The sequence below is a fragment of the Haliotis rubra genome, unplaced genomic scaffold (genome assembly GCF_003918875.1).
Source record: "Haliotis rubra isolate DU_JTF1 unplaced genomic scaffold, ASM391887v1 Scf633, whole genome shotgun sequence".
NCBI classification, from domain to species: domain Eukaryota; kingdom Metazoa; phylum Mollusca; class Gastropoda; order Lepetellida; family Haliotidae; genus Haliotis; species Haliotis rubra.
Genome location: NW_025767339.1, coordinates 64,581 through 132,088, shown reverse-complemented (window position 1 = coordinate 132,088; position 67,508 = coordinate 64,581). Strand labels below are relative to the sequence as shown.

At 39.5% G+C, this 67,508-nt stretch overlaps 1 protein-coding gene across 1 annotated transcript; it reads left to right on the top strand.

Moving 5' to 3' along the window:
* The first annotated feature begins 17,864 nt into the window (after positions 1–17,864).
* LOC124256637 (ceramide glucosyltransferase-like) lies at positions 17,865–58,350 on the top strand. The gene is made up of 9 exons (XM_046690613.1): positions 17,865–18,020; positions 24,724–24,862; positions 32,166–32,268; positions 45,139–45,240; positions 46,013–46,125; positions 46,425–46,603; positions 47,177–47,263; positions 48,034–48,223; positions 58,339–58,350. The coding sequence occupies exons 1-9, from the start codon at positions 17,923–17,925 to the stop codon at positions 58,348–58,350; spliced, it is 1,023 nt and encodes a 340-aa protein (XP_046546569.1). The 5' UTR covers positions 17,865–17,922.
* The last annotated feature ends 9,158 nt before the right edge of the window (positions 58,351–67,508 follow it).

Below are 67,508 nucleotides of genomic sequence, written 5' to 3'. Positions count from 1 at the left end.
ACCTTAATATAGTTTTAGAATGAAAAAATTGTCATTGTTCATGTCTGATTGTTTTATAGGTCTGGGAGTAATTCTTAATATTTATATGAATATCAAATCTGTATTATTATGCTTTAAGATTAACATATCCGTGAAGGTCTGCGTGAGAATGACACATGTCATCGGTTCCCAATTGCGCAGATCGATGCTCATGCTGTTGATCACTGGATTGTCTGGTGCAGCCTCGATTATTTTCAGACTGCCGCCATATATAGCTGGAATATTGCTGAGTACAGCATAAAACTAAACTCTCTCTCTCTCACTCACACACACACACACACACACACACACACACACACACACACAAAAGATTTACATACTGTCTAAGAATTCCCAACTTATAGCTACCTATAACAACAAGCTCATTGAGTTTCCGTTCTACAGATATATCAAACATGATTGTCTTCTTAATCCACAGACATAAGTTTTTTCCAATCTCAACATTTTGTTCTTTATCAATAATAAATGAATACCGATTGTTTTGTGATATGACATCATTATGGAGGATCCCATTTGGATGGATTGATGCTGACGTCATTCACCTTATGTTCCGGTCCAGACTTGATTATATACAGTCAGCTGTCATAGCTTTGCTCTGTTGATGCTGATGTCTTGTTAAGAAAATTATGACATTGTCTTTCAATATACTCATTCCAGTCATTTTCTGTGTTTCGATGGCCACCCAGGTATCTAGACCACTTCAGTGTGTTGGCTTGTTATGTTTCATGCTGTTTATGCTCATCCAACTTTGTAATAAAGTCATTTTCATTTGATTGTATAAAGTTACTTGTTTGATTGCAATTCATCAACATATGCCTGCCCCTACATGTAGGCCTCTGGCATACGAATTGATTTCAGAAGAAGTTTTCAGTTCCAAAGCTGTTTTAAAAGAAAACAAAAGAAAAAAAACACGAAAAAACACCGGGTTCAACATATATGGATATAATTTATCACTGTTTGAAGCTGAACCAGAAAGGTTCTTTGCAACGATCATTTCCAATGGATGTCCGATAAGAATTTTACTTCGCTTCATTTTTAGGTTACACAGAGATTCTCACCAGAGTGTTCCTGTATATAAATCTCATACATCAGCCCAAATCCATGAAAGTTTGAAATTCCGCAGTTTTAAGAAGTAAGGGTTTTAGAACTTTATAGAAGATATTGATATAACTGATATCAAAAGAGAAGAAGGTGAGGTTATATTTTTCATCCGAAATTGTCTGTTTGTTACAGTATGTATAATAGCCTACTAGATCCAGTGGCACAGAGATTAAGGATGGAATTTGATTGTGACGTCATAGAAACGTATTACCATGTTATCCTGGGAGAATTATTCAATCCTGCCACACTGGCTTTAAGAACCACAACGGTAACATAATGTATGAAGGAAGGCAATGATACTCCAGTGCAGAAATTCTGTATGCTGTGAGAATTATAGTTTATGAATAACAACTTCTGTAAAAAATAAGGCTGGGACGGGTACTCGGGTACTCGAATCCGGGTCGGGTACAGCTGGAATCGAGTCCTATTTCTTGGAATCGAGTACCCGGAAAGGGAGGGAACTCTGTAATGACTCTCATTTAAATCATTGGTGTTGTCCGATTAATGATATGGAGGTTATTATTAACGACTGTAATTTATCTGCGCATGAGCAGTGAGTAGTGAAAGTTACCGTAACAGCGGGAACGAAAATTTCTGTTTTAACGAGTAATGTAAGTAATGGTGTTGCTTTTTATATTGGTTTAACAGACGTAAATTAAATAGCCTAAGATCTGTTTTAATGTCTTATTGCCATGCTTTCGAGTTTTCTATAATAATCTCTGTCAACTCGAGATTGAATATTCAGAAAGTTGACAGAAGCGTTGTTTTCCTTACATTTCCGGGTACTCGATTCCGATTCGGGTAAGTACATGCGGGTACTCGATTCCACATTTTCCTACCCGTCCCAGCCCTGGTAAACACATGTACTCGTTGCTGCTGAAGAGCACATGTAAAACTTGATAAAGTTCCTCTATTACAATATTTTCCGTTATACACTGCCATTGTGCTGAAGAATTTCGCATACACTCAATATTCCCAATACCTTTCATATTCTGCGCTTATAGACCGCCTCCGTGGTGTAGTGGTTAGAGCGTCCGCCCGGAGAGCGGAAGGTTCGATCCCCGACCGCGTCATACCAAAAGACGTTAAAATATGGTTCTTGTTGGTCCCTGCCTGGCGCTCGGCATTAATGGGTACAACAAGGACTGGTCGGCTCGGAGTCAGTATAATGTGTCTGAGTGGGGTATTCATGCTTCACTGCAGCATGGTATCTCAGTGGGCTAGCACTATAAAACCAGCTTCAGTCTGGGCTAGTACAAGCAGCCGCACATACACATACACAGACATGCACGTCGTCACATGAGCGCACGACGTCAAACCCAATTTCACCTCACCGCTTATATTTTGATATCTTGTAACCCAGTCAAATGTAAAGGTGTTTCTCAACCCAAATCATTTTGCCTAAATAGAAACATATATATGTAAAAATTTGAAAATATAATCATTGAAACGCGGATCCTTGCACACCGAAGGGAAGGCAACTCTGTTGATAACTGGACCACCTTGTTGCCTCAGTTCAGTTAGCCATACACCTTGAAACCACACGACCCAGGAACCTCAGTAAGCTTTACAAGGTTTGGTCCAAAGAAAGCTAATTTCGGAAATCAGATTTCTTGGCTTTTCTACAAATTATGGAAATAAACTTTCATAAAATCAAACGTCCCCAATGCTTTTTCAGTTGGGAGAATATTATCACATTCAAGGGAGATAAATCCTTCAACGGTATGCGTGACAAAGACAAAGTTCGACAAACAAAATGAGACGCGGTCTCACTGCCCAGAAACCTTGTTTTAAAAAAACCCCTCTTATGTAGATACTTAATTATTACTTGATCAATTTTACAAGTTTATTTAAATATTTACGTTATTTTTCATATTTCCATCTTTGACCAAATGACGTTGAATAAAAACATCCGTGAAACAGGTGATAAAAGTCCACAAAGGTCATTACCACAAAACATGATCAGCATGATATGCTAACTTTATCTATACCCATAAAAAGTTCACATATCAAAGGGACGTGAGGGTAAATCGTTCACTGGGTCGGGGTCAGGTCAGATACTCCCACCACCTACACACAGTGTATCGAATGCTGCAGGGGTGGGGTGCTTGAGGGGTTCTTGCGGATGAGTCTGCCTGGGTGTTTGTTAGTCTGTGTGTGCCTGTGTCTTGCCCAAAATGTATTGTTAACCAGAAATACCGTGTGCCCTTACAAAACAGGGTTGTTATCCCACATTTGTATGATCTGAAACCGTTGCAAAACTTTGTATGGCTCTTACATAATCGCCGAAGCCATCAGCTCATTCCGATCCACATACAACCACATCAACAACCCCATATTCAAACTTATCACAACCCCCACGTCTGACGTCATCACAACCCTTCGCCCGACATCATCACAATCCTTCGCCCGACGTCATCACAACCCTTCGCCCGACATCATCACAACCCTTCGCCCGACGTCATCACAATCCTTCGCCCGCCCTCATCACAACCCTTCGCCCGACGTCATCACAATCCTTCGCCCGCCCTCATCACAACCCTTCGCCCGACGTCATCACAACCCTTCGCCCGCCCTCATCACAACCCTTCACAACCCTTCGCCCGCCCTCATCACAACCCTTCACAACCCTTCGCCCGCCCTCATCACAACCCTTCACAACCCTTCGCCCGCCCTCATCACAACCTTTCGCCCGACGTCATCATAACCCCAACGTCCGACCTCATCCCAACCCCTCGTTCAACGTCATCACAACCTCTTATCCAACCTCCTCCACACCACGTCCAACCTCATCCCACCCCCTCGTCCGACACCACCCACACCACTCCATCTCATTCCATCCCAGATAAGCCTCATCTCCATCTCACGTCTAAAGTCAAGTTCAACCCCACCATCATCGCCATGTCGATCCCATCTACGACCCTCGAAAACTCCATCCCCAACCTCATCTCCAATATCACCTCATCTCACCGCTACCGTCATCCCAACACCAGTCAAACCTAATTCCCTATCCTCATCCAAAAGGTCTTCCTATACAAAGTGTTCATTAGATTGTTTTTGTTTTTTCTATAAATGAATCGCGTTTTATATGTCGTTTTATACCTATGATCTAGTACTATTCCATATATGTATAGTATGACCAGAAATTATTGAGAAGTTTAGGAATATGTTTAATTGGATTTCTAGTATAAACAACCTTGACCAGCTATCAAGTGCTTGGGTTCATTCAAGAGAGACAACTCCGTTAATCCTTTTTCATTAGTTTTTGAAGAGTTATCCCCCTTTGTTTACTTGCTAGCAGACGACATTTTCAGTGATCCTCAGTATGGATGATTTAGAGAAGAGGAAGTTGATTTTAGAGTATGATAACAAGGACATCAGATCAGCTAAAGTGATTTCAAGTAGAACAGGCATCCCTTTGTCCACTGTTTATCGTGTTTTGACAAATATTGCAAATGGACATGGCATTGAGCACCAGGGAGGCGCAGGTAGGCCCAGAAAATTGACTGTCGGTGACAGGAGGCGGCTTGGTATTCTTGTTTCTAAAAACAAACGAAGGAGTTTAGAAAACTTAAGGCTGGATATGATTGATAGAGGAACTGTGGCTGTCTGTAAGGAGACAATTAGAACTGAGCTGCATGCAATGGGTTGGCAGAAAAGTCGAGGAATTCCATCACCGATCATGAAACCTGAACAAAAGGAGCGATGGTTATAACTGGTGCTTACAGCAAAAAAATTTTGACAATGTGATTTTCTCAGATGAAAGTTCTATGTGGCTGTTTCCTAATACACTGAAATTCTGGACCAAACAAACTGAAAAACCTTTGTATCAGCGCCCAAAGTACAGTCCGAAATTTAACGTGTGGGGTGGCATATCTGTGTTAGGGGCAACGCCCCTCTGTGTATTTGAAGGGAATATGAACAGTGAGCGGTACACAGATATTCTCGAGGGACATTTACTTCCATCTGCTCACGTGTTCTATGGAAATGTTTGGATTTTCCAGCAGGACAACAACCCAAAACATCGTTCAAAGCATTCACAGGCCTGGTTTCGGACCCAATATATATGACATTATTAGATTGGCCAAGCTATAGCCCTAACCTATATCCAATAGAAAATGTTTGGGGACTTATGAAGGAAAGTGTCAATAAGAAAAATCTGACAAATATTGCTGAAATGAAAGAAGAGGTGGTCCGATATTGGGACAGCATGGACCACGACTTTCTAACTTCTTTGATCAGTAGTATGCCCCGCCGCATTGAAGCCTGCATTGCTGCCCATGGTGACTTGACAAAATACTAACTGTTCACCTGTCTTTGAATCTGGAGTTATGTTCTGCTAATGTTCACATTCAATACGTGAGTAATGAGTGAAAAAAATATAAAAAATTACAATCTATAAATTCTCAATTATTTCTGGTTGTACTGTATATTTATCTGTTCCTCGCGAAACGGAAAACCAGGCGAGTCACAACCAGGCGAGACAACACCGCCGAGTCACTGATATAATTAGTTGTAGTGACTGATATCCCGTTATCTGATCACGTCCAGGGCTTGTCAGGAGCAGCTCGGTGCGGCATGACAATATATAAATGAATCATTTGAGCGCATAACACGCGCTGTGAATGGAGATGGAAGGTGCGTGGAATGTTGATTTAATCGCCTACATCTATTTCAAGAAAACAAATACATAGTTCATTGTACATAGTTTATTCTTAAACTGTCGTTCCCTGTAGTGATATTACAGATTAGAGATTATGACCAGGAAATTAATTTTCAGTTTCCCGAAGTTTACAGGGTAGTTTATAGTGGTTAAACGGGTTTGTCCGTTATATCAAGGTCCGGGTTTGATCCCCCACATTGGTATGTATGTGTCTCTGGCCGGGATAACGGTATATATAATAGTGTTTATTGAGCGGCGTAATATGAACTTCATACCGTCTACATGTCGTTAATTGTATGTGTATTTATCATCAGAGTGAGTGAGTAAGTTTGGTTTTACGCCCCTTTTAGCAATATTCCAGCAATATCACGAAGAAATGGGCTTCAGAAATTGGCTTCACACATTGTACCCATGTCGTGAACCGAACCCGGGCTTCGGCGTGACGAGGCTAAACGCTTTAACCACTAGGCCCCATTTTATCACCAACGGCTGCATGTGCAGGACATGCCTATATTAGGAAATACTTATCAGAAGCATTTATTGTTTGTTTTAAACATGTTTTCTTCATGAGAAAAAGATAGGGTACAAGTTATTCAACTTAGAACACCGCCGTAGCGTCCCTCGTCACACTGAAAACCCGGGTTCGATTCCCCACATGGGTATAATGTGTGAAGCCCATATCTGGTGTCCCCCCGCCGTGATATTGCTGGAATATTGTTAAAAGCGGCGTAAAATCATACTCACTCACTCACCGTAGTATTTACATAAATATTATTCACATTCATTATAGAAGCATTTATCACCCCTCTACCCTCAGCCACATGCCATGGGGGTCAGTAGGGGCGGAGGTAGGGGTGGCGGTAAAATTGATGGTTGGACCTCTACCCTGGTCAAACCACAGGCGCTGGCCGCTGTCGAAAAGGGGTGATAAACGAACCACAGTGATGTTTTGGGTAGTACACTTTTAAAAAGGATATATCCTGATGACCACTGCACTAAAGTACTGTCGGAAATAGAAAAAAACTGTATTTTCTCATTTATCTCTACAATTTATGTAGTTGATATGTGAAAGTGTGAAATATCTGTTAAACTAAGTTCGGCCTAACTACAGTCTCAGTGGTAGAGAGATAGGAAACGGAAAAAAAGGACTTTACTGAGGGGAAATTAGTGCAGAAATGAGCAATGTGGTTTTCTGCGGTCCAAAAAGACTAATTTGGAACAGACCATGGCTTTATGCAAATTAGTGTGCGACGATATTGTATTACAAAGGACACTTTTTAAATGCCCAATTTGAAATTAGACGTAGATTCATTAAAAACGACAGCTGACGTAAAAATAATAACTTTTATGCTGAAACTATTAAGGATGTAGCTACCATGCAGTCTCACTGTCACTATAAAAGAAACAGATAGGAGGGGTCGCCTCAAAAGCAAAACCTGGGGTCGGGCTTGGGGATAGAGATATCAGCTAAGATAAGATAATCCTTTAGGGCAATTATACTGGGGAGGTACACGGCACGTCATAACAATTTACAAATAATATCTAGTCCTGTCGATCTTCGGGTGGTCATGCCACCTATATACTACGATGCATTTCTATAGTTTTCGAATATCATACTCTTTTACATATCTCAACATAAACTAAATGAAACTTTATGAAAGAAAGACACATAAGATGTTAATCAATAGATGAGACATAGTCAACACACATGAAAAAGCACAAAATATCTTTGAGATGACCCCTTGTGCCTGCATTTCATGCCAGGTGAGTCGACGGTCCGTCGTCATACCTGGCTGAGCGACCTAATTGCCATCTATAGTCTGATCTATTGTTTTCAGCAGCTATTCGTATTTTTTCTAAGTTTTGTCCGATTTTACGAGTTAACATGCTTTTCTGGATATCGTATTACGCATCCCACTGAACGCCCAGTTAGGCCGATGTGGGTTATTTCGACATATGCTATTTGCAATTGTGTAAATTTTAGAGATACAGAGTAACAGCCTAAAAGCTAAGGTGAGACCACGAGTCACATGGGCTTCGTTGTGGGGCAGGACCGAAGTCCTAGAAACCCTCAGGAGTCAAACTGCCAAACACAGTTACTCATCCAAGGACTTTCCGCTAACAACGTTGCTTAACTTCATCAGACTTGTGACCTGAGCTCTATGCACAGGACTGCGTTGCTCTGGAAAGTGACAACAACGGGCTACTGGTGGTACAAGCTATAGTCTGTTTGCAGTGAAAATGTACCGATGAATTTCACTTCAAACAGAAAAGTAAATCGAATAAAGTTAAATTAAGATTGCGAATCCTCTAAATTTTACCTTGCCAATTGAACATTTAAATCTCAGAATTTTATTCAACCTAAGATAAAAGTTGTTTAACAAATGATGATAGTGTCAAATCGTTATTGTTGGTTTGTATTACAAGGGTGTATGCACATTAAATGAAACACCGAGAACAGGTAGGGTTGGTCTAAGTTAACGCTCATCACGTACTGCACGTGCATTTGTTTCACTCTTCCAACTACTGCATTTACCCCTTTGTAATACAAACCAATAATAGCGATTTGAATCCATGATTGTGAGATTTAAGTGTTCAATTGGCAAGGTAAAATTTAGAGGATTCGCAGTCTTAATTTCTCTTTATTTGATTTACTTTTTCGTTTCAAGTGAAATTTATCGGTTTTCACCGCAAACAGACTATACATGGCAGGGGTGTCAGAAATGCTAGAGATAGTCACTGGTTCACAATCCTATCTGTCAGATACGAGTGAACATCATCGAAGAACAGTCTGAAACAGCGTCCCGTGAGAAACTCCTTATCGTGCATCACCAGAATAAACCTTTGTGGTCCATAGACTTGCACTGACTGACTGAGTTTAGTTTTACGCCGCTTTTAGCAATATTCCAGCAATATCACGGCGGGGGACACCAGAAATGGGCTTAACACATTGTGCCCATGTGGGGAATCGAACCCGGGTCTTCGGCGTGACGAGCCAACGCTTTAACCACTAGGCTACCCCACCGCCCCCATAGACTTGGAAGAAGCGTCCGGTAGCATTCCACCAACTACGGCAGATATTAGCCCTATATCTGAATGACCATAACGTCACAGATGATGATAATTATAATAATAATAATAATGCTATTTTTTGCGCCTGGAATCCAACACGATGCTGCTCTCTGGTGTTACATTATTACCCTGACGGAATTGTGCTTTCAAAGCTGCTACTAAGCGCTTTGCGCGACCGTATAGGTCCGTACACCCGCTTCTCAGGTACCCATTTTGAACAGCTGGGTGGACTGAGTGCAATGTGGACGAAGTGCCTTGCCCAGGGACACAGCACAAAACGAGACCCTGGGCCCTGGGCCTAGATTTTCGAAGCTCTCTTTGCGCTAAGATAGTCGCAAGTGCCATACATTAACATTAACTTACGACTATCTTAGGGCTAAGAGAGCTTCGAAAATCTAGGCCCAGTTCCACAAAGCGATCGTAGCGCTAATATGATCGTAACTCCCATACTTTTAACATAGACTTACGACTGTCGTAGCGCTACGATCGCTTTGAGGAACGGGGCCCTGGTCACAAATTTTGGTGTCTCCACCGGGATTCGAACCCTGGCCTTTGGCGTGAGAGGCCAGCATGCTAACCACTACACCACCGTGCTATCTGTATGCCTGATGCGTAACGCTAATGAGCAAATTAAACTGTAAAAATGAAACATACAATTTTATGGATAACAACTTCTTATTTATTGCATAGAGCGACGCTTTCGATGTAGATTCTTACATCGTTATCAAGCTAAAAGCTTTGTAAAAGCTCTATGCAATAAATAAGAAGTTGTCATCCATAAGGTTGTACGTTTCATTTTTGAATCACCAACTTCTTGAATGTCGATCAAACAACACAGCAAACTACTCTTGTAACGAACCACACGCATATAACGACCAGGGTCCCGTTCCTCAAAGCTATCGTAGCGCCGTGGTGATCGTAACTCCCATACTTTAGACTTACGACTGTCGTAGCGCTAAGATGATCGTAACTCCCATACTTTAACATAGACTTACGACTGTCGTAGCGCCGTGGTGATCGTAACTCCTTTAACATAGACATACGACACTTTCGTAACATATAGACTTACGACTGTCGTAGCGCCGTGGTGATCGTAACTCCCATACCTTAACATAGACTTACGACAGTAGTAGCGCTAAGGTGATCGTAACTCCCATACTTTAACATAGACTTACGACTGTCGTAGCCCTAAGGTGATCGTAACTCCCATACTTTAACATAGACGTACGACTGTGGTAGCGCTAAGGTGATCGTAACTCCCATACTTTAACATAGACTTACGACTGTCGTAGCGCTACGATCGTTTTGTGAAACGGGACCCTGGCGGATAAAACGAACTGTATTTTCTCGTCCCGACCTCTTGCTGTCTATTTTGTCGAAATGCGTGCAGCAAACTACGGTTTTGACGAACTAGAAATGTGGCCCCTCGAGTTCGTAAAAGTAGCAGGTTACTCTAATTAGCCAACAATAATTGAATTGTGTCACAGAACTTCTGGTTAGCTTTCATCCAGATTCCATTTACCTACGGTCTTTTTATTCTTGAATCCGTGTTTGGATATGTTGTTTATAGAAACAACGACCAACAACACTTCTCAGTGTGCCTAGTCAGATAACCAAAGGTGTACCAGTTCATTATCAGACAATCTTCGATTAAATATTTGTCTCGAGTGACTCTTGTACATGGCGAACCTTGGCGATGGACATTCAGAGTGGGTATGGGTTTGCGCCGCTAGCTGTGAGCAGTATTCCAGCAACACCCCGGCGAGGACACCAGAAATAGACCAGACCAGAATAGAGCAGCAGAAATGATGTTAATCACGATTCCCCACGTGGGTACTATGTGTGGAGCCCATTTCTGGTGTCCCCGTACAACGAAGAGCGGCGTAAAACCATACTTCTGGTGTCCCCGTACAACGAAGAGCGGCGTAAAACCATACTCACTCACTCACTCACTTCATTCTTACCAGGTGCATACATCAGTTCAGCTGGTCTATTCTTTGACCAATAACCTTGACCCAGCTGGAAATAATCGCTTCATTGTCGCACGTCAATGTGTATTATTACAAAATACACGATAAATGGATGGTGCAACATTGACTGTAGCCGGTCACCTCGCCCAGATGAACGCCAGCTGTCGCTAAATGAACGGACACATGTCGCGTGACTACTTGGTCAATCGATCTATATAAAACTGTCAGTATTTCGCTCATTATGGAATTTGCTCACGTGAGGCTTGTCTTCACGAACAGCTGAATCTCAACAAATGCAAATGCAATCTTTAAACAAAGAGTATGTTATTGTGCGATAAACAAACATCAGGGGCGGTGGGGTAGCTTAGTGGTTAAAGCGTTCGCTCGTCACGCCGAAGACTTGGGTTCGATTCCCTGTATGAGTCAATGCATGAAGCCCATTTCCGGGGTCCCCCGCCGTGATATTGCTTGAAGATTGCTAAAAGAATATGCAGAAAATGTGTTTAGCTATTTTTCTTTTTCATGTTGCAGACATCAGATTAACTGGTCTATTCTTGGAGAGACGTCACATAAATCGCCTGTGCTGCCATAAGCCCTGTATATGATGTCCTCAGATGTTTGCAACAAAGCCTTCATATGACGTCACAATGTTCCAAAACAACGTGAAACGTACAGTCTAATCAGAATCAATAACAATTACCTTCCCTTCATGTAAAATGCATTAATTTCATAATGGTCAATGACGCTTTAACAAGTGTCCGTGTCACTCCTCCGAGGAGGGTGACAACTGGAAAAAATATTCCCCGCTGCCACGGTAACGGCCAAACTCTCTGCCAGACATACAGTATACAGTTACTGTTGGAAATACATGTACCAATTATCCTGACCCTGTAGGAAATATTCACTTTAATTCCGCACGTCAATGTGTTTTATTTACAAAACATACGAAGAACGGATGGTGTTTGTGGTGCAATATTGACAGGAGCGGGTCACCTCGCCCAGGTGAACATTAAGGTCACCGGCTGTTGTTCAAGTTCCAATGAACGTGAACGTGTCGCGTGATTACGTTGTCAGTCGAGCGGAGAGTTACAGAACTCAATATTTCGTGCATTCTGGAATTTGCTCACGAGAGCCACTGTCTTCATCAGCTGACGAACCGCCATCATGAACGTCAACAAATACATCCGCAATCCTTAAACAAGATGTCTAAAATTATTAAATGCTTCTTGGGGGATGTATTTAAAATTTGCAAGCTTTCTGGAAAATATTTATGAGTGCTTAAGCAGCGATGACACCCCAAATACAAGCCTTTCTCTGCAAAGCTACGTTGCAGAAAGGGTTGGGGTTCTGTGGAGAGGGGTCGGGGTGGGGGGGGGGTTTGGGGTTGTTGTTGTTGTTGGCACAAACATCACACCAATGAAAAACTGACTAGCGTGGCGCTTCTCAGATATAAGAGGTGAGGTGAAATTGGGTTTAACGTCGTGCTTGAGAGTATTTCGCTCATATGACGACGTGCATGCGTGTGTGTGTGTATGTGTATGTGCGGCTGCTTGTACTAGCCCAGACTTCTGGCTTTATAGTGCTAGCCCACTGAGATACCATACCGCAGTGAAGCATGAATACCCCACTCAGACACATTATACTGACTCCGAGCCGACCAGTCCTTGTTGTACCCATTAATGCCGAGCGCCAGGCAGGGACCAACAAGTACCATATTTTAACGTCTTTTGGTATGACGCGGTCGGGGATCGAACCCGCGACCTTCCGCTCTCCGGGCGGACGCTCTAGCCACTACATCAGATATAAGATGTGACATGGCTAACATTTCTACGAGTCAGCAACGGCGAACAACAGGACCAAACGGAACATTTGACTACTCGGTTTTTTTTTAAAGATTTACAGAGAAGCTATCACCACTCGTAACAAGGCATGGGTGTCATCGAACGACACCATGCATTATCGTGGATTATTTGGGCGTATCTAGATACAGATCCCCAAAAAGAACAGTTCATTGTCGTAGATTATCTAAAGCATAGGACAGATAAAGCAATGTTCACATTTTGGCATGGCACGAAGACTGAGCTATTTTGGGCTCGAAACTGTGGCTATTGGGGCTGGGACGGGTGGGTAATGAGTTGGACACAGTACCCGGACCCGTTATAATCATGTGACTATAAATAACAGATTAAACAATGTAATATGTTAGTCTTTCATGATTATATTGTCTTTGAAGATTTAGACATAATTTACAGTCACTTCTTTTGAATATAATACATGGTTAAGATCTTGAAAAACTCGAAATTTTACCTCCGGGCTGAAGAATATATTGCCATTTCTTGCAAATTTGATGTCAGGAATTAACATAACGGGTATCCGGGTAGGGTAGGGTATAAGGGGGCGGGATACTCGGGTAGAAAAATTGGACACGTCCCAGCCCTGGTGGCTATTATTGCAAGCCATACAGACAACATGGTTTATATACTTCCCGGGGAGCTCAGAGTCAAAGCTCGATTGCACCCGAATATACTGACCACAATAATGCCATGAGTATACACTTAGTGAATGTACCCGTTAAAATCCGGGTAAGAATTGGTCTTCAGTAACCCATGCTTGTCGTAAAGGCGACTAACGGGATCGGGTGGTCAGGCTCGCTGACTTGGTTGAAACATGTCATCGTATCTCAGTTGTGTAGCTCGATGTTCGTGCTGTTGATCACTGGATTGTCTGGTCCAGACTCGATTATTTACAGACCGCCGCCATATAGCTGGAATATTGCTGAGTGCGGCGTTCAACAACCAACCAACAACAACTTGGTGAATGGAATTTGGTTCATTAGAAATGCATTATTACCATTACCATCATCATCATCATCATCATCATCATCATCACTTACAGAATGCAGCAAATAGGTCTCGGGTGATCCTTCCACAATATTTTAAGACTCTTCATCAGCTCAGGGCCCCTTTGACCTTCACAACAAATGGGACTACCTCCAGAAATCGCTTACCTGGACAGTACCAAGAAAAGTTCGGAGAATGGGATGACTCCAAAACATTGCAGCCGGCTGCATTACCCAGAGAGCCCTAAGGGGCCATTCATCATTTATGGCTAGAGGGGGTGATGATGATTATTATGGAGAAGCATGTACAATGTGAATGCCCCCACCCCCCCTAAAATATATGTACAAAAGAAGTGACCCCCTGCATGTCATGTACAAATCAACGACTCCCCCCTCCCTTTACATAATTTCTAAGCATAATTTTACACATATTCTTATGTACAAAATTGATGACCCCCCTAGTTAGTGTGTACAAAATTGATGACCCCCTAGCTCGCCATAACAAACTGGGTGATCCCCCCCTTAAAATCATCATCTTTTTTCTCTCTCTGGATCTCAAAACCCCCCGACACGGAGAAGACGGTAAAAACCGATCGACCCACGTCAGAGTGTTGCTAAGATTCTGCATTTATGCCAACGTAAGGCATCCACTGACAAGATGTTGGCAGACTCATAGTCTTTACATAATCTATATTTACATTTTTAAAGCAGGCTGTAGGGTAGCCTAGTGGTTAAAGCGTTCGCTCGCCACACCGAAGGCCCGGGTTTGATTACCCACATTGGTACAAATTGGAAGCCTTTTTCTGGTTTCCCCCCGCCGTGATGTTGCTGGAATATTGCTAAAAGCGGCGTAAAACTCACTTTTAAAGCAATTTTACATTTTCTTTCATTATGGTCACGAATGAAAGTATTATGATCAACAAAATGTATACAATATCTCAACAAAGTCTATCAGTGATAATTGGTGAGCTTATTTGAAATTGTGTATATACTTATTTTAGGTAGATTAATTTCACTGTCAAGAATATGCTTTCTGCAGTTTAGGTCGGTGTTTGACTTAATTAGTTATGATTACTGATCTTATGTAAAACTTATATAAAGGGAGACATTATACTACTTTCTGAATTTATTTGATTTAGCTTGGAATTTGAATCCACTTCATTTTCTATTAAAAAAACGTGTGTTTTAATTCTATAAAAAAAAACTATAAATAGGGGAAATGCGCAATAGATGAGCATGGCTCGACGATCCTTCAATGTGAGCTGTGTAATATGGATGTGTTAGGTATACATATGACATACACATGTATATTGTGAAACTATTTACCTAACAAAGGTTAATAACTCTGTGTTAATCACACACAAGTCAAGTGCAGAAGGAAATGAAGTCAGTATACAAACACAGATCAATGTTCCCACTTGTCACGTTCAGTCTGCAGGGGGTAGCGACGTCCATGCCAACCACGTTCAGCGTCTCATCATCGATTGGTGAAATCTCAGTGTGTACAGATATAAATATTGACTTAAATCAAAAGTCACGTATGTGATCATTGTTGTGACGACAGTGCTAGAGTCGTGGGTTTAATATAATATGAAGGTCCATTATTACTCAAGGTTGGTAGCGCGCCTTTAACATAAAGGCCCATTCAGATGTATAGGGCTGTTGGGTAGCATTCAAGTATGGGGCTTTAATGGAATAGATCTAAAATGAGAGTTTCGCAAGAGCGTGTTGCTTGCTTTGTGGAAGTGGTTTCTGTGTAAATGTTCACCGGGAAGTGACGTGGGACAGCTTTAAGTAGCCTAAATATATTTTCCATAACTGCATTTCATTTATATATATGCTCACCCGTGCCTTAGTTACAGGCTTATACTGACTGAGTTTGGTTTTACGCCGCTTTTAGCAATATTCCAGCAACATCACGGCGGGGGGCACCAGAAATGGGCTTCACACATTGTACCCATGTGGGGATTCGAACCCGGGTCTTCGGCGTGACGACCAACGCTTTAACCATTAGGCTACCCCACCGCCCCGTACAGGCTTATAGTATTTGGCTTTAAAAGTACATTCCCCACACTGGTTTGAGAAGTCTTCAGGTTTGTTTGTTTTTGTTTAACGCCCTACACAACAATATTCTACCTGCGTGACGACGTATCCAGACTTGACCAGAATAAACTAGGGGTTGAAATCATGAGCATCGACTACGGAACTCGGGTATGACATGAATTAACCAAGTCAGCGGGCCTGACCACCCAATCCAGTTAGTCGCCTCTTACGACAAGAATGGTTTGCAGATCTCTAGTGTCGTCCTTGGGAAACTCGACAATATATGCATGTATAGTTCGAGCAAGCTGGGGTCTGCATTGATCATTGATTATTCCTTCGTCTTAAGCATTACATCGAGTTAAAAGGGTTTGAGACAAGTTGCATTAAAAATTTAGCTCTGTCGAAAGTTTGATTCAAGTCACTTACAAACATTGTTTTCTGCAAAGGTAATTTAGAATGCATCTCATCTTTCAGTTTTATCGTACAATATATAATTTTAAACAGGCAACGTATGTCTACATTTGCAAACATGGCACCAAGTGCTTAGGCTGGGCCTGGATTTGAAATACCGTATTTCCTCATTAGAGGAAAGCTTATCAATTCAGCCAACTCTCAGAACCGGCGCTTATTGGAGACCCGGCCCTCAAAGTTTCAACGGAAATAAATATAGATTCTCCATTGGTATTTCATTTGAAAACTCCATTGTAATCATGTGGCACACCTCGCGGTTATTGGAGATCTGGTGCTTATTTCTTGAACAGTTGCTTTAAATCGGGCGCTTAAATTGGAGGAAATACGGTGTAGGCCCCAGGCGAATCATATGTACTCTCAGAACACGAATATTCACTAAAAATGTATGCATTTATAACTTAAATACGGGTAGATCTACACTATTACATGATAAGTTGATAAGACAAGTCAGAGTTTAGTGCGAACTGTTAACATCACTTAGATTTACGAACGTACATCTATCGACATACATATTATCTATAGATCTGCGAAGCTCGATCAGTCGAGTTTGGCGAGATTAGTGGCACAAGACATGGCATTATCAGCTGTAAATGTGGGTGAAGCTTTCTTGCCCGAGTTCGACTGTAATTGCCACTGTAAACAAGGTGAAAAATGAAAACAAATGTTTAGGCATAACATGTAAAGTACACACTTCCGTTGATCTTATTGCTAATGACAACCCCGGCGACCAAACAAGCACCATTTGACAAGAACTGAATGCGACTTTGACATGTCGTGATTAGCAACAGGAAAACAATCCCACGTACAAGGAGACATGGTAGTTTTTACTTGGGTATAAGTGCATCTGTTCCGTTAAATGCAAATGACACTTATACGGATATCACATATATGTTATAGTAAATATTCAATAATAAAAATGAGTGTTTATATTTTCTTTTGTTGATATCTATTTGTAAAATTGAAGTATCATCCGAACCTAAATAAATGCTCCCGACAGGTAACCTGATTTGCATATGTTCTGTTAAGAAACTACTTTCCTTACAAGGTATATTAGTAGAGTCTGTTTTGGGACCATGGACAAGTTTAATCATAAAGTTTTAAACATTGTGTATTTTCCCTGGATTTTTTAATTGCGATATGGACAATCTCGTTTGCAAGAATGATAAAATTATAACGCTTTCAAAAACCTTGTGGCGCATGTATGCATATCAGTGGATCTTTCCTTTGGCGTAATATATGGAGTTTGAGTAACGGCCAATCGATGTACTTCTGGTCGATAAACCATATGTTATACTGGTGTCTGAATACATCTGATTTGGCTTGAAAGCAAAGCCTATAACCCTTTCGTCTTCAATAAACCAGTGTTTTTGAAATCTACAAGAAAACTATTATTGGGGAAATAAGGAATGAATGAGCGTTTAGAATAATATTATTCAAACCATTGCTCTTACTTGTATTTATAACTATATGGTCCAAAGAATACGAAAACGCTTCATCTAACGTAGGAACCACATTATACATACATGGCCGAAGATAAACATTTATAAGGGCCAAGAGTTAATTACACAAACTTTTTATTAAAAATCCATAGACACCTTTTACGTCAAAATCGATTTGTTAGTAGTCGCGAGGTAACTAGCATATATCTCATCCTGTTAAGATATGCGCATGCGTGCCATACCTGAGTAGTAACGTCGTCCGCTTTAGGGAGTCGTCATGTCGATATGACTATAGATCGTATTTTGACATTATGTACTGCTGGGGGTATTTTCATTTTATGGCTTGTCTGCTGGTTCAGTCATACTTTGGCTATCTTATACGGGTAAGTGTGAATTATCGTTGTTTTAGGGGTTAATTTCAGAGCAAGCACCTGCCGGCGGGAACGCCTCTAATCCGCCTTCAGATTCCAGACACAGGTGAGCGCACAAATACCAGGGAACCCGTGAAGGCGGTTGTCATGTAAATCATATGATACTCGCTTCAAATAACCCATGTTAAGCGAACTCGAACACGTTTTTCTACATTGTTATACAATCATAACCGAATATCATTTGATAATTGCCTATTTATTAGCCTAACAGTGAATCCCAGTGTGGTATAGATCAAGACAATATTATAAATAGTCTACTACTAGTACTAGAGTGCATAAATATTCACCCACAATTGACAAATTTGTGCAACTGTCTATAAAGTTATATAGCCCAGGGTGACACCCATTTCTTTTACTCGTGTCAGGCAATGGATTATCTTATGATATGTATGATTAGATGTAAATTCATCAATAAGTCAGACAGGAATATCGCCAATATAATCTAATCTGATACAGTTACGAATGGTATGTTATCAAGTTTGTAGAATCTATTTTATAACTATCAAATTTAATCTTATATGACCATTAGCATCTTCGAACCATGTGTATGGTTTTTAGGAAATTGTGTTTGTATAATTTGAAAAGAAGTCTTCTCATACTGATTTGACTTCTAAATGTTGAATATTAATGTAGTTCTGGATGGCGCAAAAGAACTTTGGTTCCTGGCAGTTGAATATGTTCTGTTGATATATAATAATAACATGAGTCACAGCTTCCCCCTGATTATAGTTTCTCTTCTCTGGGTTTCTTCTCACATAATGCTGACAATGACATACCCTTCAAAAAGACATGACAAATCTCACTGAATCTGCTGCAAATATTAAGGAACCTGACATGTGACCTCTTGTGCATAAGTCGAAAGTTAATTGCTTTTGTGATCGTGAAATAACATAATGTTTGACTTTTGTTACCTGTTCGATATGTGGAATACTAGGAATAGTAATGTCACTTTGATTGTGATTATTCAGATATGCATAATCTTGTCCAACACCAGATTTGTCATTTATTCATTGAGGCTTAAAAACCTTAATCTTCAAATTGTGTAATGTATTCATGTATTTTTATTAGTGGTGTTCCGATTAATTGAAATAATCGAAGATTGGTCGCAGTGGCCAAACGACCAGCAATCGATCACATTTTCTCATACTCGAACACAAACGATTTATGAACCGCTGTAATAGAGTTTGAAATACTTGATGATAGAACATATCTAGGAGGTTGTCAGGGCCTGAAAACGTGTTTATTTCTAAGAAAACTCACTTCACTTTCTGAAAAGTCATGACCGAATATTTCTTGAAGAATCTGGGAAGTTGATGTTACATTGGAACTGAATCATTTTACACTGGATGTGAAATTTGCAAATGTAATTTGTGCAGTTTCAAAAAACTACAACAGAGAACCAAATGTTTTTTCTTTATACTTATCTGCAACTACAACCTGAATAGGAAAATCTAAAAAATGATGCGAACCAATTGTTTTCGATGATTGGTCGTTGGTATTGAACCAATCATCAATTGTGAGATTTCAGCCAATTCCCAACACTAATGTTTATATCATATCATGAATATAACATGTGACTGAAGATGTGGTTTGTTTCCGTATTCAAGGTCTACTGATTGTTTACTTTCCTAATCCACATGTCCAAGAACTATAATAAACAATTAATAACTTGACCTGTCAGTAATATGTAGAGAAGAAAACCAAACTTTAATGGAACTGATGATACGTATTCTGAATTTCTATAACATATGTAATCAACATTTGCAAGATCACAGCACTGCTGAAATTGACACCATTGAGTTATGATTGGCTTTCTTTTCTTGAAGTCATCTTATTTTATTCTAATCCAGGAAAAACTTTTCTTGTAAAACGCAAATATTATGGATGACAACTTCTTCTTTATTATATATCACAACGTTTCTGGACTATTCCTTGTCCCTTCGTCAGGTGAATTCGTCACAGTTCACCTGACGAAGGGGAAAGGAATAACCCCAAAACGTTGTGATATTCAATAAAGAAGAAGTTTTAATCCATAATATTTGCGTTTTACTTGAACACCAACTTCTAAATGTCTCTCAAGAACCTCAAAACTTTTCTTGATCATTTGATTATTAAATTGTATATTCCAGTGACATTGTTTAACAATGCTGTACCCATTTACATGTTGGAGATAACGTGACGTGAGTCATGGATTCTGTCTCTTTGTGATAACATTGATTATGATAGATAGGTCAGGCTTGCTATATGTCAGACAGTTAATGCCCTACTTGTATCATGGCTATTCTTGCATCATTAGTAATGTTGCAGTGTGTGTAAGTTTAGTTGTATGCCGCTTCTAGCAATATCCCAGCAATATCATGGCAGGGGACACCAAAAAATGGGTTTCACCACACATTGTACCCATGTGGGGAATCAAAGCCGGGTTTTGGGTTTGACGAGCGAACGCTTGAACCTCTAGGCTACCCTACCTCACTAATGTTGAAATATAATTAGCTGGGTTGTTGAATAAGAAGACTTCATAATTCAAGATCTGTTGCCATGGATATGAGAATATTGTTAGTGTTGATAGTTTCTAATGCTTCTTATAGTGTTCATAATTAACACTTGGTCTTCAAGTCCTGTGATAAAATTGTAGTTAGCATGTTGACATAATTTGTATTGGGTGCTTGTTTCAATCACCCGTAATCACAGAAACCATGGTAACGATTATGTAATGATTATATATCTGGTATAAAGTGAAAACAAGCTCATTTATTATATATCAGCTATACAGTTCCGCCAGAAAAATACCAAAAACATGAAAGAGATAAGGGTTTGGGAATGTCAAATAATGTATATTTAGGAAACTGGAAACATCCATGTTGTCCGACTGAAGGTGTCTGAAAATCACTTGTATGTACTGAGCAGTATTAATGGCAAGTCTTTGATGTGGAGGTAAAAGATAGTTTGTCTTTATAGTGATATAATTTAATAATTTTTTTCTTGTTTATTATTTACCTACTGATCTGATTCATATCTCACCAAGCATTGCCAAATGTCCTCTATGGTTTGAATATGGAGAAGTATCTACATGCCTCAAATAACATGTCCCAGTAGTCTGTCTCACAGTCCCTGAACCACATTATTTTCCCTACCGCCAAGCCCTCTCTGCAGTGCTAAAGCCCTAAATAAAGATTCCTCAGGATCTGAATCTCTGGTCTCCCTGGGGCTCCTTTTCAATTTAAATGGTTTTGTTTGTTACAATCAAAATTATTTGTATTCAGAGACTAAGCATTTGTCTAACCAGGTAGTTGTGGGGCTTGAATCAATGTACTCACTCACTCACTGTCAGCAGGTCAGTGCAACAGCGTATATCTTTTGTCCTGATGCCGGATCAATATTGGCTGTTGAAATCACAATGGTTCTTCAATCATAGCAATTCTATACCATGTTACTTACAGTCCATATGACACAGTTACATATGCATAAAAATGTTTTGTCAATATATTGAACTTCACCAGTCATCTGTGGACACATGTTGCATATGTCGCGTTATTCACCTGATGATGTTTATCGAGTGTGAAGACAAGTATGGACTAGGTGTAGGCTGCAATTAGAAGATAAAGCTACTCTGTTTTCAATTTTGCGGTCCTTTATCGTTGATTTGAGACCGCTAATGTAATGATTTAAGACCGCTAAATGTAATTAAAAAACCAAACATGTTAGCGTCAGGTTTTAAATTAAACATTTAGCGGTCTTAAATCAACGATAAAGGACCACAAAATTGAAAACAGAGTAGCTTTATCTTCATTCTAGCACGACTGATAAGCATTTTAAAACCGAACTGTTTGGCACGCGCAAGAACACAAGGCGTGAAGGGGTCTTTTTCCTGGAAATCGCTTGGAATCGTCTTGTTGAGGGACAGGTTGTGTAATGAACAAAATAAGACATTTTCAACAACATAAATGCTTTATTTCAGGAACCAGTATGCTTGTATTTGTAACAAGTAGCATACATAAATAAAAAAAAGTACAGTTCATACTGTGAGCAAGTACAATTATTTGATTTTGCTTAAGCGATTTATTGATCTCCCCTACTGTATGACAATCAACTCGCCGAAATTCAAGCCGTGACCTCGCTAAGTTTAGTCGCCGCTAACTTTATTCACGAAAATAATTGTTGATAACCACCCTACTATTCCCAATTTGGAAAAGACCTGACATGCCACGTTTTATGTGGGATGCATGGACAGTGGAAGGGGAAGGACTGGGCATTACGGCCGGGACGGTAGCAGTCAGGTTAGGACGTGTGGGCCGACGTGTGTTGTCGACATCAACACACGTAGATCTGGACCCGGTTAGAATATACCGCCACTTTTGCGCTGCTGACGGATTTTCCAGCTTCGTAGTTTCTTCACTGGGATTAGGGTCAAGAAATTCTTCTTCAAACCATTCGTGTTTTACTTCAAAAACACCAAAGATGCTGCCGAGATAGAAATTGTCGATGTCAGACATATTTGTTTACAAACAATAGGGTCAACGAGTTAGTTGTATTCATACGCGGTGAATTGGTCACTTTAATTAGCGGTCTTAAACTGCCATTTAAGTATGGTCTTGATGAGCTCTCAGCCAATCAGAATCGAGTATCACACAATGTCGTGCCAGAATGTACATTCAGTCTGTTGATCCAGTGTTAATGGTGATAGTTCTATGGCTACCTAGTGAGTTCCCGGGTCATTTGGTCTCACAGACCCTGGACCACATTATTTCTCCCACTGCCCAGCCTTCCCTGCAATACTAAAGCCCTAAATGAAGTAAGTCTAGATTCTGAATATCCAATGTCACTGGGGCTCTTTTTCGATTTAAATGGGATTATTTGTTACTATAAAAATGATATATATTCAGAGACTAAATGTTCGTCTACAGACAGGTCATTCTATAGGATCACTATCCAATGTGTATACTATTTGGAACACATATTGTGATGCACTTTTGATCATTAAAACGCATGAGAAGTACTTTGTTATGATATTTTAGAACAGGTTCCAAAATGAAAAGCGGACCTTTTTATCCACGTCCTTTGTATAGTTGCATCTGATTCAACTGAGATATGAGGCCAGGGTGCAACATGGTTTTTATCTGGTGCAGCTAACGATTCATGTCAGAATATACCTGGTGCAAGGTGGATCCAACTTAGTGTATTGGGCCTTGTAACAGGTGGTTAATGTAGGCAGATGTTTGAACAGTTTGTCTTAAAACACATTGTCTGCTGTAGACAATGGTTTTAGAATACATGTGATATGCTTGAATCAATGTAAATGTTTTCAGGTACAGCATTGTTCGCGTTAATGCAAAAACCTGCGTGTTTCATGCAAATAAATCTACGTTTCACGCACAATGTTTTCTACCTACGTATTCTGCATGCAAAACATTTTGTCCTCTGAGAACAAGTAACCGAAAACGCATTTTCCCCAAGGAAACAACAAAATAAAATATAGTTTCTCTCAGCTAATTTGACTTGCGAATGATGACAACATGCTCTGAAATGCAAGGACATGACGTCTACATTTCACAATTTTACACACACATAATTTTTTCCAACAAATTAAAATGAAAAAGTAACACTGGAGAAGATAGTTTAGATGGAAGATACATTTTTAGCTAAAGAAAATAATATACCTGTATGTAGTAATGAGTCAGTTTTAATGGATCTAATTAATATTTTTCACTTTCATCAGATTACGTGTCAAAGATTTGACATCAGGGCATTTTTTTATGTTACTATGTGTTGACATTAGTTTAATTACTGAACATGTTGAAAACTATACTACTCACACTTTGCTAAGGATCACAAAAATTCACAACTTTACTTAAACATAGATTTATAATTTGAAATTGTATCCATTTAAAACTGGATAGGTAATAATATGGTATCCCCTGTTTAGGCAAACACTCACTTTAATCTAATGCACATGATACATGAGTAACCATAAAAATGGTTTTCATGGCACCAATGTACCATTTTGCAAATCATGGAACAAGTCATTGACAAGTAAACAACACGTGTCAGTAGCAGGTGTGGGATCCACAAGATGACATGAAATACTGAAACCTAGGATCCATACTTATAATAAGCTTAGATATTTAAACCAAATTTGACCCCACATCATAGTTTTCTGTTGAATTCATGATTTGATCCTTAGCAAAGTGTGAATAGTATAGTAACTAGTTGCTGGCACGAAACATCAAACGGTAAGAATAAAGAGTTTGAAATCCATTAGTCAGTTCTTTTTTGTTCCTGCCACTTCTGAATATTGACTTGCAGGTATTCATGTAACCACCCAGATGGCATTTTGATCGTTATTCTAACGTTGGCAATGTTGGCAAAACCATTGCCAACGTTGGGTCAACGTCTGAATGCTATCTGGGCATGGCCTGGTCTTAAAGGTTATCTTGATACAGGCCAGCATGATATAGTTGGAACATTATCGATGTGGCATAAAACACCATTCATTCCCTCATTGATTCTGCTTATACGTGATTTTCTTGGCCATTCTGAAACTTATTTACTAATTTTTAATAGTAATCTTTGGACACATTGTATTAAAACTGCTTAGTTCCAAAAAGGGAACCAGTCTGAAAGCCTGTTGTTACCATGGCTACCTTGTTTGTTGCAGTAAATGGCTCCTTCATCGGGTTCCCCATGACGTGTCCCCTGAGGACCGGCAGGGCGTGTCCATCATCAAGCCCCTCACTGGGGTGGACCCTAACCTCAAGACAAACCTCACCACTTTCTTTACCAGCAACTACCCCGCAGTAAGTATAAACTACGCCATGTTCCACATTGGATAAAACAAGCTTAAGTGATGGCTAAAGATTTCAATACATTAGAAAGATGGTGTGCATTGGTGCTCATTTTTATATTTGTTCAGTATTTATAAAGGTTCAAGACCCCATTAAACCTGCGGATAAAATGTTACATTCTGGATGGGCATGTGGCTGGTACTCAGATGAGTAACAGCTGTCGTTGCGCGAGTCAGTTGTTGATGGCAGTGATTGTAGATCGCAACAGTTTTGACTCATCCAGCCTACCCATTTCAGATGAAGTAGGCATAGAAAAGTTTTTCACTCACCTTCAGAACTGTCACATGCCAGATGGTAAAGTGGAGTCACCAGTCTATCCTCTCAGACTAGCAGACTTGTGAACCCTGCCACTCACCGTGTTCACACTACAGACTGCTATTAGGCCTTTGACAATAACAATCTACCCGTGAAAATCCGGGTTAAAATTGATCTTCAGTAACCCATGCTTGTCGTAAGAGGCGACTAACGGGATCAGGTGGTTAGACTCGCTGACTTGGTTGACACGTCATCATATCCCAAGTGCGTAGATTGATGTTCATGCTGTTGATCACTGGATTGTCTAGTCCAGACTTGATTATTTACAGTCTGCTGCCATATAGCTGAAATATTGCTCAGTGTGGCGTAAAACTATACTCACTCACTCTTTGGTGACAAGAACCAGGATCTACAAATTACCATTCCACCAACTGTATCGTAGAACTGACAATGTAATTTCAAAACCAGTTCTCCCATAAACCTAGTATGGTGATATAAGAGCAGTCCATGACGTATTTACGTATAATTTTGACCGCAAGATAACCATTATGTCATTGGTCCCATTTTAAGTGTGTGTTTTATATGAATCTAAACATTACTTTTCTTTTAAATTTGGTACAAAAATTGAATCCCCTGACATAATCTGGGTACAATGTGTGAAGCCCATTTCTGGTGTCCCTTGCTGCGATATTGCTGGAATATTGCTAAAAGCGGCGTAAAACCATACTCACTCACTCACCCTTGCCAGCAGCCAGTTTCAACAGGTAGTTTATGATGTGTTGTAAATAATACTCTTCACATGAGCATTAAACCCAACTCGGCCAACATCAAGTAAACATTGCATAACCATGTACTGACATCCTACACAAGCACAAACCAAGTTAGTCTATGTCCTGATGACCAGATTGAATCATGCTTCATGTGGAGCACAGTGAAATATCTGCAGCATTCTGGTCTCATTCTCGTGTGCATGCTCTGAATAATACATCGTTGCATCAATTACTGTCAGCTTGGGACTAGCCTATCTCTGTCTATGTATGTTAATGGCATCACTAAACATGGTAGAAACAAGGACTGCATGGTATGACTGGTAGGCACAATGTCATACACTTTTCAAACAATGATTCATGGGACATTTTTTTCTGACCCAGTATATTAGACAAAATATATGACATGTTTCCTATCATTTGTATTAATTGATCTGAGGTCTACACAGAAATTCATTCACAAATGGCATTCCCTTCAAACCTGATTGGCCAAACAATAGAAAGGTGTAAGTGAATTTTCTCTTGTGCCATTTCACTCATATACATGACTACAAACTGACAACACTTGGCCCTTGTCAGTAATGTTTACCTCAGTACAGAAAAAAGGATCTGTATGTAAAACATGGTACATACTGTTTCACAGTATTTTTTAATACAGGTTTTTTTTATCTTTACACAGCTCTAGTAGAAGCCGACTAACGGGATCGGGTGGTCAGTTTCGCTGACTTGGTTGACACATGTCATCGGTTCCCAATTGCGCAGATCGATGTTCATGCTGTTGATCACTGGATTGTCTGGTCCAGACTCAATTATTTACAGACCGCCATATAGCTGGGATATTGCTGAGTGCGGCGTAAAACTAAACTCGCTCACTCACTCTAGTAGAAGCAATTGCTAGATTCAAATAACCAATGGGGTGAAAAGTAATTTTCATTTTCTTTTAAAGCTTCCCTAGCAACCTACTGTTGTCTTCAGGGCAGGTTTGGTGGGTAATGGTATCAACCACTGGTGTATCACACCATCACTGATTAGTCAAAGATTGCGGGGCGGTAGGGTGGCAGTGGTTTTAGCGTTCTGGTGTTCCCCTGCCGGATATTGCTGGAATATTGCAAAAAGTGGCGTATAACTAAACTCACACTCGCTCACTATTCATATCTCCTGACTACTGCTGTGTGAAGCTTTGAACAAAGAAGATCAGACAAAACAAATCTGACTCAATATTAGAGTGGGCTACGTAAGTGTAGAAAAAGTTATGCATGTTATGAATACACAATGCCATTAGAAAGTGGTTACATGTAAATCATGTTATACCATGCCGTCATATGATTCCGTGGTACTTATGTTTCCGTGGTATTTTCTAATGACATAATTTCTCACGAGCCACTCACCAAATCGCACCACCTATTGATTGTTTACGTTCATCAGTCGATCGGCACGGCTCTGAGCAAAAAATGTTCGGACTTTCATCAATTTGCGTATTTACAGTCATCTACTATTAAAAACTAATGCAACTTTATGTCTAGCAGGTAACGCACTTTTTGTGCGATCTTTACAAACATTTTCTATAAACTTATTCAGCTTCAAAGTTTTCCAAACATGACTCGTCTGCAAGCTGATGTCATCAATAAAAACAATCACGTGACCTAAGGGGGGAAATCCCAGCTCTATTTTTTAAACTATGGAAGCCCGATAGGGTCATCTCTTAAGTTGTTTTTTCACTTTTCATTTCACATATCCCCGTTGATCAACTCTACATATTTTATGAACTGGAAATTTATGTTGAAGAAATGTGACTATTGTGTTAATTCTACAAAATCGTTTACTGTATTACAATTTATCAACTTCGTTATTACTGTAAACCTACATTGACACTCACGGATAGGCTGTTGAGAACGTGTGAGATTGTGACATGTGCTGTGCGCCCGTAATTTGATCTGTAGGAAATACCACGGAAACATATGACGTCACCAGATTTTGTGCACAATTGCCGCCTGTCGTCCGATACGGACAGCGATGAACTTCAGAATGACAAAAGTGTTTTATTGACATTAAATGATACAAAGGTATGTCTTCTAACACTATGTTGTGTTTATATGACTTGGCAATATGAGCGATTGATTCATAGTCGTAAATGTATTAATACCACGGAAACCCTTGATGCGAGGGTATTTGGGATTCAACATAATATGTTGATGTTGTTTTGCAAATGTCATTTTGCAACTTGACCACAAGAATGATGAATATGACCAAATAAGTGAAATGGTTTCGAAAAAATCAATTTGAGCTCGTCATTTTAAATATTGGGCATGTGAAAGTTCTGTTTCCACATTTGCTCCAGGTCCTGCCAACGCTGACTAGCTGTCTAAGCCCAGTTTTACACCCAGTGTTATGAACTATCAGAACATCATTGTACTAAGGTTGCATAATTATCTTCCTTTCATCAACCCGCTAATTGTTGTGATCCGCCACCACTGACAGCTCATATTGTATGGCTGACACAAGCTGTTCGTGTTGTTACTATTACCATGGAGACAGTTAACCAGTATAGCCTTCACCTTTATCTGTAACGTTTACGCTGGTTAATGGATAGAATATCTGTTTCTTCAAACGATCTTTCTAGTGTTTATGTCCTGATATATTTGTTCCGTGATTCCATTATACATAAGAGATGACAATGATTGCTTATATTGTAATAATAGATCACCTGATGGCTGTTCGAAGTGAAGGGGTGGAATCGCCTAATCGTTCATTTAGGTCATGTTTTGTGACATTTTGAAATCAGTATTTTAAGTCTTGCACAAAATGTATGAATAAATCAGCAAAACTTGAGGAATTGTCGTTAGAGATAGGGGCGGTGGGGTAGTCTAATTGTTAAAGCGTCTGCTTGCCACACCGAAAACCCGGGATCGATTACATGGGTACAATGTATGAAGCCCATTTCTGGTATCCCCTGCCATGATATTGATGGAATATTGCTGAAAGTGGCACAACCCTGTACTCACAAACTCAGATATAGCATAAGGGCTGTTATTTAAAGTTAGATTTCATGATCTTTGAAGCATTTCTGTGCTTTGTTCCTGAGATATTGCTTAGACTTCGCAGTCAGTAGATTTCATGATCTTATCAGTGCTTTGTTCCTGAGAATATGGCTGATCAGAAGCTATATGCTGATCTTTTATTGGGTTCTTCCTGTCATCTCCCATCATGTCAATTCGTATTGAGTTGATCACTGAATTGTCTGGTCCAGACTTGATTATATACAGGACGGCTGCCATATACCTGGAATATTGCAGAGTGCGGCGTAAAACTAAACTCACTCACTCGCTCAATTTCGTATTGCTCTTGGAGATTAAACGATGATGCTGCTCTAAACTAATCATCACCACAAAACATGTAATTATAAGTTAAAGGTGTTTCAATGCAAACGACTGTTTTACAGTGAAGGTGCTCCAGAGAAACGAGAGGGCTTGGCTCTGTCTTTACATGTCACAAGAACCGTAAAGCAGACTGAAAGCGACTTGTTGACATTATTTCAGAATGTGTGTTATCTTTCTTCTGAACAAGAAATATTGCCCATTACATACCTGTAGCTTGTGCTTTATCAGGTGGGTTATCTCTGGATTAGATAAACATGTTAGTGTTCCTGAATGTTACAGTCATGTTTATATCCAGTGTGTGCAGTCAGTGGAAGGAGGAATGCATGTAATGCAGGTCAGGACAATTATGGTCAAAATGAAGCACAATGGGCAGATTCTATAGGGCTTTAGGGACAAGGCATGTATAAGGTAGCCCAGTGGTAAAAGCGTCTGCTCGTCACGTCGAAGACCCGGGTTCGAATCCCCACATGGGCACAATGTGTGAAGCCCATTTCTGGTGTCCTCCTTGCTGATATTGCTGGAATATTGCTAAAAGCGGCATAAAACCATACTCACTTACTTCACTCATTTTTACAAAATTTCTACAAAATTTCTACTTAATGTCACTGATGAAATATTTCCAACTAAAATTATTAAATTGATACACAACATGATTCATGTTGGTGGCACTTTCAATCTGACATCTTAACATGGGTGTGGCCATATTGAATGCCAGTGCACATAGCAGGAATCTGGTTTGGATGATAACACAGTTTGTGGGTCCAGGACAAATGAAGCTGAACTATTCTTGCAGCCTTGATAGTGTTTAGGAAACTGATCTCTCAAGTTTACAGATTTACATGATGTCTACTGATTTATTGAACAAAAAATTGAAATGATGTTTTAAGTTTTAACTGGATCATCAAAAGGCATGGGCACACATATTTTCACAAAGGCACACCTGAATTGGCACCGTTCTAAAAATGCATTTCTGTTCCTCATGCTATATATGGTAACTCTAATGTTGATGTTTTCGAGGGCAAAGACACATTCAAAGCATTTTCTTTTAAAGATGGATGCTCTCAATTAATAAGAAGAAAACTAATCAATCGTGTATTGATCACGGGGACTTGATTAGAAATAACACTGAATAGGCTTCTTTGAGTGGCATTTTAGAAGTTGGAAGTCAGATAGAACAAGTATATATGGATGACAAATTGTTTTATTCTGGAGCACTACGTTTCAGTATTGTACTTAATGATACTTAATTTTCATACTTGAAAACGATACAAGAACCTGTATCAAAACATCGAGCTCTAGAATAAAAGAAGTTCTCATCCATATATACTTGTTCTGTCTAACACTGAATAGGGACAATAATCAATCTCAATTCCATTTTGAGTGGCATTTGGTGTGTACTTGGTATCTTATGTCGGACCATGTAATGTTCAACATGTACAGTATTTTTAATTTTGTTTTAATTCATCTTTTTTTAGGTACAAAACATGTACAGTATTGTTTATGGCAGTAATGGGCAGAGAGACACACGCACACGCCCACACACCCACACACGCCCACATGCACACACGCCCACAACATGTTCCGTCAAATAATCTAAAAGAAAAATGCAACAGAATCTAAAATAGTTCACATGATTACAGTTTGCCCTTTTTGTGCATCAATTGTATCATCTGTTTTTATTAAAGCTTCTATTATGCAGTCATAGTGTATCCCTGACCATAATGTACTACACTCGTGGTTGTCAAGATCACACTGTCATTTGGATTTATGTACACAGGTGACATGTGAAATTTGTGTCATGTAGAGCCAACTTACATAAGCTTCACAACATGCCGTCAGTGTAGGATTACCTGTCAGGTCACAATGTCACGGTCTGCGGTAACTGGAGGCTCACTCTCAGTATTACCTTCATTGACATTATATACACTTTTTATGTGACCCAGTTTTTGAGGTATCCAAAGCTTCAAACTCTGAAGTACCACACCTCAGATACCTGTAGGTCAGTTAACATCCAACACACAAATGTTGACAGAATGGTTTATGTATCAGCATAGGAAAGTAGTACGTCTAACAATCGTGTCGCCCCACCCCTGCATTGAGCAATCGGGTCAGCCTGTTCTTTACTTCCCCTGACTCACCTGGCAGGTATTGTCATGCCCATGTGATGATAAGGAGGGTAGCCTAGTCACAGGTCAATCGTGTAAATGAGTAATCATCTGCTGTAAATCACATTTTTTACCTATTTAAGCTTGTGACAATCATTTTTGTAAATTTGGGCTCTGTGGATTAATTTAACTTCCTGTAATTGTAATAGATTTATTACTTTCACAAGTGGTTTGCACTTCCTTGTAGGTTTCTGGTGTTTGAAGTTGTGTCCCTTTGCTGTGTAAGGATCTGCTGATCATTGGTTTTAGTTAATGGTTTTTATCTGAATACTCTTGTTTATTGCGTTTCACCAAAGTTGCCTTACATAAACACAGGTTCAGTTAACTCAAAGTGATATTAAGCACATTTTAAACGTATAAACCCAATGGAATTCTTTTGGAACCAATTCTACAGTTCACAGGGTTATTGAAAAGTTGAAAACATTCAACACACTCACAACACTGCATTTAACCAGAACATTTAATTCATTATCATTTTCAATCCACAAAGATTTACTAGCCAATTCTAACCTCTTCCTTCACATACAGCCCACACAACATACAGCAATATTTTCCTAATTTCATAGCAGGTATCAAACTTCACAGAATCATGTTTTTTAATATGAACAATGAAATATGGAAATAGGCACTGTATAAAGTATTGGGAATTCAGCACATAAGCTTACGCTAAACAAATGTGTTTGTGTTTCAGTATGAGATTCTCTTCTCTGTACAAGATGAGCAGGACCCAGCAATACTGCTAGTCAAAAGTTTAATGGAAGCCTATCCAAAGGTGGACGCGAAGCTGTTCATTGGTAAGTGGTGTTGTGACTTTCTTCAGATATACTTCACAATCTGCCCTTGTTTGATAACCCCACATTTGTTTCTTGTTTGATATTAATTATAACCCCACATTTGTTTCTTGTTTGATATTAATGATAACCCCAAATTTGTTGCTTGTTTGATATTAACCCATTCAACACCGTAGGCCGGAAAACCGGCCAAGACGTCACGAGTCCCCACACACCGTAGGCCGGTAAACCGGCCAGACAGTAGTCACATCAAAATTATATATAATTTTAGGAACCTAACTAACATATGATTCTTTTATCAAATCTATCACTTTTCACAATGTCTGAAAACACTTATTAAATTTCAAATTACCATATATTATCAACAGGATTAGAATTATAAACTATGTTTTGCAATGTTATTGAAAAAAACAATTCCCAGACACATGCTTCGGCAGCAGGCCCTAAATAACATTGTCAAAGAGCAAAGTAACGATGTTTCGAGGAAATCATTAAATAAATTGAATAAACTAATGAATAAAATCAACAACAGCATTCATAAAAGATGTCAAACGTACATATAAAATTACTATTTCCATCTTTTTGTGCGATCATGTAAAGTAAGTCAAGTCACTGACAAGTGACATCTAGGCTCTTGACGCCTCAATCTTCACGCTCGGACACGATGTTTAATGCGAAAATATATGCATGAAGCATGTTTGTCACAGGTCATAACCTACCACGCTACGTCCAGTAAGTTCCATAATTTACATATAGGTAGCGATTTCTTGCTTAATATGTTCAAAATAGCATTATTTTCCCCAAAACCTTCGTCTAAATCTAAAAGTTTTCGTTTACGAGGACGGTATCCATTGCTGTAATATGATTGGCTGCCTTAGGTCACGTGTCTGATTTTGACCAATCACGACCCTTATAGCAGACTGTGGCGAAAAAGCGTCATTAGAAACCAATCTTTATCCAATAAAATCGCTTCTTACAACTGTGAAAATACTCTCGGCAAGGGTACAGTTATGTTGTTGATGTTCAGAGCTTTCAAACGATACCCGACATCAAACGATTTGCCTCCCATGTTTTTCATACAAAGTTTCGAAAACGGAGGTATTTTCCGTTGTTATGTCATGTTACCGAGCGGAAAGCCACTGATTTCGGGAAATAGGCGACCATACATATTATTTAAGAAATCTTTTTATAATAATTTTCTGATTACGTAAAAATGAAAATATAAAAGAAAAAGGCACAGGCATGTTATGACATGTCACAAATGGAAAAAAAATCGCCATAATTTTTGCTTCTTTCATGGTTTATCTGGACTTTATAAATGTAAGCTTGCATTTTCATTCAAAAATAAATTTATTTAAGTTGTAGTTGTATTATTTGAATAACATTATAAAAATAAACTTCATATTTATCAACAGTAGGATTAGATCTTTTAAATGGTGTATGGGATGTAGTAGCAATAACGTTTTACAAGCTTATAATTTCCTTCATAAACATAGGCTTTATCTATGACCTCAGAGTCTCTGGGAACTCTGTGTCATGGCAGTAAATGCCTCTGGTTGACTGGTGTTGAAACAGTTAATGATAACCCCACATTTGTTGCTTGTTTGATATCTCCACATTCAACACCTATGTAGTACAACACATTCAACAGCTATCATTCCAATTTGATACCCTCACATTCAACGCTTATGTGTTCCCCTCAAACATTTAGCACTTGTTTGATGCTTACATATTTACCAGCCTGTGAAGATCCGGATTAAAATTGATCTTCAGTAACCCTTGCTTGTCATAAGAGGCGACTAAAGGGATCAGGTGGTCAGGCTCGTTGACTTGGCTGATACATTTCATCGTATCCAAATTGCATAGATCGACGCTCATGCTGTTGATCACTGAATTGTCTGGTCCAGAGTCGATTATTTACACACCGCCGCCATATAGCTGGAATATTGCTGAGTTTGGCGTAAAACTAACTAACTCACTCACACCACAATTCAATACATCAAGGCTTTGATGAGTAGAATGGCATGGTCCCAGTGCTGGTCAAAAGAGCTTATATGGATCATTAGGTTTTGGGTTCTCTGACTTGGCTAACTGCATGAAATATTGCTAATGTTTTCAGTCATCGGTTTGTGTTGTCCACTCTTTGATTCTTTACACGGTGCTGGGATACAGATGGGATATGTGTAGAATAGCTGAGTGAGATGTGGTGCATATGTTGCCTACGCAGCAATTCAGAATTAAGTGGTATAAAAGCTTAGATTGCAAATGTGTTTATTCCACTTATCATGTATATATCCTGTGCCGATTTCCTCCCACAATAAAGCTGTATGAAACAGAGCAAAACGAAATTCACTATGCTAAATATCTTTTGAGGAGTGTCGTCACATTCAAATTGTATAAATCATGCTTGACTAGTCAAGATCATAACAATGTTAATTTTAAAAATTAAGTAGAGCATGTAGAGGGAGCAAATATTTAAATCCACATTTCAACAGCAGTGAATTGAGGTCTTATTCATGCCCAAAAAGATGATTCACTTCAGAACGAGTTTTAGAAAGGTAGGGCATGCCTGTTATCTCTGTATGCCATACTAATATGGAATTCAGTCTGAATGAGGGTGAAGGCATTTAAAGTGGAGCTGAACAAACTTTGGAAACAAAATGACACTTGAATGTGTTCGTAGGTAAAATATTTTTTAACAGAATATGCCAAACAGGCTTGATGAAAGAAAAAAGATAATGAATCCTTTTTTCTTTTTCTATTTGTTTCCTGGTATTTAGCTTTATGGTTATTTGTGACCATTGCTGTGTATGTAACATTTGTGTCCACGATACTGTCAATATTTTCTGCTTCTCGGAACTTTTGTGAAGACCATTTCTGAATATTGCTTAAATTTTAAGCGTTAAACTAAGTTTGCTCGCTCACGCACGCACGCACTCACTCACTCACTCACTGCTGTAGCATCCATTGTGAGATAAGTTGCTCAGGTGGGCCCAGATGCTGTCACGCATGAATGTGTTCCTCGGAAATGGGACACTATCACAGCTTGCTGTACAATAGATGCCACTTGTTCCTTAAACCCCATTTCACTCCCGCCTTGTTGGCCTTTTCAGGGACAACTGTCTGTATGCAGTGATACCGTGGGAGTTGGTCTCTAGCAACTTATGTTCATTGTAAAAAGTGAACAAATGGTTTAGGTGCTCAGGTTTTGTGAATTCGTTGATTGTGTGTCATCTACTTCGATGCACATGGATCTTTACTCACATCAGGCACTGGAGTGTCTCGTCTCGATTATTTACAGGCCCCTGACATAGCTGGAATAGGCCTGGATATAATTTCACCTCAGAGTTCTAAACGTAACACAGAGCACTGTTTTATATAACAAAAACAATTACCTGGCTGCCATCAATACCCAGAAACTTTAGAAGCTGCAGGCCCTCATTAAATACACTGCAGCTGATGGTGGCAGGTAAATCAACACTGAAATATACAGGCTACAAGGAGCCATACATGTTTGAAGATGTGACAAAATCAACCTGCCACAGGTTTACGAGCAGGACCATATTTCCATCACTGATACAGTGAAGTACAGTAATGACAGATGTAAGGGCAAACGTGACTGAATTTCAGGGTCATGTTCATTGCTTGTTGCTGGGTCATGGATCAGTGGAAAATGGAAATTTGTTTTGTTTCTGTGGACCCTTGTTGGCCAGTAAAACATTTCTGGGAAAATTTAATCATGGTTCCATCTGTGCAGGGAAGGTTGGGTAGCCTAGTGGTTAAAGCCTCTGCTTGTCACGCCGAGGACCCGGCTTCAATTCCCCAATGGGTACAATGTGTGAAGCCCATATCTGGTGTGTCCTGCCACGATATTGCTGGAATATTGCTAAAAGCAGCATAAAACTAAACTAAACTAAACTCATGCACTCACTCACTCACCAGTAAAACATTTCTGGGGAACTTTAAGTTTCCATATTTTTTGCAACATGTTCAAACACATTGTGAAGACGCGTCTCTGCTGCAACGCTCCATGTTGAATCATTAAGTACCTGTCAGTCTGGCATGTGGATTCAGAACAGCTTTCCCAGGTAGTCACACCTCACTGGGTTCCAGATGTCACCATGGCAACACACTAGACACCCCACCAGATCAGTCATGAAGGACTGGGCTGAGTTTGTTCCATTAGTCCAGTGATTCTATAGGCTGTAATTAATGTTTGTACGGGTATAGATCACTGTTTAGATGACTTTCATCACCCTACTGCTGTGTGCAATTTTTGTATATGGGGTGATTAACGGATATATAGTTTAGGTGTTTTGCAGTATGGCTTTGATTTTAGCAGAGTACGTTTGACACAATAGATAATGCTAAGCCATTCATTTCAGAAATTTGTACATCAATTTCATTCAGTCCACCTGATTATGTCACTGCATACAACTGTAGAATCGACATTTGGTTGATCATAATATTACCCATAACGTTAGCAGGACATTTTGTTGTGACACATTGGTCTTTTTGCTTGTTATTTCTGAAAAAATCACATGATATTTAAGTCAGTTATGATTTCTGGATATTATTTTGCCTTTTGTGATATTTCTTGAAATAGCAACTTTCAAGGTATTAGGTATCACATTGTTACGTATCTGTTGAGAGAAGCATCACAGAGTGCTAAGTAATTCTTGCATACAAAGTTAAAAAAAAAAAAAATCATTTTGTTCATACTTGTTTCTATTCAGAGCTGTTAAACATTGTATTTTGAGATTTTCCTTCGAAGCAATAATTAACATGAACCATTAATCAGACAATGGATTAAATTGTTTCAATATAATAGTAACAGTGCCATAATAAGCACAGGGCACATTTCAAATATTTTAATCTTGAAAGAGGCTGTAGACAAGGCGATCCTATCTCCCCCTATCTATTCATCATTTGTGCAGAATTATTATATTTATCTATTAAGAATAATACTTGTTTAAAAGGTATAGATGTTAATGGTGTTGAATATCTAACCTTCCAATTTGCTGATGAAGCAAATTTCACCTTAGAAGGATCACAGGAGGGACTCTCGGAACCTATTGGAACATTACAAGATTTTGCTAACGCGTCCGGTTTAAGGATTAATTGCGACAAGACCAAGGCTGACTGGATTGGTTAAAAAAAGAATTCAAATGAAAAGCTTTGTCCCCATTTGCCTTTGCAATGGCCAAAGAACCTTTTAAAATTTTAGGGATAAGTTTTTCGACAGATTTGAAACAAATGGTTTCCTTGAATTTTTATTAACAAATTAATAAAGCAAGACAGATCTGCTTTTCCTGGTCAAAAAAGATTACTAACATGAAATGGCAAAATAAAGATTATTAAATCACAAATAATCCCTTTATTTACACATCTATTTTCAGCCCTTCCATTGCCGGATTCTTTAAATCGCTAAACTCAATCTTGTTTAAGTTTATTTGGAACGGAAAACGAGATGAAATTAAAAGAAGAAAGTTGATGAATGATCATTCAGAAGGAGGTCTTGGCATGGTTGATGTTGAAGCTTTTTGTAAATACTTGAAATTGAAGTGGATAAAACGCCTGACACAAAAAGATGGCTTATGGCAGCACTTGGAACGATGTTCGATGGTAAACTTAGAAAATATCGACATCCTGAATTTCCCAAAACATCAATTAAAAAAAGCTAATTAAAGACATTAAGAACAATTTTTGGAAAGATATTTTAACTATTTATAACAAGTTGCAAACTTCAGAGATTAGGAATATTGACGAATTCAGAAATCTTCCCTTCATGAGTTTTGTTCCGTATAAAGATTTTAAACTATACATGAAACGGTGTCAGTGTGGAATTATATATATTCGGGACCTAATGAGTGATTCAGGACACTTAAAAGAATTCAATGTATTGAAACACGACTTCGGACTAAATGATATTTTCAGTTCTTATTTCAGCCTGATAGGTTTCATACCTAACACATGGATTAAATTATCAAAAGATAGCCCGGTTAATAGAACAAATTTAAATACTAATTGTAAGATTCTCAGGGACATTATCTCATCACTAGATTGTAAATATATCTGGAGACTGATTCGTAATGATGAGGGTATTTGTTCTCTTCAAGATCTTATTTCTAAATGGAACTCAAAGTTGGATGCACATGTATCAGAAACTTACCTGTCCCAATGTTTTAATACAATACAAAATTGTGTTGAGGACAGCAAGACACAGAACTTCCAATATAAACTCATCCATCGTATCATACCATCAAAATCATTTCTTTACACAATAGGACTGATAGAGGATAACCTTTGTACATTTTGCCAATCAGAAAGTGAAACACTAGAACATTTATTTTTTTCCTGTCGAAAAGTTCAAACTATGATAAATGAGTTCAAATTTTGGTATGAAAGTAGAACCAATTCAAAATTAGACTTGAATATGAATAATTTCCTTCTTGACGATTCAAAGTTGAGTATCCTTGAAATCCACCTTTTTATAATAACTAAGCGTTACATTCAAAAGACTATTCCTTATTTACCCAATTATTACCGCCAATAAAATATAATCACAACATAGAGAAATTCATTTCTGGAGACAAGACCAAATTTACAGAAAAATGGGCCCCTATACTAATATAGACGGACGCAAACAAATGCTTGATAATACCACCCTTTCTCTCTTGTATTTTCTTACTTTCCTACATCCCTATGCCTCTTTCTTTGTACTTTATTCATATACCCATAAATCATGCGTCTCTCACATATCCCGCAGCTTGAATATATATGTGTTGTGTGTATTATCCAACTGTGTGAATATTGTATCACTTGCTATCACAATTAAATTTATTTTTTTAAAATGAACCATTGAAACATTTGAATTCCATTTAGAATTTTTGTTAAAAATTCATGGTGCGATTTCGGGATTTTTCAGTACCTGCACTGAGTGCCATCTGGATTATAGGTTTGGCTGCCCCATAAAAATTTTGGTTGCACCATAAAATAATATTCACTGGTCCTTAAGAGTAACAAATACTTATCAATATCAGATGCATTCAACAGAACCTGACCCCATAAATGATGAATGATTCTGTTTCAATTTTGCATTACTTTTAATTATAAAAATCCGTTATATGATTACTGCTGCGTGATTTAGGAGTTCACAAACGTTTCCACTTGGAACAAGTCACGCGGAGAGAAACATATTACTTCCAGTCACTTACTTTCCAATTAAAACGTATGATGACAGCAATAAGATGTTAGAAGGATTTATTGTTACCTGTACCGTAATACCTGTAACAAAAACCAACCTGCACCAGTCATTTTTGACATGCAGCAGTGCAGGTTGTAAATAGCAAAATGGCACCTTGCATTTGCTGCAGAAAATGGGGCTAGACTAACAACTAGTCTCTGAAATGAGCATATTTTACAGATAAGACAGTTCATAATAATTAAAAAAAATATAATGAAAAGGAGCCCTAATAGTTTAATTTTCAGTGAAAATCTAGCCTTGCCACATATTCTAGACTTGCATGGGCTTTCTTGGATATAATTGTTTAAGGGTCTGTATGAGAGACTAACATGGGCTGGATATTGGCCAGGAGGTCTAGATCTATCCCCGTGTCATGTCGAGGCAACGTGTATTATTATATATACCTCCAGGGTTACTTGCAGCAGTTGCAAACACAGTACATGGTACAAAGAATTATAGAAATATATAGATCATTATGTGATATATATTTGACATTGATGAATGAGACGTCTTTCTATCACTGTCCGTGCCCTGTGTGGCTTTTTACCCCAGTATCCCAAGCTTATGAAAAGATCTGACTTCACTGAATTACATGACTTACTGACAGAATTCTACAGATTCATTCTTTCTGTGACTTGGCCTTTTGTTGTCAGTTACCAGGCCAACATAATATTGCTTGAATGTTGCGGACCCTTGGCTTGAAATGTTTCCACCAGAGCTTCAATAAGCCATATAACATGTGTACCAGTGTAAGCTATCATTGAAAAGTGCAGTCGAGATTTAATCTACATTCACAAAGAGCATGCCAAAAAGTTTCAAATTGATAACTGAGTAACTCCCACTTGTCCACAGAAACTACGACCTTTGATCACACTTGACATGCTTGAAGCTTTTTTACCACACCAGATCTTTAATCCTTAAGTTTTCTTTATACATGACATCAGACGTCTGTTCAACTACTGATAAATTTCTAGAACCAGGGTGCAACCCCTTGAGTTCGTATCAGCATGCCCCTGGTGCTGGGTCGGTCAACTTACCCAACTCAAACTGGTACACACGTTCACTGAACTATTTTGAAAATAAACATGTTTTTTGTATCTGTCATTGAGTACCTATGGCTGAAATTTGATTTAGAAACCAATAGCAATTAGTAAGCTGCCGGTTCAAATGGTAAAATGTCTATTGGTACAATTGCTTTGAAAATATTACCAAAAACGTTTTTTCACAGCAACTTTGTTCACTCCTGCTTATTCTTTTTAAAGTAATATTAACTCATTGTGTTTGGCGTACCTAGCAAAAGTCAACTTTATTACAGTAAAGACGGTACCATGTAGGAAAATGTGACTCTCACATTATGTTATTACAGTGTAGACAGTACCATGTAGGAGAGTGTGACTCTCACATTATGTTCTTGCAGTATAGACGGTACCATGTAGGAAAATGTGACTCACTCAAATTATGTTATTACAGTGAAGACGGTACCATGTAGGAGAGTGTGACTCACTCAAATTATGTTATTACAGTGAAGACGGTACCATGTAGGAGAGTGTGACTCACTCAAATTATGTTATTACAGTGTAGACGGTACCATGTAGGAGAGTGTGACTCTCACATGATGTTATTACAGTGTAGACGGTACCATGTAGGAGAGTGACTCTCTCAAATTACGTTATTACAGTGTAGACGGTACCATGTAGGAGAGTTTGACTCTCTCAAATTACATTATTACAGTGTAGACGGTACCATGTAGGAGAGTGTGATTCGTTCAAATTATGTTATTACAGTGTAGACGGTACCATGTAGGAGAGTGTGACTCTCTCAAATACGTTATTACAGTGTAGACGGTACCATGTAGGAAAGTTTGACTCGCTCAAATTACGTTATTACAGTGTAGGCGGTACCATGTGAAGTGGAGAGTGTGACTCTCTCAAAGAATGCGTTATTACGGTGTAGGCGGTACCGTATGTAGGAAAGTTTGACTCGCTCAAATTACGTTATTACAGTGTAGACGGTACCATGTAGGAGAGTGTGACTCTCTCATTATGTTATTACAGTGTAGACGGTACCATGTAGGAGAGTGTGACTCTCTCAAATTATGTTATTACAGTGTAGACGGTACCATGTAGGAGAGTGTGACTCTCTCAAATACGTTATTACAGTGTAGACGGTACCATGTAGGAGAGTGTGACTTTCTCTCATTATGTTATTACAGTGTAGAAGCGGTACCATGTATTACAGTGAGAGTGTGACTCTCTCATTATGTTATTACAGTGTAGACGGTACCATGTAGGAGAGTGTGACTCTCTCATTATGTTATTACAGTGTAGACGGTACCATGTAGGAGAGTGTGACTCTCTCATTATGTTATTACAGTGTAGACGGTACCATGTAGGAGAGTGTGACTCTCTCAAATGTTATGTTATTACAGTGTAGACGGTACCATGTAGGAGAGTGTGACTCTCACATTGATGTTATTACAGTGTAGACGGTACCATGTAGGAGAGTGTGACTTTCTCTCATTATGTTATTACAGTGTAGACGGTACCATGTAGGAGAGTGTGACTCTCTCAAATTACGTTATTATAGCATGGACGGTACCATGTAGAAGACACTGTGCAAGTTGTCAGATTGCCTAAGGACAAGATAGTTAACATACCTAATGATCATAAAGATTGACAATAACACATTACATTTAGACTGCTTTAAAACATTTAATAACCCTGATTCTGTAATATTAGTACAGTTTATCTGTGATAGTATGTCTGTTTGACTGAAGTAATATGAAAGAATGAGGTATACCTTGTACATGCGTTGGCTGTTGTAACAGTACAGGACTGAATTCTGTTGAACTTAACTTCAGAGTCAATATAGCAGTGTTCACGAATAGCGTCTGACCCTCTGACAAATCCGGTAGATTCGCCAACGGTCAGACAGAAGTCTACAACCTGCCGGCCCCAGTGTCTGACTGTATATTTCACAATGACTCTGACTGAAGTTGTTAGATGTGACATGTGACACTTGTTTGCTGTTTATAAATCTTATGTTTGTTAATAATTTCAATGTCAATTATAAGAAATATTAAATCTGAAATGTGCGTTTAATTTAATTCCATGGGTCCTGTACATTTTCAATGGGTCAGACAGACATCTGAAACTTACAGGACCCAATATCCTGTGACTTTGAAACACCATTCGTGAACACTGTATAGGTGTATCTCAACTCTCTACAGTATATATTGGCATGTAACTGTTGAACCTAACTTCAGTGTTAGTGAAAGCAAGAGGGATTTCAACATAGAATAAGCCCACCTAGAGGAAGGACCTGCGTAGCCAGGAAGTATTGGGTATCTCAGTGTGGGTTGAGTTTGAGTCAACAACAACATTAAAGATGAGGAAGTACACAAAGGTCAACCTCTGTTTTTTTAATACAGGAAGTGAAATTGACTTTGTAGTACTTTGTGGTTAGCAAAAAGATCTGCATGTACATGACGCAACCAGTGCACATTCACGACAATAGATACAGGCTGAATTTTGTAGAATGCCTATTGTGTTGTTACTTGTAATATTTTCTACTAACTGTTAGATCTGGCATTCATCAATGTATGAAGCCCATTTCTGGAGTCCCCCGCCGTGATATCAGGGGTGGAAATAACTTTAAAATTGCTAGTATACTCCGGTACAGTGGCACATGTAAAATCACTTGCCCTGATAAGTTTTCCACTATACCGGCTGTTTTCTTGTTGATTTTTAAAATAAACAACATTATTAACATTTGAAAGTCAATTGGACACCGGTACAGCATGATATACAAATTTGCTTGCCTGACAGAATAAAACACTGGACTCGGACGTCGGGCAATGGCTTATTTCCACCCCTGGATATTGCTGGAATATTGCTAAAAGCGTCAAAACCCACTCACTCACTCACTCACTCACTCACTCACTCACTCACTCACTCACTCACTCACTCACTCACTCACTCACTCACTCACTCACTCACTCACTCACTCACTCACTCACTCACTCACTCACTCACTCACTCACTCACTCACTCACTCACTCACTCACTCACTCACTCACTCACTCACTCACTCACTCACTCACTCACTCACTCACTCACTCACTCACTCCTCTGGCATTCATCATGATTTGACATCAGGATGGAATGGACAACTTCCACATTCAGAGTATTTGGTACTATTAAATACTGGCTGTAAAATCCTATACACTATACACATAAAAGGGAAGAATGCAAGAGAAAATACAAACCATCTCCATTAGGTCACTGGTTGGCTGTAACAAATTCTACCATTTTTGGGAGGTGGGGATTATGTCTGGATTTGGTCCGACAATGCAGTAGCATGGGTACCAGATGACCAGCACACTTACATACAGCAATGTTTTGTGCACATATGGCATGTATGCTGCCATTTCATAATTTCTGTGTGCAGTCATTTTAAAAAGGCAAAAACATGTTTAATGGTCCTCTTTTTGAAACGCTGATTTGTTTCAGTTGGGAACAGAGCTACAGATAACGTTTTGGGTCATTGAGTTATGTACTCCCTTGTGTTCATCTCAATTGGGTATCCTAATTTTCCTTTGAGTAACCAAATAAATTGTACTCACCTCAATCAAACTCATTTGGGTATTGTGCCAATTTCCATTAATTTTAAAAATATAATATAGTTTAAATGTTAGTGTTTGTGATTTACCTTTGATCTGTTATATGAGAAACGATAAGAAAGACTGCAGGTTGTCAGTTCATGTCCTAATATAGAACCTCTCAATATACGTCAGTTATTTTATCTATCCACCGGTACGCAAGCTACGATTGGACAGTTTTGTGTGTACGCATGTAAGATCACATTTATTGAGTATTTACAAAACTTCAAGCGTACTTGTACGCAATAGACTTAATAGGAATTGGGTTTTCACATAAATGTTTGCGTAATTTACGCAGATACGCAGCTTATCTGTACCTCTGGTTGGGAAACTCTTATCTTTTCAGTTTTCAGCATATGCAAACTTGTGTCACTTTTCATTAGGCACTGTCTTGGGGTTTCTTTTACATTTTTCATGGACTCCCATTTTTATACTGGAGCTCATACAAAGAAAGGAATGAAAAGTCTTATGAATTTTATCAACTTATTTATTGTATAATAGCAGTGTTTCGGTATAATTACTTATACCGTTTTCAAGCATATAAGTATCTATACCAAAACGTTGTTATTGTACAGTAAAGAAGTTGATCATCCATAAAGCATTCCTAAGCAGCAATATGACAGTAGTCATTAAACAATGACGCTAGGCATTAACAAGTACAACGACTGGTCGGCTCAGAGTCAGTATAATTTGTCAGAGTGGGGTATTAATGCTTATCTGCGGCATGGTATCTCAGTGAGCTAGCCCTATAAAACCATCCTAAGTCTGGGCTAGTACAAGCAGCCGCACATGCACACATGCATTTACGTCGTCATATGAACAAAATAATCTTAAGTACGGCGTTAATCCCATTTCAACTTACTCACTCACTCACTCACTCACTCACTCACTCACTCATACTTAACCCTCTCTTAACCTTCATTCCAAGTTCATGACAGTGATATCCAATGTGTACCGGTATTTGCAGGAATCAAGTCTGTTGGCGCCAATGGCAAGGTGAACAACATGGTCAAGGCTTATGAAGCAGCAAAGTATGATGTCGTGTTGATATCAGACAGCGGAATCCAAAGTAAGTCTCTTTATCTTTTGTCAGTAATCTAAGATCATTTTAACGATAGAGAAGTAGGATTTACATGAATCATGAATGAGAAATCCTCTGCATTGTTTTGGAATAAGATGGCACAATTGTGTGATGTACTTGTACTGTTAGTGGATGTGTACAATCTGTCGTGTCTAATATTGAACTAACTTTATGGACAACAACTTCTATTCTTTTGTGGGTGTGAATTTTCGATACAGATTTTTGTACTGGAATGTAACATGAGGTGAGGTGAAATTGGGTTTAACGTTGTGCTTGAGAATATTTTGCTCATATGACGACGTGCATGCATGTGCATGTGTATGTGCGGCTGCTTGTACTAGCCCAGACTGAAGCTGGTTTTATAGTGCTAGCCCACTGAGATACCATGCCGCAGTGAAGCATGAATACCCCACTCAGACACATTATTCTGACTCCGAGCCGACCAGTCCTTGTTGTACCCATTAATGCCAAGCACCAGGCAGGGACCAACAAGTACCACATTTTAACGTCTTTTGGTATGACGCGGTCGGGGATCGAACCTGCGACCTTCTGCTCTCCCGGGGAATGTAACATGAAGAGGAGAGGATGTATATATACTGACAGTAACAGAGAATACAAGCGATATCAATACTGTGCATCCTAACTTCTGAAATGCCACGGAAAGAAACCGTCATATCTATCATGTGTCTATAGGTGGCTACTTGCAACATTCAGTATATGTTATAGAGAGGAGAAATTAGTGGTATATGTTTATCTACAGTGCGTGAGTCAACCCTGACGGGCATGATGGCGTGTATGACGAGCAAGGTGGGGATGGTGCTTCAGATGCCCTATGTCGCAGATAGAGAGGGCTTTGCTGCTGTCTATGAGAAGGTATGTACACATTAATGTAGCCATCTTTTGTTTTGTAAATATTTTCAAACTTAAAATAAGCTTATACATGTTATGCATGACTTTTTCTACCGTCGAACATTAATATTCTGAGGACCTTAACAGTAATAAAATTGAGTTTGTGTGTAATTACTGACCCAAATGGGTACCACGTGTGAAGCCCATTTCTGGTGTCCCCTGCCGTGATATTGCTGGAATATTGCTAAAAGCAGCATATAACTGAACTGAATTCATAGCAAGTACAGAGTGACAATTGCTAATATTTTTGCCTATGTTTGCAGGTGTATTTTGGTACTATGCAAGCCCGCAACTGTTTGGCAGCAAATTGTGTTGGCATCAACTGCTCAACAGGAATGTCCTGTCTGATGAGGAAAGATATTCTTGATGAAGCCGGAGGGATGGCATCGTTTGGGAAATATCTGGCAGAAGATTTCTTTTTTGCTGAAGCTTTCAGACAAAGGTATAATGGGCGTTTTCATTCAGACTCAGTTTCCAGAAATTCCCCACATAGGCACGATGTGTGAAGTCCATTTCTATTGTCCCCCACCATGATATTGCTGGAATATTGCTGAAATTGGTGTAAAACCCCAACTCACTCACTCATTTTCCAGCACTCACTTAAAATATGTTAAAATAAGTAGGTTTCCACTCAGCAACATGGTATGTTGTACACTGAACATGACTCCGAAACCGTGCATAATGCTTTCCTGTAGGGATGTTGCGATTCACTGGCATATTTGGTGAATCAACCATTTGCTTCATGAATTCAAGTCATAATTCGTGATCACTTTCATAGAATATTCTTGAATATTTTAAAGTGAACTGTTTTAATCTGAGTCTTATCTATCAAAGCGAGATGTGCATATTCATAAATTCCAATCCCTCATTATTTAAATGTGAAAGTACTTAACATTTTGGAATACATTATTGGTCAAATCATTTGGTTTGAATACTGCGATGTTAAGTCGAACGTCCCAGTCATGATGTTATTTCTCATATCGCATGTTTTTATGTGTTATTATTCATGTTCCAGGGGGTATAAATGTGTTCTGTGCCCAGAACCAGCACTACAAAACTTGGGAACATACTCAGTGGGAGAGTTTCATCGACGCCTTATCAGGTATGTCTCCTGTCCCCTCTAGTGTCCTGTTCAGAGATAGCAGTGGTGGGGCTGGAACATTTCAGCTAAAGTGTTGCCATTTACTTGGAAGATTGTTATGCAAGGGCGCTCGAAATAACGGACAATAATGACACACGATGTTGTAAAAGTTTTGTTATGATTTGTCAATATAAGTTGTTCACTGGTCAAGAAGGACCCATGGGTTGATGTGCCCTCTGTGTTTGTTTATGTTTCCCTAGCCTGAATTATCTTACCGAACACTTCAATGTTAATTTTTAACTGTTTGAGGCACAGGTGTCGGATCATTATAAGGAGTGCCAGAGTTACACAATTAGCCAATGCTAGATTTTCAGATGACATAGAATCTAGCAGATAAGAAAATCAAATTTAGAGTTATCTCCCTTCCATCGATTTGCATTCGCAAAATATCAGGATTTTTTGTACATCGTAAGTAACTCAAATATTCAAGATAAAGAGTTCCTATTACGACTGACTGACTGAGTTTGGTTTTACGCCGCTTTTAGCAATATTCCAGCAACATCACGGCGGGTGTTACTATTACGAAGTACCAAATGAATTCCTACAGTTCGCCATTCCCAGCAGGTAACTTAGAAAACGTTAGTCAAAACTTTAAACAGAGAACTAGAAACATTTACTAACAAATATCCTGCCTGTGTCACAAGGAATGGTGGTGAGAATAGTTATATTTTATTAGGGTTGTAAAAAATTGGTCCTCCGACATAAAAGCATGCTACCTTGTGTCTCATTAGGTGGTGCCACCTGCGGATGTCCATGTTACCAACGCTGGTCTTACTGGAACCAATGTCCGAGTGTATGATTATTGGAGTCTGTGCGTCTTTAGCCATCCAGTATCTGTTTGATGCCAGTGCCCTCGTGGTCTTCCTCCTGCATATTCTGTGTTGGTTCCTGCTGGATTATTCACTCATTACAACTGTGGAGGTACGTCACATTCATGTCAGTACTTGCAGGGACTCTGCTGTCTGGGCTTCAAACCCCAGTTCTAAAATGAGCCGATCATGAGCTGATCAGGCATTTTTTTCAAGTGAAGGGAGGGAGGGGCAAGCACGACCTTATCCTGACTCATGCTCTTTTGCTTGTCCCCTTCCTCTTGCGAACATAGTGGAACACTTGTATCTCCTTAATTGAAGCTCCCTTCAATGTAAAATCACTAATTGGTACTCACCCACGAGTTACCTCCCCTGCCGTGGCGGGAACAGGTGTCGCCACCCTCTGGCCTCATGCTTCACTCTCTCCTTCTTAGCCCAGTGAGCAGGATGTGAGGCGCCTGTCTCCTTACACACTATATCCTTTGGTTTTCTTAGTTAGTTACCTTTTATAGTTTACTATAAAGGTATAGCTAGTATCCTTCAGTTATTTGCGTTAATAATTAATCATTATTTCTACTGTTTATTCCGTGAGTTAAGTGATTGTTCAGCTAGTTTTACATTGATGAAAAACTGTACTATTTGTAGATTACGTTTTTCGCTCTTGGATCCATGTGGTATGCCCTAGTTGTACTTTCGCCTTGTGCGTTTGACTCCGTTTGCAGTTACTGCATAAATTTAACCAATTCTGCCTTTGATAAATACCATCTTTGCGTCTTGAGGCGTGTTGCAGATAGAGTCCGCGCAAACTAGGTGTAGACATGGCCCGATCGTCGGATTGCCCATCCAGTCAACTGCTGTCGAGTGATCCCCTCCCGTCTGGTGTTCTGCTTGAGACCCCATCGGAAGAGGGGCGTGGGATGCAGTCCGTCACCTCTAAGAAGCGACCGGCCTCTCCAGACATCCAGTCATCCATGAACAAAGTCAAGAGGGCCTCAGCGTCTTCTCAGCGCGAGACCCGTACCCCAGGGCAGCGTCTTCCTCCAAAGGGAAATCTGAAGTCATCGAGAACTTTCTCAGGCGAGATCGTTCCAGCAGCAGAATTGGGCCTCTCGATGACCAGCCGATCATCATACCCGACATCACATACAAGAAGAAGCGACCAGTGACAGCGACAGTGGCGTCAGCAGAGATCAACAAGCAGCAGCCTGATGCCTCTACACTGATGTCAGGCGAGATGGCTGAGGGCCCCACCGCTAACACAGCAGAAGGGGCACCATCTACTCGTCGCCAGATCATCCCAAAGCGATCTTATGAAACAGATCATGATTATGATGGAAGGCCACTATAGACTGGAGAAGCAGCCATCCCAGGGTCGAGCCTTGCGAAGGCTCCAAGCGTGAACAGCACCCCAGGGGCACCATCTGTCAGCGTAGCAGCCCGCGACAATGCAGCCTTGAAAGGAAGTCACAGACCACCTCGGCGAAGGACCCAGATGTACAGCCTTAGCGAAGGCCTTGCGCGGCGGGAAGAATCATCACCTTCTTGTCATACTCAGATATGGAATCTGATCACCAGACCACCGCATGAAAGCCTTGGCGAAGGTCATATCATCGTTCCCCAGGACCCGGACGCTGAAGCTTAGCGAAGCGTTCGCGAAGGACACCTGAACCCAGATCGTCTTCATCTAAAAGATCAGCAAGGGACTACACAAGAGCTTGGCGAAGCTATCAGTCCCCTCATAGATCGCCAAGAAGGTCAACCTATCGATATAGATCACCAAGGCGATCACCTGCGCCCGATCACCCGCGTCGATCACCTCACAGGTCTGCACATAAGCCTACAACTAGATCTCCACAAGCGTCAAGCGATATAGAGATAGAGCCACACAGCCCTACATCAGAAGAGCAACAACCTCTTATCTATGATGATGGAATGGAAGATGATGGAGGAATTATTTTCTCAGATGCAGAGATAAGATATTGGATGGTCAATAATCTAGATCTCTCATCACCTTCAAAGAGTGGCAATAAAGAGCAGACTTATCTGATGAAAGAAGATGGCGCAGATGCTATTACACTACCCCAATCGACCCGATTAGCGGGTACCTCAGAACCTAGATACAGCATTTAACAAAGCCACAAAGGTTCAGGCGCCACATCTGCCAAATTTCAGCGCCAAGAAGTTCTCCGCATAATATGGAACCCTTCTTCAAAGCATAGAAGACATCGATGAGAACTATAAGCTGATCTCCGATGCCAAGAACAAGTACTACAAGATTGATGATGGAAATTGGTTCAGATAGAAACCATGGCGAGTATGTTCTTCGGTCTAAATAGATCTAGAACAATAAATGAGACACTTATCTCCAGATTTGAACCACGACCTCTGAAGATGACAGAATGATTTACTCGGCCCTACTGATGCAAAGAAGGACCAGCAGTTTTAACAGATCATCTGGCGTCTGTCTCAGCAGCACTGACCTTAGCTTCGTCGTCAAGGCCTCCTAGCTTCCTGCAACTGGGGTGAGAACTTTACAGCTCCACTATATACAGCCCGTGGTCTTCCCCATCCATATTTGTGGGAGGAATAGACACAGTCTCCAAAGAAGTCACCAAGGATTCTAGAGAGTCCTGATGATTAAATCGATGGACCGCTAGCCAGTGTCATTCGACAGACTTCACAAAGATACTCAGGGAGATCTAAATTCACGGGCCTACAAAGAGCTAGAGACAGGAAGATTGCCAGTTCAGGGGAAGAGATTCTTTTAAATTAAGCCCATATGGCAACTATAGAGGAGGGTCAGGGCGAGGCAGGACACCCAGAGGTTCCGCTACTATAAGCTGAAAGACAGGTTGGACGACTGGAGTCTTCCACCCCAGCCGTTCCAGTACAACCGTCACAAGTGGGTGGGCGTCTTCAACTACACTGGGAAAACTGGGGAATACTTCAAGACACCTATGTCTCCAACATTCTTCAGCAGCGGTTTAGTATCCCACTACAGGCCAAGCCTCCACTAACAGTCAACCCTCACAAGTTCGAGGTAGAGGCACAACAACTACTAAAGTTAAGAGAGGGTTACATTACTCCTAACCAAGCAGGCCATAGAAGTAATAGAGCAAGGAAACATCGAACCAGGTTTCTACTCCCCAGTTTTCCTAGTACCCAAGAAGAACTCCAAGGAGAAATACAGACTCATTTACAACATGAGCTTCTTCAACAAGACTTACTTAAACAAACCACCCAGGTTCACTATGATACATCTACGCAGCTCTGACAGATGATTAAGCCCCATGGACTACATGGGCAGTATAGATCTACAAGATGCTTATCTGCACATCCCAATACATCCCGAATCCAGGAAATACCTTGGTTTTACGCTAGGCGGGTTACATTACCAGTGGAAAGTACTCCCATTGAATAGCATCAGCCCCATGGTTATTCCGCGAGGATAGCGAAACCGATTGTTATCTATCTACATCGTCAAGGGCTCGCGAGTCGCGTTCTTCCTCGACGGACGGGATACAAGTAGATCAAGATCCACAGCATCTCAAACTACAGTTAAACTACATCATAAAGCTACTAACACAGCTGGGATGGTTAGTAAACTTACACAAGTCGGACCTAGTACCATCGCCAAGATCTGCAATTCCTAGGAATCCGATTTATCACCAATCTCAACCGTATAGTAGGTACCAGAAGACCGTTGGCTCAAGATCCAACAGATCATTCCACCAGCTCTACTGTCACGCTACCACTTCGACAATGGCAGAGCTTACTAGGTCTTCTAACATCAGCCCAAGACTTGACAGTCATAGGCAGATTACAGTTCGTCCGTTACAGGTCTTCGTCAATACACATCTCGGCGACCTACAACCATTCAGTCTACCGATACATCTCAGACCTCATCTATTATGGTGGACAAAGAAATCGAATGTCTGCGAAGGGATTTGTTTAGCAGAGCAGAATTCAAGACCCATCTATATGTAGGCGCGTGGCTCCAAGGTTGGGGAGCTCATCTCTCCAACGGGACGACATCAGGGTTATGGACTCAGCTAGAAAGCAAACTCCACATAAGCGCATTAGAGATGAAAGCTGTAATCAGCGCATAAGACATTGGAGCAACATTCTACAGAATCGCACCTGATGATACATACCGACAACTTCGACAGTGGCGTTTTATGTGAACAGACAAGGCTCAGCGAGATCGCCGAACCTTTTGAATTTAACCTTTCAACTGTTGAATTAATCCAAGATCTAAATCTACATGTCAAAGCATGCCACATTCCGGAGCCAGGAATATACTAGCAGGCGCTCTCTCTACGGCCACATCTACGTCGCCCGACAGAATGGATGCTCAATACAGAGATATTTGCACAGATAATCAAGCAAATAGGGCCCGCTAGTAGATCTATTAAGCCACAAGGTTCAACAATCAACTACCGACATTAAATTGTCACCAGTGCCAGACCCACAAGCATGGGCAACAGGCGGCTCTAAGCATTTCATGGGAAGGCCTCAATGCGTCTGGCGTTTCCGCCCCAGCAATAATACCTCTAGTATTACAGAAAATCAACCAAGCGCCAGAGCCTACAACTCACTTTGGTGGCCCTATTGGCCGGCCAGAGCGTGGTTTCCATGCCTAATACAAGATATCGGTCAACCCGGCACTAGAACTACCCAAAGCGCAAAAACCTGTTAATACATCCTCACACCAAACAGGTGCACAGAAACCCAGAAGTATTCAAACTTCCGCATTATGGACTGTATTAAAATGTGTTTAAACAAGAGGATATTCTACCAGAGGACAAAAGCGGTCCGCGCTTGCCTTCACGATACTCAGCGTAACAATGCGATGACAAGTGGCAAAGTTTGAAAATTATGCAACAAACAAAGGGTTTTACAGCGAGAGATGCTCGCATCCTCAAGTGGCAGAACTATTTGTGTTACTTACGGCAAAACAAACATTTAAAAGGCTCGACATTGTCAACATATCTTGCAGCTTAGTTCTGTGATTTCTATGAGAGCGGGTGTTAAATTAACAAGAACACCAGAGTTACTGGCCTTACTACGTGCTTTCGATTGGAGGACCAAAGCGGAAATTCCACGCCCAGCTTGGGATCTGAATGTAGTTTCTGACACCTCACAAGTGAGGATTACGAACCATTGGAATCGACAGCGTTTGAATTTCTCTCACAGAAAACAGTCTTCCTGTTATGGCTAGCCACGGCAGCCAGAATATCTGAAATTCATGCTCTAGATTATGAGAGGATACAGTTTGATGAAAATCAAAGACAGCGCACCTGGGATTAAGATGGGATTTCATCGCTAAAATCAACTACCAGGTCAACCAGACAGGTTATTTCACATCCCTGCGCTATCCTCAATTCTTGGATCTCAAGATACATTGGACTTATCTCTATGCCCAGTCTGAGCTCTCATAATCTATTTCGTCGTTCCAAAACAAAGGCGAAGATCGCTCAGAAGATTGTTCATCCGTTATAAGCCTACAAATCAGACAGAAGTCTCTCGTACCACCATATCAATATGGATAAGAACTGTCATTTCTGGCCTATAAGGCAGCAGGACTGGACCCTCAACAGCATCAAATCCCCATGAAATCAGGGCATTGGCATCCACCCTAAGCCCTTCATGGTAACTGTTCATTGAATACAATTATGGAAGGATGCTTTTGGAAATCTAACATGGTGTTTGCTAATCACTATCTCAGAGATATCACCACCGAGGGCGTCTCTGGCATTCATCATTTAGGTCCTTTGGTCCTCGCTCAGCAATTGACAGTCCCTCGTGGCGTTAATATTCACCCCACGAGATTATTAGATATATGATACATATATTCACTAGCTTATAACTCCATGGAGTTCTAGGGCTATGTACATATTTAGCTTAGGTTATTCAACCTTAAGCTCATACTGAGTTATATTCAGTGTACAGCTACGTTAGAGTAGCAGTTTATATATATATATTGATATATCAGTATATTAGTAAGGTAATACCCCACTTATAGTGTATATATCTATGGCTTATTATAAGGAAATATCCTAAGTCTCAATGCCTTATGAAGTTCCATGAAATTATTACAATATCACTTACTTAAATCACTAATTAATCCAAAGTATTCTGTTTACCCACCACCTCTCCGATTGGATTCTACAAACAAAGAGCATGAGTCAGGATAAGGAAAAATATGTAATTTTCTGAGTAAAATTGATATTTTATACTTATCCTGACTCATGAGTGCTCCCTCCATCCTCCCACATAACACTTTGGATTTCCCTGTAAATTCAAGTGTTGGGCTCATAAAATCAGGAGAGAGTGAAGCATGAGGCCAGAGGGTGGCGACACCTGTTCAGCTTCTGACGGGGAGGTAACTTCGTGGGTGAGTACCAATTAGTGATTTTACATTGAAGGGAGCTTCAATTAAGGAGATACAAGTGTTCCACTATGTTAGCAGAGGAAGGGGACAAGCAAAGAGCATGAGTCAGGATAAGTATAAAATATCAATTTTACTCAGAAAATTACATTGGTCCTGTGGTCCCGGGCTAGTAAAAATTCATCAGGACCACTAAATGATAAGTTTGCAGTGGTCCAGGTGGCCAGTGAATTTTCTATTGGTAGTTAAGTAAATCTACGAATGTTATTTTGGACCAGTCAAGTACATTCAGGACCACTAATTATTGTCCACTCACTGGTCCTGAGGGCTAGTGGGAAATTTTGAAAGGTTCTTTGCCTGAACACTTACCCAAATACCAGTTGAAGGAACTTTAAGCCGGATATTTGGCCTCGAGTTTCTCGAGGGCCAAATAATGTACTGCAGCATAGTCATCATTCTGTGCCTCATTTTATGTTGCTTGCTGCAGTGATGTTAAAAAGTGAGAAGTTACGGATGTCAACTTCTCTATTATGAGGTAAGAATACACATCAAAATGTTGTGTTCCTCATAATAAAGTAGTTGTCATCTGTAACTTCGCACCTTTTGTGTGTATCACTTCTAACTGCTGTTCAAATACTATGCAGTGATCTTAGTCACAACATACAAATATTGTCCTGCAGGAAACTGACCAATCAGCAGGAGAAAGGAGATATTTGAATGGCTGATATTTGCTACACAATAATTGAAGTGAACCATAGCCGTGTATAATGTCGTGAAATAGGGGATGGGAACATTGTTCCAGAACTGAGCTGAGAAGTCCCTGGTCAGTGAGCTAGATCACTACACCTTGTGTGTCCTAGTTATGTCTCCATGTAGATTGTTATGAAACAAACATGTTAGTTTATCTTCGGAAAATATTAACTCTTTGACACTTTTCAAAGTCATCATTTGTACCATTTCTGGTGTCCCCTGCCGTGATGTTCCTGGAATAGTGCTAAAAGCGGCATAAAACCATACTCACTCACTCATCATGTGTTCTTAAAATTGCTGATGAAAATGATATTTTCTTGAATTGTGACATGTTTTATTGATTATTCAAAAACAATGTTTAAATTGGACTGACATGTTTGTGTAATATCAGCACGGAGATATTACAGGGGTTATTTTTTATGTGTGTTCTCCTCCCCCAGCATGGTCTCTGATACCTGCCCCTATTGGCAGTGAAATGACGAGTCTGTGTGTGGGTATGTTTCATCAGGGTTAGCCTGTGCTATGTCTGAATGTGTCATGCACTTCATGCCTTGATCATCTGTGTCAGAATGCTCAACAGGATATGTTTTGTTCTTTTTTTGGACCAGGATTTGAAATTTGGTTTCAGATTGGTTCATTTTCTTGGATATTCACTTATTGCCATCTTAAATGTCCAGAAAAGACTTTAAAATTTGGTATAATGTAAAACATTTCCTACAGAAGTTGATAAAGACATTAAAATACCTAATGCTGTTTGTCTCTCTCAAAGCTGCTGAAATGAAACTAGAAAACAAAAATCACTCGACCATAGAAAAGATTCAGTATAAACAAAATGGCATAATTTTTACTCTTGAGCATTGAATGATTTTGCCACTGAATCATATAGACCATTGTTGACCACTCATCAAAGCCTGTCAAGTTGTTGAAAGTTAGGTGGGCTCTAACAACTACCCCGCTATCTCAGTTACAGACTTAAATATTTTATAAAACAAGTGTGTTTCTCTGTATCTGCCATAATTTATTTATTTGAAATCCATGTGAAGTGAACCATGACATATATAGATATATTTCAGTCCAAATTGCCATCTTAAAATATGAAACTCATCAATCAATACGAAACTCATCAACAGGCTCTAATACAGCTAATCAACTATGTTTGTGAACATGAGACATTTTGTAATGGTCTGCACTGTGCATATAATTTAAAACCAAATATTGCAGCAGAAAGTTATATTATCTGAGTCCACTGTCAATGTGTATCAGTCTACTGTAAATCTATGATATGTTGTACATTAGAGGAAGATGTCTGTCGTAAACACCCTGAAACAAGACAACCATTACAGCTAACACAGGTGTAGTGGATGTTTCAAGTATAGACTACAACTGTTCTGAAAATGAAGAACGTCTCTTTGTTCGTTTTTGTTATATTATAAATCAAATTTCTTTCTATAAAATATGTTCTTTTCACAGACGAGATATTAATCAAAGGAGATACTATTAAAGAAGATGAAATAATATAAACAATAATTAATGCTGTCTGTCTATAATGGCGATTGATAACAGGTGACTAAATATCTAACAGTTAATGGTAGATAGCAAAGAAGTACCTGTATGTGAAAAAGGGACGGTGGGGTAGCCTAGTGGTTAAAGCGTTGGCTCGCCACGCCGAAGACCCGGGTTCAATTCCCAACATGGGTACAATGTGTGAAGCCCATTTCTGGTGTTCCCTGAATATTGCTAAAAGCGGCGTAAAAACCAAACTCAGTCAGTATGTGAAAAAAACCTTCAAAACAAAAGCATATTCCACAATATTTCTGTCTTTGGCAGTTGATATTGACAGGCTGGTTTAGGTATGTTGAAACTTTATTTCGTCATAACAGTTTATGCATGATATTATCGATGACATTTTTTACCATGTTTGGCAATCAAACGTCTATCTTGAAGATGATGTGAATATTCTGTTTTTTTCTGAATTGCACATAAACAAATGTTCAGTGCTCCATATTCATCCTTAAAATCAACATCAAATCAAATATTGCCAATCAAATGACGTCTTGCTGTATATGATACATGTTGATCATTTGTATTTTATCATTGCACTAGGGGCAGTGGGGTAGCCTAGTGGTTAAAGCGTTGGCTCGCCACGCCGAAGACCCGGGTTCGATTCCCAACATGGGTACAATGTGTGAAGCCCATTTCTGGTGTTCCCTGAATATTGCTAAAAGCGGCGTAAAAACCAAACTCAGTCAGTATGTGAAAAAAACCTTCAAAACAAAAGCATATTCCACAATATTTCTGTCTTTGGCAGTTGACATTGACAGGCCGGTTTAGGTATGTTGAAACTTTATTTCGTCATAACAGTTTATGCATGATATTATCGATGATTTTTTTACCATGTTTGGCAATCAAACGTCTATCTTGAAGATGATGTGAATATTCTATTTTTTTCTGAATTGCACATAAACAAATGTTCAGTGCTCCATAATCATCCTTAAAATCAACATCAAATCAAATATTGCCAATCAAATGACGTCTTGCTGTATATGATACATGTTGATCATTTGTATTTTATCATTGCACTAGGGGCAGTGGGGTAGCCTAGTGGTTAAAGCGTTTGATCGTCATGCCAAAGGCCCATGTTCGATACTCCACATAGGTACAATGTGTGAAGCCCATTTCTGGTGTCCCCCCCACAGGAATGTTGCTGAAAGCAGCATAAAACCATACTCACTCACTCACTCACTATCATTCCAGTAATAAGTCCCTTCCTTGTTTGAGTGGCCTAGTGGTAAAAGCATTTACTCATCATGATCCATGGGTACAATGTTTGAAGCCCATTTCTGGTGTCTCCATGATATTGCTGGAATATATCTAAAATTGGCATAAAACCATACTCACTCACTCTCTCCGTCTCTCGCTAATGTGAAACATGTTACAAGGTAAGAACTATGCAAATGATACCTGTCAGTCACTCCATCAGACAGTTGTTCTGATTTACAAATCTGTGTTATTTCAATATGTTAATATTTTTATACCAATTTGCTATTCTGTTAAATTTGTTTTTGTGTGTACTTGTTTGTCTTCAGTTGAACTTCTAATACTTTAAAGCCATGTACAGGAGATACTTCTCTGACAGTTATTCCTTAGTGTTGCCATTTCTGGGTTTCAGACCTCCAAAATTGAAATTAAAGCATGAAATCAGATTTAAAGAATTTATTGGAAAAATATCATGTCATATGTGTATCCATAACATCCTCTCACTCAGTCCCCTAGCAACAGGTTGCCAGCACCGGGCTCCGCAAAGATCTGATACTGATACTCTCACCTAAAGCCCAGGGTTGGAGTTAGCTGGTAAACTTGAGTAGAAAGTCATCATCTATGGTAAATAATGAATGATATTTATTAGGAAAGCTTTGTAACTGTTGCCATAGAAATGTGAAGTATGCTTCAACTGTGTCTGTACTTGTGAAACTTGGAATTGCATCCACGAGTTAAGTAAAACTAAAAATATTATGTGAGGGTTGTTACAACAACCATATTACAAGAAGCAGGGCCCTTATTCTGAAATGTTCGTAGCCCTAAGAATTCTTAACTTTGATCGTAGCCAATGTGTTAAGAATGGGCTTAAGAATTTGTAGGGCTATGAATGTTTCGAGAATAGCTAGCCTGATCTAATCATTACGGTTGTCAAGATTATTATGTGACCTGAGATGAATTCCCAGTTTGTTACCACAGCATAGGAGGGATATACTCAACACCTCCTCTCAGTCCATCCGTTCGTAATCATTCCATTTCTGACATGTATTAATGAAGTAATGAAGCTCAAGTAGTGCCTTTTGCTAATTTCTTCCTGTTGACGTGGCCACAAGCTTGACTTTGACTCTGTTCATATTTGTGTGTTTGTATGTGTAAAACTAACCAGCAGACTTTCTTGAAACTGTGCACACAAGGACCAGGCAGTCAACTGGTGCCTTTTGTGTTTAGGAGTTGATCATTTCCATGGCAACACGTTTGACTTTCAATCATGTTAGAGTGTACTGACTTAGAAAGTTCAGAATCCCAAGTCCAATTGTTTTGACAGCTCTGTCCGATAGGTCAATAACCATTGTATGCTGAAAGGAAGATCAGATGGAAATTCTCTCATCACTTTCTACTTAAGTAACAGATTATTTGTTTCAAATTTGTAGTGGGGGTAAAATTTGTCATCTTCTGATAACTTGATTTGAAATACTTAGAATTCAAGATTCCAGTGATCAAAGCATCTGTGGCCTTGCAACTGTGGTTTGACAGAGTAATGTCTATAGTAGCCCTAAAACTTGTCTTCAGCTGTGCTCTGCCAACCCTGGCAATTTTGGTGTTATGTCCATTGCTTCGAAGTCTTGTGTGAAAGATGGATCTGAATTGCTATATTGCTATCAAAATAAAGAAAGATCAAACATATGTCTGTCTTCTTGTTTTTGACATGTTATAGCAGATGTTTTGTTTGTTTGTTGTTTAACGTCACACTCAACAGTATTCTAGCTATATGGCGGTGGTCTGGACCAGACAATCCAGTGATCAACATCATGAGCATCGGTCTACGCAACTGTGATATGATTACATATGCCTGACCACCCTCTTCCGTCAAGCATGGGTTGATGAAGAACAATTCTAACCCGGATCTTCACTGGTCTATGGCAGATGTAGCCTTGCTATCATGTTAAAGGGACACTGATCCAGAGCGATTAATGTTTCAGGCTTACAATCTAATTACAAATCGGACCGTGAAGATCCGGGTTAGACTGTTGATGTTCAGTAACCCATGCTTGTCATAAGAGGTGACTAACGGGATCGGGTGGTCAGGTTCGCTGACTTGGTTGACACAGATCATTAGTTCATAATTGCGCAGATCGATGCTAATGCTGTTGGTCACTGGATTGTCTGGTCCAGACTCGATTGTTTACAGACCGCTGCTATATAGCTGCAATATTGTAAAACTAAACTCACGCACTCAATTACAAATCCTAGCTGCAAGCAGGTCAGTCCCTGCTCCCTCATCCATGACGACACTGGACAGGGCTACTGTCTACCATGGCAGAAATTCTTCAACCTAAACAGTGGGACATTAAGAAGGGTGAGTGCCCATCAGACACGGTTATTTGAAAATATCCCCTGCAGTTCTTGTCTGATTGTGGGGCGGTGGGGTAGCCTAGTGGTTAAAGCGTTGGCTCGTCACCCGAAGACCCGGGTTCGAAGCCCCACATGGGTACAATGTGTGAAGCCCATTTCTGGTGTCCCCCGCCGTGATGTTGCTGGAATATTGCTAAAACCCGCGTAAAACCAAACTCACTCAGTCAGTCAGTCTTGTCTGATTGTAGTATCCGAGCAGTCTTGGCCTTTTCAGATTTTCTAATGCTGGATGGTATAATGACTGATCGAATTTGATCCCATTTCTGTGATTTTTACCTCGATATTTAATCACGTCATGTAAAAATATGGTGTCTATTACCTATGATATAGGTATATACAGTTTTAGTACACAGCAAATGCTTATATGTATTTTCTTGTTCCATCGCCTCCGTGGTGTAGTGGTTAGAGCGTCCGCCCGGAGAGCGGAAGGTCGCGGGTTCGATCCCCGACCACGTCATACCAAAAGACGTTAAAATATGGTACTTGTTGGTCCCTGCCTGGCGCTCGGCATTAATGGGTACAATAGGGACTGGTCGGCTCGGAGTCCGTATAATGCTTCACTGCGGCATGGTATCTCAGTGAGCTAGCACTATAAAACCAGCTTCAGTCTGGGCTAGTACAAGCAGCCGCACATACACATACACACGCATGCACGTCGTCATATGAGCGAAATATTCTCAAGCACGACGTTAAACCCAATTTCACCTCACCTCACCTATTTCTTGTTCCGTTGGTATCCTCAAAACACTGTACTCCTATGTGTTTTAGGGAAGGAAAATCGCATGCAGTACAGCGATTACTAAGTGACTAAGTAAGCAAGTAAAGTAGGGGTACATATTTGATTAACGTGTCGCGGTATACAAACATGCAGTCATACAGACGGGACAAATTAAGATATACACCACGGGGTTATAGGGGTGGGTATTGCCAGGGAGACTCTATAAGGGGGAGTGGTCACTCCTCGGAAAGCTCCTAAGCTATGCCTCGGCTCGTCACGTGACCAGTGTAGCAAATATGGCGGCAGCGTAGTTTTTAAGATTGAGCCCGGTTTATTTTCAACAGCTGATTACATACGCTGAGTGTTGTGACATCTGAAAAACTACATGTAGAAGATAAGTTACCTATTCTGTCACTTCATTTTAAGTCAAATAATTGTTATTAGTGTCAGTATAAGTACAGTAGCTTTGTAGTAAAGTTTCAAGTGGGCATGTTGTAGCTCACTGGCTTCAATTCTCAGTACACAGCGAAGAAAGACTAAATTATATCGCTAAAAACTTCTTTCACATATTCGTTTAAATTTTAGAAGGGAAATATACCTTTAGTTGAAAGGTGTTTGCAAGTAATAGTGATAGTTTTGTAACTAAAATTTTTTTGTTAGGGTGTATTTGAGGTGTGTGAAAAATATGACATATCGCCGATCTGCCATTGAAATACTACAGGGCGTTGTTTGAGTGTTTCTAGTTATTGTTCAAAAACATCTTTCACATACACCTTCAATTTTGATGAGGGGAATATACCATCAGGTGAAAGGTGTTTGCAAGTAATAGTGATAGTTTTATAACTTAATTTTTTTTGTTAGGGTGTATTTGTGGTGTGTGAAAAATATGACATATCGCCGATCTGCCATTGAAATACTACAGGGCGTTGTTTGAGTGTTTCTAGTTATTGTTCAAAAATATCTTTCACATACACCTTCAATTTTTATGAGGGGAATATACCATCAGGTGAAAGGTGTTTGCAAGTAATAGTAATAGTTTTATAATTTAAAAAAAATTGTTAGTGTGTATTTGAGGTGTGTGAAAAATATAACATATCGCCGATCTGTTCTGATACGCCATTGGTGCTTGTGATGCTTGAGTGTTATAGTTCTAAAACTTCTTTCTTTCTTGTTGATCTTAGTATTTGACAAAACTGGAAAGGTGTTTACAACGCTTTGTGATAGTTCTAAACTTTCTGTTCTTGAGGGGTCTGTGACAGTGTCAGTGAACATTCTGTCAATGCCCATGTCATTCCACACATGCAATAAGATATCTGAATTAGTTACTAATGTAAAAAAAATGTATCAAAGTAATTTTTTTTTAAAAGGACAGCTGATGTTAACATATGTGTTCTACCGATAGTTTTGCGTTCTTTAACATGTTTCGGGAGGGATGGCCTTGGTGTATCATTTATTCTTTTATTCATTCACATATGCTCTTTTTCTTTTGTTTTTTTTTCTTAATTTCTTTCATTCATTCACATAAAATTCTTGCTCTTAATTAATTAATTCATTCATTGTAAAATTCCGACTGATACAATACACTGGCTGAAGTACTGTTAAACGCAGCCGAAGTTGCGCTGGGACCGAACCAAGTCACTGTGTGCGTTGGAGCATGACGAGGCACACGTTAATTAGTACAAATGGTAAAGAAAGCAAGCGAGTGACCTATCCCTGTTGTAGAGTATCCCTGGTATTGCAGAGAATTTTCATAATGCGATACATTGCGATGCGAACGCATATACTGCGATATGTATTGCAATATATTGCAAGAAGAATTTTTAAACAAAAACTACTTATAATTGCGTTAAAGCTTGATTTTTAGAGCAAAAACACAACAAAAAACTATGTTTGATTAAGTTTTAACAACCTTTAATCATGAATAGAAATGTAAATAATATTTGGCACAAATGAAACAAGGAAATATCCGAAGATTTCCGAGTGTTACGAAGTTTTCCAAATGCAAGTCAAAATACCGGTTTTTTGATCAGCGTATCGCAATATGTATCGTTTTCATGTCTGAACCGGTAAACCGGTTATATTGCGCAGCCCTACGGGGTTAGTAGGCCTATGAGACACGAGGTATCAGTAGCTTCATGGAATTACAGAGTCACCTATCAATTAGTCAAGTGATGCCAATTATAACATGTTACAATGTGAATGTAGCTTTAAAGTCTATGTATGGAAAAAACGCTAGTCCGTGACAAGCGTCAGAAGCGCACTATTTACAATGCAACTTGAAACGTTCTCTTAATCATAGCGGTAATAACTGCGGCTAGGGAAATGGCTAACCTATCATTTTGCATAATGTTTATAAATTGTTCCTCTAGGGTTAAGTTTAAGGAAATAAATGCTAGAACAGCGGTCTGCAGAAAATCATATCGTAGATCGGAACACATTCTCTTAAGAAATGTATCTCATCTTCGACGCACAGACAGACATTGTATATGTTCATACAATATAAAGTGTATGCAATAAACGCATTTTTACCTTCACCCAGCCTTAACAGGCTTGTGAGACAATGTTATCAATATATAACTAAAAAGGTGGTCAAATAACCAACATGCACGAAGTTGGAGTGGTGTCTTGGGGCGGGAATACCTGCCAACCTCAGCTAAGGGGAGAGAACTGCAGCGAAGCTTAGCCAAGATGCTACGTCTTTGTCTAAGACCGAACGACATAAGTCGACGTACTTACTGAATATTCTTGAAGAGTCTAAAGGTCCTCAGCTTATTTGATCGGCCAGTGTCGTTCCAGATATCCCGTAGCCAACATTCGCCGTTATAAGGGACCGCTCATAATTTATGGCTAGGGGGTGATGATGATTTTTATGGAGAAGCATGTAAATGTTAATGACCCCCACCCCCACCCACCCTAAATTTATGTACAAAGTAAGTGACCCCCAAAAAAAAAATAAAAAAAAATTGCTGACCCCCCTACCTCCCCAGAACAAAATGGGTGACTTCCCCTTAAAATCATCATCAAACACACACACAAGCCATAAATTATGAACGGTCCCTTAACTCTCAATGCACTTATGATTGTGTGAAATTCACTTGTAGAGAAATCATAAATGTCTCTAGATGGGAGCCCTAGAGAGGTAAACATGGTTCTAACCGTCTTATGATTGGTGGACATCATGCAAGTAGTTGTTAGGTGGGCTTTCTTTGGTGACCAATAAGGCTATATACACCAATGTGAAAAACATGAAACAGTCACTTGACCAGTTGAGAAACTACCAGCTAGTTATATCGTTATATCGCTTACTAGACTGTTAAAAGACCCACATGGGCACAATGTGTGAAGCCCATTTCTGGTGTCCACCGCCGTGATATTTCTGGAATATTGTTAAAAGCGGTGTAAAACTAAACTCAGTCAGTCAGTCAGTTAAAAGACACACGAAATGGAACAGGGTTCTTTGTCAGCTGGATATGAGGATATTGAAGGATACATTATATTCCTCGTACAAGGTAACAGCCTGATAGTATTGTCATATCTTTAGTCTGTTTTAATTTTAATATTTGTATTTTGTTTTTATTCATTTGTTGTAGCATTCAGAATCATATTTTTTTTCGCCGTGAAGTATAATGAGACATACAACACACTAGGTCGCACTTAGGGCTTCTTTGTGAAATATTATTCACGTTGGAAATCTAAAAAAATGTCTAGATATTACAGTCATGTTGTAAATTTATAAACAGATAGTGTATCTTTTATGAACTTTCAAAATGCATACAAAAATTAGTATTAGGATTATAAGACAAAATATACAGACGTACATTGACATCGTTATTTTACAGTCATAACATTTTTTACCACTGGCAGATGAAGTCAAATCACAATGATGAAGATGGAAATATTAATGAGTAAAACAGTTTTCATCTGGATTGATCAATGCATACTTATATTACAAATTGCGCTTGTGGGTGGCGCAGAAGAGATCACAAACCAGTCAAGAATTATGGGATATCATCCGGGTACTCACGGTAGAAAAAACAGTAACAAAAGCAACAACCAATCCACGGAAATTGCTCTGATTCTGTGTCCCTTTAATAAATATGGATTGGCGTTTTAACAAAGATACTCTGGTGTCATCTTCTAAAATGTAAATTTTTGAGTTTTAAAGGTAAATTTTAGATTGATTGTTTAATTATTTTCAATTTCATTGTATTGATAGAGACAGTTAAAACGTTTATGACCTATTAACCCATTTGTGATAAGAAGAAAAAAATCCTAATTTCATTTGTGTAATTTTTCACACTTTAAATTTGGGGTGACAACAGAGTAATAAACTAAGTTTGAAAATAATCTGGCCATAGTGATGCTTATAAGAGGCAGCTGGACCAGATAGATAGGTTCTGTGATAGGGTGTGTCATCTTATCATAACAGCATGAGTGTTGTGCTGCCAGCCTAACCATGTAGTGGTGATAGCCACTGTCAACATTCTCTATTCCATTCCCATGGGGGCGGTGGGGTAGCCTAGTGGTTAAAGGAGAATACGAACGAACCTAAAACTTTTGAGAGTGGTAAAGGCATTCTAAAAGTCACCTTCTGTGATTAAAATTGAACAAAAGGTTTGTAAAATCGCAATAAAAACGAATTAAACGAAACGTACTCGTATTTCCGCCTATTACGTAAACACCCGACAGTTAATGAGCAGAGGGGGTGTCACGTGACATGACGTCATATGTGTCTGTTGCTGATGGCTTCCTCCTTGATTTTACCTCACAACTTCACAGTGTCCACAGAATCTGAAGCAGTAAAAATGTTCCTTATATCATTTCTGAAATGGGTGTTAGACCGTATCAATACGATCCGATTTTACATCTTGCAAGACAATCTTCCAATCTTCAAAATATTTTTTTTTAAAATAGACCATATCATTTAACAAGAATACTATTTGTCAGCAAAATGTGATACAGTTCCAACCAGCAAGCCTACACCTATATAGATAAAACTTTAGTGAAGCATTAACGTGCCATTAAACGTTCATTAAAGGTCACATGCAACCAAAAAATCAAACGTAATTAAAACACAATTATCACTTATTCATGACATATAATATACATTGCTGGTTATGAAAAAACATATAAACGAAATTATAAGCGTACAATCGCAAATCAAAAGTGCAATATTGTGTACTTGGGTTTACTTCCCAAGAAACGAAGCAGCCGGGATACCGAACCCAGTCAGAGCGGGTGGGTGTGCACTCAAGTGTAACGGCTAGTTCATTTGCAGATGCCCTCACGGCTGATTGTGTGTGTATATGTAGAGATGTTGGGTTTTGTAAATACATGCTCATTTTTTGTGTATAACATTTTGCAATCAACAGACATCATAACATGTCATGTGTTGAACTATCACACCTGCCTGTCTGTGTAATTACATAATGTGACAGAGACCGAACTCGGGCCATAAATCAATGCATTTTGTTTATGGTGTATAGCCTGATTGGTGTTAAGTTCAAATTGCATGTGGTCAGTGATAGCAGCTGTGTATTGAATATTGTCATTAGCAGACAGGCAGGCAGACACACAGGTGTCAATAAAACAAGACATTGAGTTTAGTCTGTGACAACGACATATCTATATCACAGTTAGAAATTCTGTCAACGCTAAATAATGGCATTGCTTTTAAGTATCGAACTGAGAAAGTGACTCGGCAAGAAGAACGTGTGGTGAAATAGACAAATGAAATTATATAAACAGTTAATTTACTGTCATAACATATAAAAAAGCTCGCGCCTGTGAGATATCAACAAAACATTAGAAAAATAGCTCACACCAAAGCCTTCACAGAGTATTCACCGGACAACCGCTTCCAAGCTGCGCGAACCTACTTCACCGCGCACGTGCTATAAGCGCAGCCCAGCTGTTGAAACCCGTATTCCCCAGAAAAGTCTGGGGAAAATTAGTGAAACGTTTGAACTCCGATTTCGCGCGTTTTTTTTCATCGCGTTATTTTTCAACTTTATAAGTTGAATTTGCATTTTTTGACGATTTGTTTCGGTAAGTCCATACCGAAAGGTATCAGAATCTGCAAAGTTGTGTTTTACGTTGCATGTGACCTTTAACTAATGTGTCATTAAATTCTGTTGTACTTGTCGGACGCGTTGTCAGTGACATTTTGCAAAACTGTGCTCAGTTGGTGTTTTTTGTCATTCGAAATGGACCTATTGTAGGAACGAATACTGGCTTCGTTCCTGTCGCCAGATAAATACATTATGTGCCTTAATTCAACGTTTGCATCAGCAAGTGCCTGGATGGCTGTTGCTCGGACACAGTGTGGGGTGTATACGCGACTGAGGCCACATTCCTTTGACACTGTTC

Excerpts from the sequence above, each read along its gene's own strand:
- LOC124256637 (XM_046690613.1), top strand. The coding sequence starts at position 17,923 with ATGACTATAGATCGTATTTTGACATTATGTACTGCTGGGGGTATTTTC. Across the intron at positions 45,241-46,012 it reads ATCAGACAGCGGAATCCAAA|TGCGTGAGTCAACCCTGACG; the intron begins GTAAGTCTCTTT and ends GTTTATCTACAG. Across the intron at positions 46,126-46,424 it reads TTGCTGCTGTCTATGAGAAG|GTGTATTTTGGTACTATGCA; the intron begins GTATGTACACAT and ends CTATGTTTGCAG.